The sequence below is a fragment of the Musca domestica genome, unplaced genomic scaffold (genome assembly GCF_030504385.1).
Source record: "Musca domestica strain aabys unplaced genomic scaffold, Musca_domestica.polishedcontigs.V.1.1 14, whole genome shotgun sequence".
NCBI lineage: Eukaryota > Metazoa > Arthropoda > Insecta > Diptera > Muscidae > Musca > Musca domestica.
Window position 1 is genome coordinate 9,329,767 of NW_026712192.1, and position 72,089 is coordinate 9,401,855.

Genomic DNA, 72,089 nt, shown 5'->3' on the forward strand with positions numbered 1-72,089 from the left:
ATTGCTATATTTTTTAGCAAGAAAAAAAAAAACAATAACAAAGGGATTAAGCCTGACCATTTTAGATTTTGGTAAATTAAGGCAAATGCCATTTTACAGCCTTCGAAGAATTCTACTGAGTTAGATCTCTTTGACCTTATTTTCAATATACAATTTCACAAAAGTTGTCCTTGGTAAATAACGAGTTTTTATAACGTTCTTACTCTTAACAATTTTAATACCACTTAATACTCAATACAATAACAAATTCTACTTCCGAAATAATTGCTCCATGCCTTTTGAAAACATTATCGCAGGTCATCGTTCCTATTCAAATGATATATGAATTTTTTAAGACAATAACAACAACAAAATAAATTGAACCATTCAATGCAAACAATACCGGAAAGTAAGTTATCAATTAAAGATTAAAAGGCAAAGAGACCTAGAATAATCCCTAATCTATGGATTATTTATTAAATATATAATATTGGATAATTTATTGTAAAATTAATTAAACGAAATGTATATCTAATGTAAAAAATATCTTTTATATAAAAAGGGAATTGAAATCCGCAAATGTTATCAGTTTTTATTAAACATTCTATCTGACTCAATCTACAGAAAAATGGTGAGTTTGAAACGTTTGTAATCTAAATCCAATAAATATCTGTAATCAAATACTTTTTTTCTAGAAATTTACAATTTTTGCTTTGGCTCTTTTGGTGTCATCAGCCTATGCTGCTGTGCTCCTACCAGCTGCATCTGTTCCGCTTATCCGTTATTCCGTTCCGGCTGCTGTTCCTTTAGCTCCAGCCGTGGTTCAATATGTCCGCCCATTAACACCAGTCCAAACCACATATGTACGTCCTGCAACTTATTACACTCGTACCGATTACTTGCGTCACAAATAAGCAATAAAATGTTTTAAAATAAATGATGCGTTAAAAAAATAAATTTTTTATCTCAGCTATAGGGTAAGTGTACCAGTAGTCGGCACTTTTAGGATTATCGCGTTTTAATCGCTCACCATTCTGAGTGGAACTTTTCAATTATTACAAAGTTCATTTATTCAGATTCGAAATTTTGTATAGTTTTTGCAATAATAAATAATGTTTTTATATATTTTTATTAAATTTCATAAATTTGTAGTTTTATTAAAACAATGCTTTTTAGCCAGTAGTCGGCACCACTTGCCAATTGTAGGTATGGCATGTTCTAACAGTCGGCATTCCAATTTTTTTAAGAATAATTAATAACAATAATAAATTAATTCATTAATATATAATATTTTTGTTTAGTTAAACTGATTCGACGTCTTTATTGTACTTTTCTTAAGAATATGGATTGTTTAGGACCTTTACAGACAAAAATTTAATTTTTATTAGAATAAATCATCTTTTCTTAGCGAAATTGTACACAAAGATAGCTGACAATGTATTTGAAGTAAACAAAATACATTTAGTTATAAAAGTATCATTTATTTGGGCTTAAAAACAAAAAGTGCCGACTGCTGGGACATGTCGAACTTAGGCACACTTACCCTATATTACATTATTTTATAGTAAATTCGCTTACATTTAGAGGAGAATTGTTTATATCGATATGTGTCTTCATATACCTTGTCAAGGTACTTAACATTTTTAGGTAAGAAAACGGACCCGCCTTTCACGACAAATATGGCAATTTTCAAAAAAAAAATAATCCGTTAAAGAGGCAACTTTTGTCATAAGCCATTACAATATTGAAATGCGAAACTTGAAAAAAAACGGAGAATAGTGTAGCTAAAATCATCAAAATACCGGGGAGGTACCATTATATGGGGCCTATACAAAAATGTGGACATACATGACTCATTTTCAATAACATAAGTCCTGCAGACATTACACACATTTGAGTAAAATTTTATCAACCTACTTTATTTGGTTCGAAAGCTAGAGTGTTTTCCACAGACGGATAGACGGACAGAAGGACGGACATCGCTAAATCGATATGGAATTTTATGCTGATCAATAATATATATATAAATATATTTATACTTCGTGGGGTTTAAAATGTATATTTCGAGGCATTACAAATGGAATGACAAACTGAATATATCCTCCATACTATGGTGGAGGGTATAAAAAAGATTTATATTTGGAATTTAAGTGAAATAGAAAGTTGCGTCATACGCCGTTAAAGTGGCTTAAATTTGCAATTGAATGGAACAAATGTTTTAAGTGAGCAAATAAATATAATTCCTATAGAGCACATGACTGTAAGAAGAATTTTATTGAAGTCAGATATAGCATATATATCGGATCTACGGCTACACATGAACAGATTTTCACTAAATTTTACATATTTTTTCCTGGCTAAATTCCTTCCTATTTTGTCTGATTTTACATATTACGTGCACAATGGACTTAAAATTGCACGATACAAATCTGATCCGATCTCGACCAAATTTAGCATAAGTGTTCACAAGTGTCTTTGTACGAAAATCATTGTTATGCAGCGCATATTTGTTTTGACCGCTTAAATATCAAATCGTATGAAACATATATATTTGAGCTATAGTTATATCTGTGCCGAGTTCCACCAAATTTGACATAAATGCTTCTAACCTGAATTTGGTAGTATGTGTCAAAATCTGTCTAATTTGGGCTAACATTACACGTTTGGCGTATAATGAAATTGGAATTAGAGGAATATATAAATTAAGCTATATCTAAATCTTAAACGATCAAATTTTGGTATAGGTATTTATACCATACACCACATAGTGGTAAAGGTATTCTGTTTTTGTGCATTTGTTTGTAACAGGGAGAAGGAAGCGAGATAGACCCATAGTTAATTTTGTGGATTTTCAAAGAATCACTTTCTGAGTCGTCATGTCAATCCGTCCGTCCACCCATGTATTTTTGTGAACAAAATGCAGGTCCCATTTATTATCCGATTGAGATAAAATTTTGCAAACAATATTTGTTTGGCCCAAAGACAAACCCTATTGAAATTGGTGATAATCGGATCAGATCTAGATATAGCTTCCATATATCTTCAACTCATTTCGGGCCAATATAAGTCCAAATGACCTGAATTTTGGCACATCCAGCCGAATTCAGTCTAGAAGCAAGTACATCAACTTAAGTGAAAATCGATTCAGATATAGCTATAGCTCTCAATATATGTTTCATCCGATTTGTTGTTTAACTCCCTCACATGCGTAATAATCACTTCACAACAATTATATTTGGTACCGGACATAAGATATTGTTCGAAAATACCTCTATCAAATTATATAGACATCGGTTCAGATTAGGATATAGCTCCCACATATATCTTTATCCGATATCACGATTTTTGTGCACCAAATTGCTAATATCAGCTCAAATGATCCGAATTTTGGCAATTACAACTGAATTCATCCTAGAAATCAAAACTTTTAATTTATTGTAAGTCGGTTCTGATATAGCTATAGCTCCCATATATATGTTTTTCCGATTTGAGGTTTAAAGACCCTCACAAGGGTAGTATGCATTCCATAACAATGATCTGTGCTACCAGATACAGCTTTGAAATAAGTGTATCGAAATTCGTCAAGATCGGTTTATATTTGGATATAGCTGCCACATATGTATCCTTAATCCGATTTCAGGTTTATTGTGCAAATAATGGCTAATATCAGCTCAAATTGAGTGATGGGACGTACGTTTCCATTTTTTAGAAATCGGCTTCGATATATATTTTTTTAATATAATCCCTCTTGAGGTGATATAATGCGCTCTATAGCAATGTTATTTGGTAAAAAAGATTAAAATGTCTCCATCAAATTTAGTGAAAATCTATTCAGAATTGGATATGGCTCCCATAATTTAGTTCCCTCTGAAACCAAACTATAACTAGTCTAAAGCCAAATGTTGATAGGTGGTATGATCTACTTCAACTTGATTCTTTTGTTACGGGAGCTCTCTGTCTGTCTGTCTGTCCGTCTGTGTAAATAACTCTAGCTTCCGAACAAAATGTAATAGGTTGATAAAATTTTACTCAAATGTATATTATATCTGCAGGTCTTTTGGTATTGAAAATGGGCCATGTAGGTTTACGTTTTGGTGTAGCCCCCATATAACGGTACCTCCCGATATTCGGTATTTTGATGATTTTAGCGACATTATTAACCGGAATTATTTCAAATTTCGTATTTGAAGATCATAATGGATACTACAGCTTAAGACAGAAAATTGTCATTGCAGGTTCACGTCTTCGTATGGCACCTGTATAACGGTACCTCCCGACATTCGGTATTTTGATGATTTTATCGACATTATTCAATGGAGTTGTTTCAAATTTGGTACTTGAAGTTGGTAATGGATACTACACCTATGACAGAAAATTGCCTGTGCATGTTCAAAATTTAGTATAGCCCCCATATAATGGTACCTCCCGATATTGATGATTTTAGCTACATTATTCACCGAATTTTTTTCAAGTTTCGCATTTGATGGCTTATGGCATTATAATGGCTTATGGCAAAAATTTCCTATGCAGATCCACGTCGTCGTTTAGACCCTAATATGACGGCTACATTTAATATTTTTAAGATTTTAACAGAATTTTTAACGGATTTTATTTATTTATTTATTTTTTTTTTTTTTTTTTTTTGCTTGAAAATTGCCAAATTCGTTCCAAGTTGTGGAAGGTATTCAAAGTTCGGCCCAGCCGAACTTATAGCTTATATTACTTATTAAATTTACAAATTCCTTCCAAATGGTGGAGGGTATCCAAAGTTCAGCCCGGCCGAACTTACCTGTTTCATGTCCTCAGTAGCCATAACGCAAAAAGTATAAAAAATGCTCCATAATCATTGCAATGATAATTCTTTTTATTTGTTAAATTTATCCAAAATTTTTTTATATAAGATTTAGACAATTCTCTGAATTATTTGTGACGCAAATAATCGGTACGAGTGTAATAAGTAGCGGGACGAACATATGTTGTTTGTACTGGTGTCAATGGGCGGACATATTGAACTACGGCCGGAGCTAAGGGAACTGCAGCTGGTACGGAATAACGAACCAATGGTACCGATGCAGCGGGAAGTAGAACAGCAGCATAAGCGGATGTTACCAAAAGGGCCAAGGCAAAAATTGTCAATTTCTGAAAAGTAAATTGCTTTTGAGATGGTACGATTTGAAATAGTCAATTGTAAACTTACCATTTTGTTTGTTTTCAAGTTGAGTTCAAATTACAATTGATAGCCGTTGGTGAGCTTTGGTCTCCTTTTATATAAATACTAGCTGAACCCGGTGCGCTTCGCTACCCCTGTTGATTTTATATGCATTCAAAATTTTATTTACGAACATATGTTGGATAAAGAAAAACAAATTTAAAAATTAAAAAAAAATAAATATTGCACTAATTTAATGCGTTAATAAACAAAATCATTACAAAAGCAGTAACATGACATGCATACACGAAGGATTTGTCCTTTGGATTTATTTATTTCATAGCAAATACCAAGCGTGCAGGAAACTGCAATTTTTTTAAGTTGAGTGGCATTTCTATTGCAATTAGTGAATTCGAGATAGCAACATACTTCGCCGTAATAAGCGTATTTCAAATAAATTGTTGTGTTGTTTTTTTAGTGTTAGCCTAAGGCGTTGTGGGTCAATGGTTCTTATTAAAATCATATCCCAGTCTGATCCGATTTAAATATAATTTTACAAAAATTACTTTTACACCAAACTCCGCCACACCTTTCATATTTCATTGAAATTGGTGCGTCAAATATGTGAAATCGGCCGAGAATATATATATGGGAGCTATATCCAAATCTTCACTAATTTCCAATTAATTTATCACATTTATTATTATAACCAAATTCCGCCACACATTCTGAATTTCATTGGAATCGGTCATATATATCGTGTTTGGTGCATAATATGTATGAAATCGGCCGAAATATATATGTTAGCTATATCCAAACCTCCACTGATTTCAATATAATTTGGCAATTTTTTTCTGGTGCCAGATTTTGTCTCTCTCGCTTTGGGTGCATAAAATATGTGAAATCGGCTGAGTATATAAATGGGAGCTATAATCACATCTGAGCGTATTTGAATATAATTTGTCAAATTTATTTTTGTACCAATTTTAGCCACTCATGCCGAATTTCGTTGGAATCGGAAATACGTATCGTGTTTTGTGAATCAAATATGTGAAATCGGCGGAAAATATATATGGGAGCTATATCCAAATCTGAACCGATTTTAATATAATTTGACTAATTTATTTTCTAATCAAAATCCCGTTACATATTCCAAATTTCTTTGGAATCGAACATACATATCGTATATGGTGCATAAAATACATGGAATCGGTCGAAAATATATATGAGAGCTATATCCAAATCTGAAACGATTTTAATATAATTTGACAAATGTATATTTGTTTTAATTTCCGCTACACATTCCAAATTTCATTCAAATTAGAGATACATAGCGTGTTTGGTGCATCAAATACATGAAATCGGTCAAAAATATATATGGGAGCTATATCCATCCATATCCATATATTTAATTTGAGAAATTCATTTTGGCTCCCAATTCCGTTACTTATTTTAAATTTCATTACAATTGGAAATACATGTCGTGTTTGGTCCACCAAATACATGAAATCGGCCGAAAATGTATATGGGAGCTATATCCAAATCTGAACCGATTTCAATATAATTTGGGAAATCAATTTTTTAGATAAAATCTACCACACGTTTCAAATTTCATTGAAATTGGGGATACATAGCGTGTTTCCTGCATAAAATGCTTGAAATCGGCCGAAAATATATATGGGAGCTTTATCCAAATCTGAACCGATTTCAATATAATTTGACAAATTAATTTTCGGATTAAATCCCGTCACACATTCCAAATTTCATTGGAATCGAACATTCATATTGTGTTTGAGGCATCAAATGAACGAAATCGGTCGAAAATATATATGGGAGCTATATCTAAATCTGAACCGATTACAATATAATTTGGCAAACATATTTTTGTTCCAAATTCCGTTATGTATTCCAAATTTGGAGACTGTATCTTCAACCAATCAATAGATATGTGCATATAAAATCTAAATTTTTGGGAGGTACCTCCGATTCTGATGCTATATCTCCAGTTCCAAGTGGAAATTCAAAAATGTATATAGCCTATGTTACTTTCAGGCGATATTGCAGTATATATGGAAATTTTCAGGAAAATCTATTCAGCGGTTTTCGAGTCCATAAATTACAAACAAACAAACAAACAAACAAACAAACATACAAACATTTTCCTCTTTTATAGATATAGATATCGAAAGAAGGTTACAATTAGTACGATAAATATTAATTATACTTTTATTAAATTTCCTAATACTGTATAAATTAACATTGTATTGAATAGAATTTATGCTATTTGTACTTACATTTTTTAATTAATGACTTAATTTATTTTTAAAACACAAAAACGCTGTCATTTGACATTATTTAGTATAACACATATTTCATTTGTAAAATATTACAGGGTGGGATTAAAAAACTGCAACCAACTTTAGACTACTGTCATTTCTAAGCCACCCGTACGACAGCTGTTTAGATTATTCCAGTGACAGCTCATTATATTGTTTTCAAGCGTACAAAAGCATTTTGGAGAGAATTAAATCTTTTGTGTCTCGTATCATCGATCGTTACCGTGATACTGGTAGCATAGCCCGACGTCAACGAAATGGAAATGGAGCAATGTCTGCAGAAATGGTTCGAAAAGTAAAGAAGCGACTTGTTCGAAACCCGCGCAGTTGCCGTAAAATGGCTAGTGAGCTGAACATATCACAAATATTCCACTCGGCAAATATTGAAATGAGCCATTTAAATTGCAAAAAGTGTAAGAACTCACACCGCAACAGAAATAAAATAGACTCAAAAGAGCTGAAGAGTTGCTTCGCTTGGCGAAGGTGGTGAACTGCCGAATTTGGTTTTCTCTGATGAGAAAACATTCGCTGTCCAGTAGTTTGTAAACAAAGAAACAAGTGAAAAAGCAGTAAGTTCGGCCGGGCCGAACTTTAAATATCCACCACCATTTGGGACGAATTAGAAAATTTTCAAAAAATAAAATCCATTAAAAATTCTGTTAAAATGTTTAAAGTATCTAATGCCGATATATGGGGGGATATACGATATTGTGGACCTATATAGACAATTACCTTTCAGGGGTTAAAGTGCTCACAAAGAACTCCTTTTGTGGATTTCCAGACAATACCATAGGGAAATATGGCTAAAATCATCAACATACGGAATGTCGGAGGTACCGTTATATGGGGGATATACGATATCGTTAACCTATATAGAGAATTCGAAATAGTGAACCTATATAGATAATTCACTTCCGAGAAGTACCAACAAGGTACTGCTTGTGTGGATTTTCAGACAATTCCGTTGGAAAATGTGGGTAAAATCATCAAAATACCGAATATCGGGGAGTACCGTTATATAGGGGCTATATGATATCATGGACCTATTTAGATAATTCTCTTCCGAGGTATAAAGTACCCACTGGGGACTCCATGTTTGGAATTTCAGACAATTCCATTGAAAAATGTGGCTAACATAATCAAAATACCGAATATCGGGGTGTACCGTTATATGGGGGCTATACGATATCGTGGACCGATATAGCCCATCTTCGAACTTGACCTGCGTGAAGAAAAAGGAGGAATCTGTGCAAAGTTTTAGCTTCCTATCTTAATTCGTTTAGACTGTAGCGTGGTTACAACAGACGGACAGACGGACGGACGGACAGGGCTACATCGTCTTAGAATTTTACGCTGATCAAGAATATGTATACTTTGTTGTGTCTAAAATGATTATTTCGATGAGTTACAAACGGAATGACGAACTTAATATACCCTCCATACTATGTATGGTGGAAGGTATAAAAAAGATCGTATTTACTTGGCCAGCAGAATTCAAGCGCAGGTCATGGTGATGGTGTGGGCCATAACAGCCGATAGTCGCTCTCCGCTCGTATTAATCAATCAGAATAAATGTCAAATATTATCGCGAAAATATTCTGGAGGGTTGTTAAAGTATTGGGCAAGCAAACGTTTTGGCGGCAGACCTTGGACATTCCAAAATGACTCAGCACCATCGCACTTAGCACGCGCCACAGAAGAATAGTTACAAAATGAGGTTCCTCGCTTCATTTCCAGCGCACAATTAACACCAAAATCTCCGGATACCAATCCGTTGGACTTTTGTATCTGGAGTATTTTGGAAAGCAAGGTTGGCTCCTAAAAAATACAAAAGTGTTGATCAGCTCAAGCAAGCGTTTCGTCGGGAATGGACCAAAATGCGGCAGAGCAACATTAGGGCAGCGTGTGACGGTTTCATTGGCCATTTGAAGGCCATAATACATGCCAAAGGCGACCAATTCGAACAAATCTAAACTTATTCAAAAATTTTATGCTATTTCCGACATTTTTGCTTTAATTCAATAAAATTAAAAAAAAAATAAAAATTATGACGTTTGACTTTTTTGCAGTTTTATTACCGCCCATTTAAGCTTTTTTGAAGGTTAGAAATTTAAGGTATTTTCAAGGTTCTTTCATTCCACAGATTGGATGTTAGGTCTTAGAAAGCACAGCCCAGACTAGAATTGATCGCATATTTCAATAATTTGCTGAAGAATTTCCAAATGTAAATAGAGCATTAATTCAGTATGGAAGGTACAAAGACATATTTAAATAGAGTCATAAAAATTTTGATTATGGAACAGCATATTCTCAAAATTGAGTTCCTAAAATCATTTCCTTTTTAAAAGGCCATCAAATTCGGCTTTTTCTGGTTAGACTAAATGTGAATTTTTGTCATGTTCTATAAGTTTCAAAAGCTTTTTATTTAAGTAACTCATTTAGTAAAATCCTATGCCAGAATACAATCTTAACCAATATCTTATTCATAGCCCACAATTGATTAATTAAATTAATTAAAATACGTGTTTGCTACCAAATAACAATTACAGCTTTCAATAAATTATTTATATTTCCTATAGGTAATCTTGTCAGGTCATCAGCATCAATTCAATAATTTATTGAATATAATATCAAAAAATTGCGAGTTAATACAATTTGAAAATGTGAATAAAAATAAAATAAATTCTGCTCGACAGATTATTATTTTGAAACAAAGAATAGCTAAAATATTTGAAGTATAATTAAAAACAAAAGCATGTCGAAAGTAAAATGATATTGTTCTATAAAAAGAGTATACGAATTTACAATAGGTATCAGTTTTTGCTAAACATCTCAATCGACTTGAAACACCCATAATATGGTGAGTTTAAATTTTTCAATTTACAAATTCAATGAAAATAATTGAATACCTTCTTGTAGAAATTTACAATTGTTGCCCTGGCTCTTTTGGTATCATCAGCCTATGCTGCTGTTTTACTTCCCGCCGCATCGGTACCATTGGTTCGTTATTCCGTTCCAGCTGCAGTTCCCTTAGCTCCCGCCTTAGTTCAATATGTCCGCCCATTGACACCAGTACAAACAACATATGTACGTCCTGCAACTTATTTCACTCGTACCGATTATTTGCGACATAAGTAATTCAAAAAATTCTCTCAATACATGATTGAGAAATAAAATAAAAATATTTTAGAGAAAAATTGTTCACTTAATTAGTATGAGTAATGTTGTTGTTAAATGCATATCCTTACAATTGGCTTTGAGCTGATGGTACAATAATTCCATCGACGATGCCTTACAAGCCTGACCAAAGCCAGTAAGGAAAAGTCTAAAGTCGGGCGGGCCCGACTATATGATACCCTACACCACTATGCATATTTAGTAGAGCTCCCGTAACAAAAAAAATTATTTCAAGTAGATCATACCATGGTACAATAAAAAGGCAAGTTAGAGCTACCAGCTGATTACAATTTTTTTCTAAGTGTGCCCGACTTCTGCCAATTTTGTGCATGTATTTATTGTTTTGAAAAATAAAAACAGAATATATTCAGAAGCAATGATTGGAAGACGCTTAAATTGCGAGACGCGCATTAAAGCTATTCGCCAGTCATGGAATTGAAAGATAGAAGTGTTTAGATCATATTTTTGAAAGAAAATCCAGGCATTTCATTCATTTTTCCCGTTGTTTCACTGATTTTAAAAATGAGGAAAAATATTGAATAAATGGAAACAACTTGTTGTTTGCAAATTTGACAGAAAGCGTGCATAGCCTCAGAGCTGTATTTCTGTAGTTTCCCGAAGCTGTTCTACCTCCTTATTGTACCATGGATCATACCACCTATTAACATTTGGTTCCAGAACCGTTATAGATTTCTATAGATTGCGTGATATTACTTGGAAAAGGATTATATAAAAACCAGTAAAGAAAGTCCTAAAGTACTTTATGATACCCTACACCACTTTGTTATCATACAAGCTATGATTATAATTATAATTTAAAGTTCAAAAGACTTAATATGCCGAAGCATTTGTATCTTTTAAATTCGGACTTGTATTGCCCATTTGGAACAAAATTAATTTGAAATCAGATAAAGATATATATGAGAGCTATATCCAAATCTGAACCGATCTCGATAAAATTTAGCAAAGGCATTTCTGAGCTGCATTTAATATATTTCCCCAAATATTGTTGTTACAGAGTGCATATTACGGCTGCGGAGGACAAAAATAACAAATCGGATGAACAATATAAATGGGAGCTATAGCTATATCTGAACCGATTTCGATCAAATTTGGCATACTTATTTTGAGGCCTAATTTGGTTGTATGTGCAAAATTCCATACTATTCGGGCTGATTTTAAACGTTTGGTGCACAATAAAAACAAATCGGACGAAGATATATATGGGAGCTATATCTACATTTTTACCGATTATCTCCAATGTCAATAGGGTTCGTCATCGGGCCAAATAAATGGATCGGACAATAAATGAGAACTGTACTTTGTTTACAAAAATACATGGACAGACGGATGGACGGACAGACGGACATACGGACGGACGGACATGTATAAATGGACACAGAATGTGTCTACCTCGTTTCCTTTTGCCTGTTACAAACAAATACACAAAGACATAATACCCTGACCACCTTGTGGTGTAGGGTATAAATATATATATATCGGAGCCGAGTTGCACAAAATGAAAACGTACGTCCCGAAATTCACTCCATTTGGGCTGATATTACCCATTATATCTTAATCTTAGACGTTCTTGTTCTTGCTTCTAGTCTGAATTCGGTTGGATATACCGAAATCCAGGATTTTTTGACAGATATTGGCCATTTGGTGCACAATTAACCCGTAATAGGTTGAAGATCTTGATAAAATTTAGGTATTTCCGAGCTCTATAAAATATCTGGTACCAAATATCATTGTTGTCGAATGCATATTATGAATTTGAAGGACTTAAATACCAAATCGGATGAAACATATATATTGGAGCTAAAGCAATATCTTAACCGATTTTCACCAAATCTGATGTACTTGCGTCTAGACTGAGTTCGGTCAAATGTGCTAAAATTCACGTCAATTGGACTGATATATGTTATTTGGTAGACAATTAAATCGAAATCGGTTCTAAACCGATTTTGACAAAATTTAATACACTTTTTTCAGAGCTGTATCTGATATCCGATACCAAATTTCATTCTTATGGAGTGCATATTACTCATGTGAATGGCGTAAAACCCCAAATCGGATGAAATGTGTATATATGGGAGCCATATTTATATCTGAACCGATGTACAACAAATTTGAAGTACTGGTTTAAAGGATGAATTCAGTCGTAATTGCCAAAATTCATTCCATTTGGGCTGAAATTAGCCATTTGGTGCACAATTGACCCGAAATCGGTTGAGGATATATATGGAAGCTATATTTTACAGAGATATTATCGAGCAGTATTTGATGTTCGGTAACAAATGTCATTCTTCTGGAGTTCATATTACGCATGTGAGGGACTTAAAACCCCAAATCGGATGAAAAATATATGTGGGGGCTATAGCTATATTTGAACCGATTTTCTCCGAATTTGATGTACTTGCTTCTAGACTAAATTCGGCCAGTTTTACGAAAATTCAGATTATTGCACAATTAACCCGAAATCGGTTGAAGATATATGGCTCGTCCTTGGGCCAAAGAAATATTTTTTTTTTTTGGAAAATTTCGTCACGATCGGATAATAAATGTGACCAGCATATGCGGACGGACGGACGGACTGACTGACATGCATAAATCGACTCAAAAAGTGATTCCATGAAGTTCCTCAAAACAAAAAAAAAAAAAAAACTATGGGCCTATCCCGCTTCCTTCTCCATTTTGCAAACAAATGGGTATAAAAAAAGAACTACTGATGTAAACGTTATAACATTTTGAATGAAATTGTCGATTTGAACTAGGGACTCACAAGGTTCAAGTCGAGACTAAATGTTCATCATTTTAGGAAATTTTTGAATGATGAATGATGCGTTTCCAAATCTGATGCGTTTCTACGAAACAAAATTTTGAATTAGGTCTCCCGAAAACTCGCGAAATTGGCAAAATTGAATGTTGTTTTTTTTTTACATAGAATTTTTTGTGGAATTGTTCCAGGATGACTTTTCAAATGGAAAAATTTAATATTCTTAGTAGAAAACTTTAAAAAATTCCGAAAAACGAGAAATTTTTCATGATACCTCATGTGGTTAGTTCAACGCTTATAACTAAAGAACGCCTGATTGTGACAATTCGTCCCAATTAGGAACGGTCTATTGGCAGAAAAGGATAAAAAAATAAAATCTTTTTTCAATACGCCATCAAAAATTTGAATAATTTTGTAACATTTTGACAAATATTCTTTATTTTTATACTCTCCACCATACATAGTATCGAAGGTATATCAAGGTTGTCATTCCATTTGTAATTCATCGAAATAATAGTTTTGGACCTAACAAAGTATGTATGTTCTTGATCAGCTTAAAATTCTAAAACGATTTAGGCCTGTCATTCCCTCCGTCTGTCCATCAGTTTTAATCACGCTGGAGTCAAAACGAAATAAGATAGGAAGCTAAAACTTTGCACAGATCAGCCTTTTGTCTGCAGGCATGGCTCTACGATATCGTATGTCCCACATACAATGGTACTTCTCAATATTCGGTACTTCGATGATTTTAGCCAAATTTTGTAATGGAATTATCTGAAAATTCACACAAGGAGTTCCTTCGGAGTACTTTACCCCCTGGAAGAGTGTTGTCTACCAAGGTCCACGATATCGTATATTCCCCATATAACAGTACCTCCCTATTTTCTGTTCCCCAATTTCGATACAATGGTACCCCCCTATATTTAATGATTTAATCGACATTGTTTACCAAAATTGTTTCAATATTCAAAGTTCGTAATGGGTACTACAGCCTATGACAAAAATTGTCTATGCAGGTCCACGTCTTCGTATAGCCCCCATAAAACGATAGCTCCCTTTGTTCGGTATTTCTGTTTTACCATTGAACTCTAAAATTGACTTTTAGAACAAAACATTTTTTTTAAGTATTACCAATTTATTACTCAATCATTTTATTTTTTAGGTCAATTCATCAATCATTTACTTGTGACGCAAATAATCGGTACGAGTGTAATATGTTGCAGGACGTACATATGTTGTTTGGACTGGTGTCAATGGGCGGACGTATTGAACTACAGCCGGAGCTAAGGGAACTGCAGCTGGAACGGAATAACGAACCAATGGTACGGATGCAGCGGGTAGTAAAACAGCAGCATAGGCTGATGATACCAAAAGGACCAAGGCAAAAATTGTAAATTTCTAGAAAAAAATGACAATTATTTTTATGTGAAATTGAAAATTTTATATTCACCATTTTCTGGATTCAAGTAAATGAAACGTTTCAGCAAAAACTGATAAACATTGTAATTTCTTAAACTCTTTTATATAAAAATTCTTTTCGATATTAGATATATATTTGGGGTTAATTATAATTTTAATATTTAATTTATTAATATTAAACTTCAAATAAATCCTTAATCTGTTGGGATTTATATTATTTATATTCATATTAAAATTTTGCATTCATGTCTCAATTTTTGGAATTTTATTCAATAGAATATTCAAATTGTTATTTGTTATTAATTTGTATAAAATCAATTGAATTCGCGTCGATGACCTCAATAGATTTTTTTAATTCAAAATAAAAATAATTTATCGAAACATGTAATTGTTATTTGACTGTATATTACTCAGCAACGCCAGGTGTGTTAGACTGTTATTTTCTAATGGGATCAAAATCCAGGACTTTCTACTTATAAAACTCGGTGAAGATGTTTGTTTTGACATAGTAGTTTTTAACAACTTGCAATATTGGATTATTTACATCACATGTAATTGCTTACACAGTTGAAAAAAAAGAATTGAGTTATTCCAAACAAATATTTAAAATGCGAATTGGGTGATATGAATATAGCTAAAACTATCTGACCCGCTGCGCGTTGCTGGACCATAGTTTTAGTGTTTAATGCATTTTTAATACACCATAAATGTTTCTCATATACGCTGTAATCATTTAACTTTTCTTTTAGAAAAAAAAAAGAAGCAAAAAAGCATCTTAGTTCGGCCTGGTCGAACCATTTTGAAGAAAGAAGAAAAAGTAAAAAAGCTGTAAGTTTGGCCGGCGATCTTTGAATACCCTCCAACATTGGAAACGAATTTGACAATTTTCAAATAAATTAAATCCGTTTAAAATTCTGTAAAAATCTTAAAAATAACGAATGTAGGCGTTATATTAGGGTCTATACGGCGACGTGGACCTTTGGCAACTTTTGTCCTAAGTCATTAAAATATTCAAATGCGAAATTTGAAAAAAAAATTCGGTGAATAATGTAACTAAAATCATCAAAATACCGAATATATGGAGGTACCGTTATATTTGGGCTATACGAAGACATGGACCTGCACTGACAATTTTCAGTCAAAGGCTGCAGTATCCAATACGAACTTTAAATACCAAATTTGAAACAATTCCGTTGAATAATGTCGCTAAAATCATCAAAATACCGAAAATAGGAAGGGGTCTATACCAAAACGTGGATATGCATACCAAAAGTCCTGCAGATATAATATACATTTGAGTAAAATTTTATCAACCTACTTCATTTCTTTTGGAAGCTAAAGTACGGTGCGGTTAATAAAATTTTATATTTGAAGATTATTTCATGCAAATTTTGACCACAACTGCGCCATTGCCTTAGTCCAATTTTGGAATACATTTTACATCATTTCGACCGGTATCTCACCAATAAATGCTTCAATGTTATCTCGAAATGCGTCAATTGCATTTTGTACAAAACAGAAGTTGGTTATCCTCTCATGTATCTTTGAAGAAGTACGTGTCAATGACGCCGCCAGCCCATACACCGCACCAAACTGTGTTTTTATACCCTCCACCATACTATGAAGGTTATATTACCTTTGTCATTCCGTTTGTAACTCCTCGAAATACTCATGTAAGACCCAACAAAGTATATATTCTTGATCAGCGTAAAATTCTATGTCGATTTAGCGATGTCCATCTGTCTGTCTGTCTATTGTGACCACGCTATCTTTCGAACGAATCGAGATAAAATGCTAAACTTTCTCAGACATGTTTATTTTGCCAGTAGGAAAGTTAAGTTCGTAAATGGGTCATGTATGTCCACGTTTCCACATAGTCCCCATACAACGTTACCTCCCAATATTCGGTATTTTGATAATTTTAGCGAGATTATTCACCGGAATTGTATCAAATTTGGCATTTGAAGTTCGTAATGGATATTACAGCCTAAGACAGAAAATTGACTGTGCAGATCCACGTCCCTGTATAGCCCCCATAAAACGGTACCTCCCGATATTTGGTATTTTGATGATTTTAGCGACATTAATCACTGGAATTGTTTCAAATTTGGTATTTGAAGTTCGAAATGGATACTTCAGCTTATGACAGAAAGTTGTCTATACAAGTCGAGGTATTCGTACAGCTCCGATGTAACGGTACTTCCCTGTGTACGCTGTTTTGATGATTTTTGCTACGTTTATTCAAGTTTCGAATTTGAAAATGGCTTATGACAAAATTGTAGGTCCAGGTCGTATAGACCCCAATATAACGGTCATATTCGGTATTTTTAAGATTTAAACAGAATCTTTAACAGTTTTTATTTTTTGAAAATTTCCAAATTCGTTCTAATGGTGGAGGGTATACAAAGTTTTTTTTTCTAATATGGGTATCTACATTTAGGAAATCAGTTAAATTTCAAAATATGAAACCAAAAAAAAATGATTTTATGCCAAAAAATCATGCTTTTTATCCACAGTGCATTGGGCGGCAGCATTTAAATTCTTTCTTCAAGAATTTAAAAATATTTCACTCCTGAAATAAGTATTATACCAAAAGTATTATACCAAAAACAAATTTAGTAATTAATTTATATATGTCAATAAATATAGAATAAATTCTATTCATCTCTAAATTAATTTATACAATTTTAGGCAATTTAAAATACGGAAAATTGGAAAGTTTGCATAGGCCCTAGAGAGAGGTGACATAAAGAGGGTCTAATTGGGATACGCCAAGTCTAAGAAAAATTGAACAACGGTTTCACATTTTATGTGAATTATAGGCATTAAAAACATTGTTTTTTTGGTGCAAGAGGCGCGGATGACCAATATTTTCCATCTTCGCCTAAGCCTTATATATATAATACCAGTGATCAAGATTGGATTACATCGGGTACTCGATTTCTTTTATATGATACTAGCAATTGCCCGCTACTTTGTCAGTGAAAAGTCCATCTCAAAATTTTAGATTCGTTCCAACAGTTGTGGTAAGGCCTTTTTATACCCTCCATCAAAGAATGGAGAGTATATTAAGTCTTTAATTCCGTTTTTAACACCTCGAAATATAAATTTTAAACCCCACAAAGTATATATATTCAACATCAAATTCTATTTCGATTTAACGATGACCTTCCGTCCGTCCATCTGTGGAAATCACTCTAGCTTCCGAATAAATTTAAGTAGGTTGGTAAAATTTTACTCAAATGCGTGTTTCGTCTGCAGGACTTTTGGTATTGAAAATCGTTTCAAATATCGTAATGATTGTTCGGAAAATTGGCTATGCAAGTCCACGTCTTTGTATAGTCCTCATATTACGGTACCTCCCTATATTCGGTATTTTTATGACTTTAGATATATTATTCACTGGAATTGTTTCTAATTTCTTATTTGAAATTTCTAATGGATATTACATACTATGACAGAAAATTGTATTTGCAGATCCAGCTCTTCCTATAGCCCCATATAACGATATTTGATTATTTTAGGGACATTATTCACCGGAATTGTTTCAAATTTCGTATTTGAAGTTTCTAATGGCTACCACAGCCTGTGATGATATTAGCGACATTATTCACCGCAATTATTTCAAATTTCGTATTTGAGGTCCCCAAATAGGTTAGATCTTCTTCGTATGGCCCCTAAATATCGGTGCCTCTCTCTATTCGGTGTTTTGAGGATTTTAGCTACATTATGCTCCAGATTTTTTCAAATTTCGTATTCGCACTTTTAATGGGTACTACAACTTCTGACAGAAAATTGCTTATCCACGTCTTCGTATAGACCCCAAAATAATGGTAACGCTCTATATTCCGCATTTTTAAGATTTTATTAGATTTTTTTCGGATTCTATTTTTTACATATTTATTCAATTTTTTTCTGAAAATTTCCAAATTCTTTCCAAGTTTATTGAAAGTTCGATCTGGCTGAATCTACTACATTTTATCTTGTTAGTTCTCAAATATTGTTATTTATAAATATTATTTAAGTTTACTTTTCTTTTTTCGGAAGGGATAATAGGAATATTATTATATTATACAAAGAAGAATATTAGTAAAACCATGGCACAATGTACCTACATTCAACTTTTCTGTCCAACACTATTTCAACGTCTACATATGTAAATCCTAGACCTCAATATCAAATTGCAGAATTTTAGCTTTCTCCTTTCACCAATACCAAATTTAGTAGCATTTGGTAATCATATTCAAAACAATATACATCTCTCCATTCTAGACACCAATAGTGATCCAAAATTAATACCATTTAGTACTTTTCGAACGATTGTAGTACGCTTTTGCGAAACCATCAAACCACCACCACCAGATACCAATAAAGACACCAATAAAATATTTTAGGACTCTAGCTCTATCTCATCGCCCAATACCCGTTTAGTACCACTAAGTTCCTTTCATACACATATAGGACGCACTAGCTGAACCCTGTGCGCTGTCCCTTCTGATTTTATATGCATTCATAATTTTATATACGAATATTTGCTGGTTTAACAAAAAAAAAAAAAAACAAAAAAACATGTAAGCAAACGCTATAGTCGGGCGTGGCCGACCATGTTAGAAGCAACCTTGGTCATTCAAAATGCTATACTTCTTCCCTGCCCATTACTCTCTTCTATTTCTTCTATTTATTTTTCTATATATTATTTTTTGCGATCATTCCCGAAAGTAAGAGACCCCTCTGTATCTCAAAATTTAACATTTTTAGTTGCTGGTCCATTTCAACCCCTAAATATATTGCTGACATCTTTAAAAGTAATTGGCCCAGCCCTTCTGAGCCTAAACCTACCCTTGTGAAAATTTTCGTGAGGGTCGGACAATAATTGCAATCTGTAGTATAAGTCAAATTGAATCCAGAAAAGAAAGTCTAAAAGTTGGGCAGGGCCGACTTTATGATACCCTACACCACTTTGCATATTTAGTAGAGCTTCACATAACAATTAAAAGTTTTTATGGGAGAATTCAATCATACATCCTATGATTATAATTATAACTTAAGTTCAAAGGACTTAATTTGCCGAAGAATTTCTAACTTTTCAATTGGGGTTTGTATTGCCCCTGTGGGGCACGAATAACTTGAAGTCGGATAATGATATATATGGGAGCTATATCCAAATCTGAACCGATCTCGATAAAAATTAGCAAAAGTATTTCTGAGCTGTATTTGATATATGTCGCTGAACATCGTTGTTACGGAGTGCATATTACGGCTGTGGGTAACAAATATAACAAGTCGGATGAACAATATATATGGGAGATATAGCTATATCCGAACCGATTTCGATCAAATTTGGCATACTTATTTTCAGGCCTGATTTGATTGTATGTCGAAAATTCCATACTATTTGGGCTGATATTACACGTTTGATGCACCAAACTGGTAAATCGGACGAATATATATATGCGAGCTTTATCAAAATTTTGACCGATTATCTCCAATTTCAAAAGGATTCGTTCTTGGGCCAAACAAATTGTGCAAAATTTCATCTCAATCGAATACTAAGTGCGAGCTGCGAGCAAAAATACATGGACAGACGGACCGACAAACAGACGGACGGACAGACATGCAGAAAGCGATACAAAATGTGATTCTACTCTGATGACCAAAAGGAACTATGGGTTTATCTCGTCCCTTCACCATGTTACAAACAAATGCACAAAGACATAATACCCTTACCACTATGTGGTGTAGGGTATAAAAATAGCATGCAATAAAAAAATGAAAAAATAAAAAAAAGTCACAAAATACTACAAAACCTATATTGACATCATTATTGGCATCTTTTTAAGCGATCATTTCAGATTTTATTATTTTATACCAAGAGGGCATTCTAAATTGACAAAATTTTGCAAAATCGGTCCAGCATTTCTTTAAATATATGCATTCCAGCTAACATCTCTTTCCTTTGTATTTACACATTGTATATATTGCGCTATATGTATATACTTTCCAATATTTCGATGTGTTACATAATTTTTGGACCAATCAAACTTATAGGTTTATCCTTCGGATTTATTAAATTCATAGCAAATGGCAAGCGTGCAGGAAACTGCAATTGATGTAGCAAAATACTTCCCCGAAATAATGGTATCCTCAATTAAATTTTACTGTAAGCCTAACACCATTGCAAATGCGTAGTGGGTCAATGTTTCTTAATAATATCATATCCCAACCTAAACCGATTCCAATATACTTTGACAAAATTTACGTTTAAGCCGAGTTCCGTCACAACTTCCATATTTCAATGAAATTGGTGCGTCAATTACGTGATATAGGCCAAGAATATATATATGGGAGCTATATCCAAATCTCAACCGATTTCCAATTAAATTGTCAATTTTAATATTGTTACCATATTCCGCCATACATTCTGAATTTCATTGGAATCGGTCATATAAATCGTGTTTTGTGAAAACTTCATCAAAACGAAAATCTTCTGGAACAATTATATATGTTTTTTTTCATTCCAATACATCCAATGAAATCCGATTCATACAATGAATGTAAATAAAATCAATTGTATTACGTTTAGCGTATCCATTAAGAATTTTTCAATAATTTATGCTGTCACATTAAGTCTTTACTTCTGGATTTTTTGTTTCTTCAAATGCAATCCAGTTTCAAATTTGAAAATTTATTAATTTGAATTTACGAATATATTTTTACAAGCGTCATAGATTTAATCAATGAAAAATGAAGGCTTTTAGAATTACTCCCAGTCTATATTATGATTGAACTTCACCTTCTTAACTCGCTTTGTGGAGCGTCAGGAAACCATAAATTAGGTCTGAACGTAAACTTGAAAATAATATTATAAACATGATTGGATTTAATAAAATAAATAAATTAAATGATTGCAACGATGCCGCTTTTAATTGCAGTCAAGGGCGTTTTGCAATTTTCGGAAGTAATGTGCATTAACCAAAAAACTCGATGCTCTGTGACTAGTGGCATTGACACACGAGAGGGCCAAATTTGCATTAAAAGCTTATTATTTTAACTCCATATTTTATCCTGATAGGTACGATTTTATGTATGTGTTGTTTATGTTAAGTAAGAATACTAAGTAAGGAAAATGGCCTTTCACATGGAAATAGTCAAAAACAAGTAAGCAAAGGCTACAGACGAGCGGGGCCGACCGTTGAATACCCTACAACACTACAATAAACGATACACTTTATATAGGCGAGATACTCGAAAGATCAGGTTTCGTTCTCTTATTTTCGAATAATAGCAACTTAAACTAATTTGCTTATTTCCAATTTATTGGTAGATGTTGCACGTAAATAGTCTTCCTAGATCTGGAACCAATATTTCCCAAAGACCCATAATCTCTCAGAAGTGGCAAAAGACTAAAATTTATTATTGGTTTTTGACTGAAACGCATCTATATGAGATACAGCCATTTGACTATATTCTTCAACGAAATCAGCGTTAACGAAATAGTCAGAAGTGCGTCTTTCCTGTATTTGTGAATTCTCCAAGAAGTCACTGTAATGAATATTTTCGTATTTTGTCTACAAAAGTTGGCAAACTATTTCACTGCTTGGCTTTTGCAATGTCCGGTAACCCCCATTCAAATATGCCTGAGGATCGGGCGATAATTACGACCTGCAGACAATTTTGCAGTTTTTTGGTTCATTTCAACCCCTAAATATATGTCGATCATCTCCAAAAAGAGTAGGCTTCTATTCTGACCCTCATCTTATCCCCATGCAATTTCGTAAGGATCGGGCCATAAATGCGATCTGTATATGATATACTGATATCCTAACTACTTAGTTTTGTTAGCTGTAGAAATATTACCAAATGTTTAATTCAAAATGAAAATATGCCAAAAATATGACAAAATTGAAAAAATATGAGAAAATTTACAAAATCAATATTTTCATCTTTAGAGAGATATTTGTATGCGATTTTTTAGGCGTTTTTTCTTTTCTGGCCATTCTGTATTAATGAGAACTGTCGAAATCAGTTCAGCCGTTCTCGACATAAAATAGATCTTTCAAGCATATCTTCTTTTATAGACATATATATCGCACATATTTTGCTATATATCCGATTTGTTGGATGTTAACATCAATGTAAAGATCAGAAGTAACACTGTCATGGCTTTGTGATTTCGCCGGGATTTAAAATATTCACGGTTTAATGAAAAATTTCGAATTTTTTCAATACAAAAGATATGGTCTATTTTACCCGCTAAATATAATTCGATGACCACCCAAATTGGTAGGCTTCTTCCCCGCCCTAAACTCTAGCTACATGCGAAATTCCGCGTCGATTGGTCTATAATTGCGACCAGTATAGCTACTGCAAAATCCGACATTTTTTCAGTATTTGGTCCATTTCAACCCCTAAACATTTGGCGATCATCTCCAAAAGAAATAGGGTTCTATTCTGACGTTAACTCCACCTACATTTTAAATTTCGTGAAGATCGGGCCATAATTGCGACCTGTAGAGTGATTACAAATTAACATGGACAGACGGACAGACCGACGGACGGACATACATAGCTAGATCGACTCAGCTCGGCGAGCTAGGAAGATCCATATATACTTTCCTATATGGTAAACCAATATTTCGAGGTGTTACATAAATTTATATATTTGTTAACCACAGCCGTAATATGCACTCCGTAAGAACGATATTCAGGGACATATATCAAATACAGCTCAGAACTATCGTTGCAGATTTGGATATAGCTCTTATATACATCTTTATCCGATTTCAAGTTAATTTTGCACCCAATTGAAAAGATAGAAATTCTTCGGCAAATTTAGTACTTTGAACTTAATTTATAATTATAATCATAGCTTGTATGATTTAATTATCCCACAAAAACTTTTAATTGTTATGTGAAGCTTTACTAAATATGAAAAGTGGTGTAGGGTATCATAAAGTCGGCCCCGCCCGTCTTTAAGACTTTATTCACTGCTTTTTTTTTTTTTTTTTGAAAATTTGCAATATTTTCCAAATTGTAGAGGGTATTCAAAGTTCATCCGAACTTACTGCTTTTGTACTCGTTTTCTAACAAATATTACGAGCCCACTTTATTTACGATCTTATTTATCGTGGATGGTTAGCTATAGAACCCATATAACTACACCTCATCGTTTTCGGGGTTTTTAATGTTTTATATAAAATATTTTTAGTATAATTGACTAAGTTTGAATATATGAATCTCAGTGGATGGAAATTCTAGTAGCGAGATTTTCCTTATGCCCAATATAAATTTACTGACCGACCTTAGGCCTTCTAAAGGTTCTCTGTGTGTGTTTACTAACAAAGAAGAATCACCCCCAAAATGTTTTCAAAATTAGTTTTGGTATTGTAGCCTCCTAGTGTATCTATTTTGATGTATATAATTTTGTATATTTATACCCTCAGCCATATGGCTACAGAGGGTATGTAGCATTTCATGCGACAAAAATGTCTGTGTGGATAACTCTCGTAAGAAGTATCCTATCCGGTTAAATTTCGGTACATCCTAATATCATGTCAAACTTCGATTAAATTCGAAGATGGGTAATAACAGTCCACTCTGTAATCTCCTTCTAACCCTGCTTAATAAAATGGTAAATTGACAAAATTATAAGAGAGCGAAGGAATTAATATATAGAATAGTGCGAAACTGAACAATGTCAGTCCACTCCCTACAAAGGGTCAAAATTTTGAAAAATCTCAACGCTTTTAAAATGTGAAAGAAAGATCCGATTGTCTTCAAATTTTGCATATCCCAATACTTCCATTTAATGTTTAAATGTATATCGAATCACTTCTTCTGGTATACGGATTCTAAATTCCGTTGTCATAATTAGCCATAAAACGCAAAATAAGCATCATATTTTTTTCAAAATGAGCGGATCCCAATATGTCTACTAACACTAGATCTGGTGTGGAGATGGGGCAAATCGGGGCAACTTGAAAATATTTACTTACTCGTAGCATGTGTAGATATATCACGAATTTTAAATATTTTAAAGAAGTTTATGACAGATTTAACAAGTAATGAAGTACAAACCAACTTTTAGGGGTTATTATATACAGATTGCAATTATCGTCCGATCCTCCCGAAAATTTTCATAGGGTTAGGCTTAGAAGGGCCAAGGCTATTGTTTTTAAAGATGTATTTAGGGGTTGAAATGAACCAACAACTAAAAATGTTCCTGTTCACAAATAGAAACCAAAAACACGAAATCTCGCATGAAGTTAGAGTTTAGGACAGCGAGTAGAATGGACCACTACTTTTATGTAAAAAATACCCTCATTTCCATTCTACCGAAATGCTGAAAATAACTCACAGGCGCGATTCAAAATACACAAAAGGCGAACTTCTGACTTTATGCAGATTTCGTTGACGAATATAGCCAAATACCGTAGACAAGCAAATCATATGATGAGTCTAAATTGCATTTGGAGGTGATCGCAAAATATTTAGGGGTTCAAATGAACCAAAACAGAAAAATTTTCCACATCACACAATTTTAAACAATCGGCTCGGAAAGAAGTATTGCATTTTGGATGACCATTGGATTTTATGGCTTTAATATGGGCTATACCTAGCAGCACGGTGGAGTGCATAAATACTAGGCAAATGTCTCTCGTCAAAATGCTAAGGCAGTGCTATATGACATAATTTCAAAAGCGAAATCTTCCAAAATGGATTTGGACATAAGGGGGCTTCTAACGTAGTTTTGTAGGGTGTCAAATGGTCGGCCACACACGACTACAGCCTTCGCTTACTTTTTTTTCTTTTTTTGGGGATTACATTTATCCACACAGATTCCAAAAAATGAAATACAGCTATCTACCTTAATGGCTCACGCCATCTTTTCAAAATTTTATTTCAGGACTTAAATTTGTGTTTCAGATCAGTAACTACAGTTGTCTATTATTATGAACAATTATTTCAGAGAGACATTTAATGCGTTTCCACTGCACTTGATTCGCTCTCTATTCGTTGTTTGACCCTTAACTATGAAAAAACTACATAATTCTTCACACCTAACAAATGAGAACATTTATCGAAAAAAATAAATGATGACATTTAAAAATTAAAAATAGAAAAATTTAATGAAATTTTAAAAATTTTTGGGAAGACTGAAAATTATGAATGAAAAGTACAATGTTGAATGGCGTATGTACATTCAAACGAAAGTACATTTTGTTTTCTCTCTCATCCGAAGTGCGAAAACTCCAAACAAAATAGGCAATATTCTAAAAATTTTAGTATCGGCAGAAAAAATATTTGACAAGTGTCTCTCCAGCATAATTTAAAAATAGAAAAATACAAAAATATGTTCAAAATGTCAACATTTATACAAAAGGTTGAAACATGGCATTCAGCAAATATTTTTGCAAGTCAATATAAAACAGGTTAACCTAAGATATGCGAGTCGATTAAAACGAATTCAATCTTTACCAAATATTTTCGATAATTTGTTGACAATGGCATTTTGACACATTTTAATAATTTATCTTAATCCTTGGATTCAATTAAAAAATATATAATTTATTAATTAATATAAATACAGCAATTAAAGGTTTCTATTTATACTTATCACATTTTGTTACAATATAAATCATATAAAAGTAGAATAAATGTTAACATCTGCTAACAGTTACATTCAACATTTAAGCCATCTAAGATCCAAAAATGGTAACCTTTAAATTCAAACAACTTTGTATAGATTGCATTGTAATCCGTTGAATATGTATACTTTTTAGAAATTCACAATTCTTGCTTTGGCCGCTTTGGTATCATCCGCTTATGCTGCTGTCCTACTACCCGCTGCATCAGTGCCACTTGTTCGTTACTCTGTTCCAGCTGCAGTTCCTCTGGCCCCGGCCGTAGTACAATATGTTCGTCCCCTGACACCAGTGACCACTACCTATGTACGACCAGCTACTTACTATACTCGTACAGATTATTTGCGCCACAAATAAGATCATTTAAACAATTATATTTGAACTACAATTAAATAATAAAAGATTAAAAATGAAAGGTAAAAAAAATATATATTTTATGAAAGATGAGGGAGGACCTATGATGTGTATATTGTGCAGAAATTTTTCGTATTTGCTTTTAGTTTAAATTTGTTCGAGTGTATACAAATCTATTCAATTTGGCTTATAAAGAAATATATGGAAGCTATGTCCAAATCTGAAACGATTTCATCAAAAATTGTACTAAATGTGAGTACGTAAAAGAATGGAGAAGTTCAATATTAAATCGGATGAAACATATATATGAGAGCTATTGCACCGATGATTGACCCAATTTGACATAATTGCTTTTAGTCTGAATTCGTGCGAATACAGGGTGAGATAAAAAATACTGCAACAGAATCAAACGCCATAATTTTTACATTTTTTTTTTAATTTTATTGATGGAAGCTAGAATGTCGGAAATAGAATCAAATTTTAGAATAAGTTTAGATTTGTTGGAATTGGTCGCCTTTGGCACGAATTAAGGCCTTCAAACGGCCAATGAAACCATCACACGCTGCCCGAATGTTGCTCTGCGGAATTTTGGTCCATTCCCGGTGAAGCGTTCGCTGGAGGTGATCGACACTTTGGTATTTTTTTAGAGCCAACCTTACTTTCCAAGATACTCCAGACACAATAGTCCAACGGATTGGTATTCGGAGATTTTGGTGGCCATTGTGGGCTGGAAATGAAGCGAGGAACCTTATTTTGTAACCATTCTTGGGTGGAGCGTGCTGAGTGCGATGGTGCTGAGTCCTTTTTGAATGTCCAAGGCATGCGGTCAAAAACTTTGAGGGACCAAGGCTTTAATAAACCCTCTAGAATATTTACGCGATAATATTTGGCATTTATTCTGATGCCATGGTCGATTAATACGTGCGAAGAGAGACCATCGGCTGTTATGGCGGCTCACACCATCACCATGGCTGGCGCTTGAGTTCTGGTAACCAACCGAAGGAGCACATATTCAGCTGACCTCTTTGGCAAGTAAACACGTTCATTTTGTTTGCTTACAAACTGCTGGAGTCTATTTTATTTCTGTTGCGGTGTAAATTCTTGCACTTTCTGGAATTTCAAAGGCTTTACCCCGAGTTCATTTTCCAATATTTGGCGAATGGAAAATTACGATTTGTTCAGCTCACGAGCCATTTTTGGCCACTGCGACGCAGGTTTCGATCAAGTCGCTTTTTTACTTTTCGAACCGTTTCTGCTTATGTCCTTGACGTCGGTCTACGCTACCAGTATTGCCGTAACGAGCGATGGTACGAGACACAATTGCTTTATTTATATTTAAATGCTGGAGTGCTCTAACCGTAGCCAATTATGGTTTTCCAGCCAAACATAAAGAAATCACATTATCACGCTTGAATAACTTTTTTCTGGAAAAATGATCACCAAAATGCTTTTGTACGCTGTCGTTTGTTGGTAATTGCATCAGTTTAGCTAGACCGATTCCACTCAAATTATCTTTCGGTTGTTTTGTAGTTGCAGTGAAAGGGTTTTTGAGAAAAGTCTACAAAATTAGAAAAATCAATCCCGAAATTAGACAAATCGAAAGGAATTTTTTTGATATGGAGTGGTTCTAGATTGGCTATTTGAATAGAAAAAATAAAATTTTTAATGGAAAATTAATGGAATGGAATTAATGGAAAAAAACTGTGACTACTCTAAAGCCATGATACGCTTTCATATAAGTTCCACAGTTTGTATGATCTACTTCACATAAATTCCAAATATAAAGTTTTTTTGAGTTTTGCCTTGTTAAGGCTGCACACTGAGGTCCGCGGTTCAAATCCCACAGCCTGATGAGCCGCTTAACAAACGGCGAAATGCGTCGCATAGTGGTGAGTGTGTGATAGTGTCTATCTGGCTTTCCTTTTCACTGCAAATTTCAGATCATTAAGCTCGTCTCGGAAGAGAAAACAAACACATATAAAGTTTTTTGTTACCGGAGGTCTACTAAATATGCATAGTGGTGTAGGTTATCATATTGTTGCCCCGCACGACTATTAAAAGGTTTTAGAAATACGTACCAATAACTACGGGAAATTCAAAATGTATTTGTGGAATGTTTAGTGTTAGAAATCTACAATTTGGTGTTAGAATCCCTTTTTATATTCCTGGTACTGTTAGGTACATTCCTGGTACTGGGTGAATTTGAAAAGAACTTAACATAGAATTTTATTTAGATCAAAAATATGTGCCATCTAGGTGTGAGGTGAATAGCAAAATTAATATATCCTACCGTATGGAGGTTATTTAGTTTTAAGTTTAAGTTAGTTTGAGTAAGAGCGTTATATTTGAAAATCCTTATCATGAGGTGGGCAAAGCCAAATAAAAAATATGACGCACTTCCAATAGTTACGTATTAAGAATCAAAATTATAACCCAATCAATTAGAATACTTCGTCCTATACCATCCTTACAAATGAGTTATTCCATTACATAATAAATAGAAAAATATAATTTTTGATCGAGTTGTTTTTTTCCATGAGAATTAAGAATTATTAAATTTGAGGGAAAATGTCATAAGGATCTTTCATCCACTTAACCTATACCGGATCATGAACCCGGATGATATTTCTATTTTGAACTTATGTATGGTCAATCTGGAACTGAAATCACAAAAACATATACTATCATCAAGGGTTTATATATTCTAAGGACCTTAAAAATAGTAAGACAGTGTACTGCCATTATATAAAAGTTATTGAAAGTACCCATTGATATGCCAAAATATCATATTAGAGGCTCTTCTGTTGAAATCACATAGAGCCGGTCGGCACAATTATAATTGTTTAAGTGAAGACAGCAAGATATCACTTGGGAATGATGTAGTGTCGAAATATTCTACCCATTTGGAAGCCACAAGAATTAATTTTGGAAATGTGTATATTTAAGTAACAAAAATCGACAGGTATAAATTTATTCCACATATGCCAAAACAAGGAACTATGTTGACCTTTCTATGTGGGAAATCAACATTAATCATATTAGGAGTAAAGTCCTTAATTTATCTTAAATATTGTACGTTTGAGAGTATTGGATGGAAAAGCTTATAACAACTGTTAGATTGAAATCAGTTACACGCCATTATTTTTATACCCCACATCATAGTATGGAGGGTATATTAAGTTTGTCATTTCGTTTGTAACACCTCGAAATATACATTTTAGACCCCACATATATATATTATTTTCGATCAGCATAACATTCTATGTCGATTTAGGGATGTCCGTCCGTCTGTGGAAATCACTCTAGCTTCCAAACGAAATGAAGTAGGTTGATAGAATTTTACTCAAATGTATATTATGTCTGCAGGACTTGGTATTGAAAATGGGCAATGGTACCTCCCTTTACCCTCCCTCTGTAATTTGGTGATTTAAGCGACATTATTCACCGGAATTGTTTCAACTTTGGTATTTGTCGTTCGTAATGGATACTACAGCCTATGAGAGAAAATTGTACGTGCAGTTCCACGTTTTGGTATAGTCCTCCTATAATGGTACCTCCCGATATTCGAAATTGTTTCGAATTTGGTACTTGAAGTTCGTAATGGCTGCTACAGCCTAAGACAGAAAATTGTCAGTGCAGGTCCCCGCCTTCGTATAGCCTCCATATAACGACGCCTCCCAATACTCGGTACTCTGATGATTTTAGCGACATTGTTCTTCGGAGTTGTTTCTAATTTGGTATTTGAAGTTCGTAATGGATGCTACAGCCTAAGACAGAAAATTGTCAGTGCAGGTCCACGTTTTGGTATAGTCCCCATATAATGGTACGTCCCTATATTCGTTATTTTGATGATTAAAGCGACATAATTTAGCGAAATTGTTTCAAATTTGGTATTTCAAGTAATGGATACTACAGCCTGTGACAGAAAATTGTCTGTGCAGGTCCACGTTTTGGTATAGCCCTCATATAATGTCACCTCACTATTTTCGATATTTTGGTGATTTTAGTTACATTTTTCACGGATTATTTTTTTCAAGTTTCGCATTTGAATATTGTAATGGCTTATGACGAAAGTTGCATATGCAGGTCCATGTCGTCGTATAGGCCCAAATACTTCATTCGATATTTTTAACTTACAACTTTTTTACTTGTTAAAATATACGGTATAGTTAAAAAATAAATAATCGTAAAAAAGTAATAATATGGGCCAGCAACGCGGAGCCCTTCAGTTAGTGCATGTATAAAATATACAATTTCAATAGGGTTTGTTCTAGAGCCAAAAAATGATTTCTCCAAAATTGCATCTCGATTGAACAATTATGTAAAGTAAAATGATTTATTTTATAATATAAGTTCACAAAGAGCATATCGAAATTGCGAGCCATCAGACAAGCGAAAGTTGGGCATAGAACACTTTAACACGACACCGACGATAAGAGCACAATGACAAAGCTAGTAACTATCAGTTTCTTAAAATTATGCAGTTTTTTTAAATCGCCAATAAATTGATTACCTTCACTATATTGCCAATCTTTTTCCTATTTTGTTTTGTAAAATTATAATAAAATAAATAAATGTTTTCTATAATTGTTAAAATATTCTGCACCAGTATTATAGAAATTAATTAATTCAATATTAATTCTGAGACAAATTTTATATATTTTTTTTTAAATAATTGAATGGGATTATTAAATTCGACAATAAATTATCCTATTTGCCTAAATGCTAGAAAATATTTCATCGGGTTGTTAATCTATTTTTAAATTTAATCCATTAATGACTCAATTCACTGTTATCTCGACTTAATTACTTTCTTACAAATAAATTGGCCTACGACAATAGCCGGTTTGTTTTTTTTTTTTTTTTTTTTTTTTTTTTTTTTTTTTTGAGTTATATTGGTATTTTGCGGAATGTCCGCATATGACCCAGTCAATGAGTATCAAATCTAAGCAACGTCGTTAAATATTCATATATTCAATTTTGGTTGTTTTGATAAAATAAATTTACCCTGGCCAATGGAGACTTCGGTCAAATTCAATAATTAACATTTTGACCACAACCAGATGTTTGTATTATTTTCTGCAATGTTCTATTGCTATAGGAACTCAATTAAATTTTTCAAAAATCCAATGAACTTTGCTTCCGTTTGACGGAAATGTCATTAATTAACAAATATATTAAATTGTCAATTAATTTTTAGGGACATTTCGTAATTTATTTAAAATGAAAAATTAATATTTAATTAAAGAAATTAATAAATACGATAATCCATATGACTTTAACTTGCATGTTCATATCGCATTAAACATGTAATTATACCCTACAACACTATGTATTGGGGATATTATAAGTTTATAGAACTACTCTACAGTATCACTCCACAGGTCGAAATTATGGCCCGATCTTCACGAAATTTAGAATGGAGGAGACCCAAAGCTCCAGAATAGAGGCCTATTGCTTTTGGAGATGTGCACAAGGGTTGCGTTAGGCTCAGAAGAGCTAGGCCTATTGTTTTCAAAAATGACCGCAATATATTTAGGGATTGAAATGCTATAAAGGTCCCAAACCAAAGGACAAGGAATCTCGCATGAAGTTAGAGTTTAGGACAGCGTTGGCGAATATGGCTAAATATCGTAGACAATCTAATCATAAAGATGAGTCTAAATTTGGAGATGTTCGAAAAATATTTAGAGGTTCAAATGAACCAAAAACAGAAAAAATTTCCTGATCACACAATTGAAGCCAATCCGCACGCCTGAGAAGAGAGTTAAGGACAGGGAAGAATTCAAGCATTTTGGATGTCCATGGATTATATTTAGCTGTAATATGGACCACAACAACTAACAACACGACGGAGTGCGTAAATATTGGTCAAAATGTTAAGGGTTATATCTGGGCAGTGCTCCGTGATATAATTTCAAAAGCGAAATACTTCAATATTAGAATTGGAAATAAGCTTCTACCATATTGTAGTGTTGTAGGGTATCACATAGTCGGCCCTGCACGACTATAGCCTTTGCTTACTTGTTTTATATATTTTGTCACATTTTTTATTGCATGAACATTTTTCGATTTGATTACAATAATGAATTTTACATTGTGTAAATCGTTTACACCCTACAACACTATGTTTTGGAAGCATTATATACAGGTCGTAATAATCGATCGATCCACATGGAATGTTTTTTTAATCGGTGTTTGGTTTAGGGCCAGAAAAGAAGTTTATTGATTTTGAAAATGTTCCAATAGTAAACCAAAATTAATTTTTCCTCAGGACTGTAGGACATTATTTAAAAGAAAAAAAAAAAAAAAACAAGTAAAAAGCTGTAAGTTATGCCGGGCCGAACGAACGAATTTGTCAATTTTTAAAAAAATAAAATCCGTTAAAAAGTCTGTTAAAATCTTAAAAATACCGAATGTAACTATTATATTAGGGTATATACGACGACGTGGACCTGCATAGGCAACTTTTGTCAAAAGCCATCACAATATTCAATGCGAAACTTGAAAAAAAAAATTCTGTGAATAATGGCGCTAAAATTATCAAAATACCGAATATAAGGAGGTACCTTTATATGAGGGCTATACCAAAACGTGGACCTGCATAAAAAATTGTCTGTCTTAGTCTGAAGTATCTGAAGTATCATTACGAACTTTAAATTCCAAATTCCGGTGTATAATGTCGCTAAAATCATCATCATATAAGGAGGTTCTTCTATATGGGGGTTATACGAAGACGTGGACCTGCTCCGACAATTTTCTGTCTCAGGCTGTAGTACCCATTACGAACTTCAAGTACCAAATTTTAAACAATTCCGGTAAATAATGTCGCTAAAATCATCAAAATACCGAATATCGGGGGGTACCGTTATATGGGGGATATACGATATCGTTAACCTTTATAGAGAATTCTCTGTCAGGGAGTAAAGTGCTCACAAATAACCCTTGTGTAAAATTTCAGACAATTCCGTTGAAAAATGTCAAAAATCGTCAAAATCGTCAAAATACCGAATATTTTTATATGAGGTCTATACGAAGACGTGGGCCAGCCCAGACAATTTTTTGTCTTAGACTGTAGTACATATTACGGACTTCAAATACCAAATTTGAAACAATTCCGGTGAATTATGTCGCTAAAATCCTCAAAATACCGAATAATGGGAGGTACCGTTATATGGGGGCTATATAAAGACGTCCTGCAGACATATTATATACTTGAGTAAAATTTTATCAATCTACCTTAATTCGTTCGGAAGCAAATGTGATTTCCGCAGACGGACAGACGGGCGGACATTGCTAAATCGACATAGAATTCTATGCTGATCAGGAATATATACACTTTGTGGAGTCTAAAATGTATATTTCGAGGTGTTTCAAAAGGAATGACAAACTTAATTGTGGAGGGTATAAAAATACTGAGTATCGGTGGGTATCTTTATATGTGCACTATAGGAAAACGTGGATCTACATTTTCAATGTTCTGCCGCCGGAGCTAAAACCCATCATGAACTACAAATAACAGTTTTTTTGACAAATCCGTAGATAAATGTTGCAAAAATCATCCAAATTCCGATTACCGGGAGGTACTGTTATATGGCGGCTAAACCAAAACATGGACAGATATATCTCATTTTCAATACCAACTATCATGGACACAATACAAATTATTCTGCCAAATTTTGAAGCTCGCTAGTCTTCATCAAATTAATTTGGATGGGGTTACAAGCGTTCAATAACAATCATATTTGGTATGATTTGACAAATTTCCAATACTATAAACGTTTATGTATCCAAGGGTATCTCTGCTAAATATATAGTCGTGTAGGGTAACATATAGCCGTCTCCAGACTACAACCCTTGTTCTCTCCCTAATGCTGTTTTTATAAATTTTCTATTTCTAAAAATAAAATTAATTAAAGTATCAAACCAGAATACCTTCAAAAAGGTATAAAAGAAAATACATCTTCGAAGCTAATACCTTTCATACTGTTTTATACAATGGCTTGATAGGCATTGGTTTTTGTAGAAACATTGGCATATTATTTAAAGTAAATGTTTGATCCGTAGTTTTGAATTAATTTGTGTTCCAAATAATCCGTACGAAAAATATAAGTGGCCTGTTGTAAAAATGTTGGAATTTCTTATAACGGACTTCCTGGCGGGGTTGGCCATAATACGATGGTAACTGGATGAAAAGCAACGGTATAAACAACTAACATGGTTGGAGGAACAGAATAACGAACAACTGATACCGATGCAGCGAGAAATAAAACAACAACACTATAGGATGACATATCACTGGGCAAAGGCAAACATTATGAGTTTCTGCAAAAAAAAAGAATTGAAATTCCATATATTTATTACATTCGAATTCTTACAGAGTTAATAAATGCTAAGTAACTGAAAACATGTGTGCTTTTTTATTTAATTAATTAAATAAATAAATAACAATTAAACAAAATAAAATACATCTGTGATTTTACCTTTGCAAATATTATTAATCGCATCCTATCCTATGGCAATAGGATGTTAGTAGAAAGCACATTCGTTTTATATTTTTATACCATTTGGTCATGGGATGGTATTATTAGTTTATCATCCCGTTTGAACCTCATCATTTAAGTTCCTATAAAGACACAGTGTTTAAAGACAAAATACAGGGTGAGATAAAAAAACTGCAACAAAGTAAAACGCCATAATTTTTATTATCTTTTTTTTTTAATTTTATTGAATGAAAGCAAAAAATGTCGGAAATAGAATCAAATTTTAGAATTAGTTTAGATTTGTTCGAAATGGTCATCTTTGGCAGGAATTATGGTCTTCAAACGGCCAATGAAACCGTCACACGCTGCCCGAATGTTGCTCTGCGGCATTTTGTCCCATTCCCGGCGAAGCGCTTGCTTGAGGTGATCGACACTTTGGCATTTTTTAGTGCCAACCTTGCTTTCCAAAATACTCCAGACACAATAGTCCAACGGATTAGTATCCGGAGATTTTGGTCACCATTGTGCGCTAGAAATGAAACGAGGGTGGATAGCGCGTGCTAAGTGTGATGGTGCTGAGTCCTGTTGAAATGCCCAAGGTGTGCGGCCAAAATGTTTGCGTGCCCAAGGCTTCAATACACCCTCCAGAATATTTTCGCGATAAAATTCAGCATTTATTTTGATGCCACTGTCGATTAATACGAGCGGAGAGCGACCATAGTCTGTTATCGTGGCTCACGCCATCACCATGGCCGTCGCTTGAGTTCTGGTGGCCAACCGAAGGTGCACAGCTGACCTCTTTGGCAATGTTTTCTCATCGGAGAAAACTAAATACGGTAGTTCACCATTTTCGGTAAAGCGAAGCAACTCTTTAGCTCTTTTGAGTATATATTCTTTCTATTACGGTGTAAGTTCTTGCTCTTTTTGGAATTTCAATGGCTTTACCCCGAGCTCATTTTTATACCCTACAACACTATGTGTTGGGGGTATTATAAGTTCGATTGGGCCAAAAATTATGTAACACCTCGAAATATTGGTTTCCCACATAGGAAAGTATATATGGATCTTCCTATCTCGCCGAGCTGAGTCGATCTAGCTATGTATATCCGTCCGTCCGTCTGTCCATGTTATTTTGTAATCACTCTACAGGTCGCTATTATGGCCCGATCTTCACGAAATTTGGAATGGAGGGGGCCAGAATAGAAACCTATTGCTTTTGGGGATGGTCGATATGGACCAAAAACTGAAAATTTTCCTGATTTTGCAGTTGCTTTACAGGTCGTAATTATGGACCAATCGACGCGGCAGTTGGCATGGGGCCAGAGCTTAGGGCTGGGCAAAAGTCTTTCATTTTTGATGGTCATCGGGTAATATTTAGTGGGTGAAGTAGACCATAACAATTGTGTTAAATAAAAGTCAAATTTTCCATTAAACCGCGAATATTTTAATCCCGGCGAAATCACAAATAGACGAAAAGGTCAATTCTGACCGTTACGTAGATGCCGATAGTAAAGATATCGGATATATATAGCGAAATATATACAATGTGTATATACAATGGAAAGGGATGTTAGCTAGAATGCTTATACCTCAAGAATGGCTGGACCGGTTTTTACATAGATTGTCAATTCAAAATGTCCTCTTGGCATAAAAGTATTAAATCTCAAAAAATCGCATAAAAAGATGCCAATATAGATTTTGTAGTATTTTGTAACATTTTTTTCATATTTTTTATCGCATGCGATTTCTTCAATTTGACTTATTATATTTTGTAATATTTTTTCACCTTACAACACATGTTGGGAATATTATATACTGATTGCAAGTGCTAGGACTCAGAAGTGCTAGGACTATTGTGTTAGGACTCAGAAGGGCTGGGCCTATTGTTTTGTTCTACCGAAATGCTGAAAATAATTTACAGTCGAAATCCAAAATACACAAAAGGCGAGCTTCAGGCTTTTTATACCCTCCACCATACTATGGGGGGTATATTAACTTTGTCATTCCGTTGGTAACTCATCGAAATACTCATGTCAGACCAAACAAAGTATATATATTCTTGATCAGCGTAAAATTATAAGTCGATTTAGCACACATGTTTATTTTTCCAGTAGGCAGATTAAGTTCGTTAATGGGCCATATAGGTTCACGTTTTCATATAGGCCCCATATAAGGGTACCTCCCGATAATCGGTATTTTGATAATTTTAGAGACATTATTCACCTGAATTGTTTCAAATTTAGTATTTGAAGTTTGAAATGGATACTACATCCTAAGACAGAAAATTGTCTGTGCAGGTCCACATTTTCATATAGCCCCCATATTCGGTATTTTGATGATTTTAGCGACATTATTAACCGGAATTGTTTCAAATTTGGTATTTGAAGTTCGTTATGGATACCACAGCCCAAGACAGAAAATTGTCTGTGCAGGTCCACGTCTTCGTATAGCCATATAACGGTATCTCCCTATATTTGGTATTTTGATGATTTTAGCGTCATTATTCACCGGAATTATTTCAAATTAAATATTTAGAGTTCGTAATGGGAACTACAGCCTGTGACAGAAAATTGTATATTCAGGTCCAGGTCTTCGTGTAGGCCCCATATACCAGTACCTCCCTATATTAGGTATTTTGACGAGTTTAGGTACAATACCCACCGAAATTTTTTGAGATGTCGTATTTGAAGTTCGTAATGGATGCTACAGCCTATGACAGAAAATTGTTTATGCTGGTCCAGGTCTTGGCACAGCTCCGGTATAACGGTACCTCCCTATATACGATGTTTTGATGATTTTAGCTACATTATTCACCGTTTATTTCAAATATGGTAATGACAAACATGCCTATGTAGGTCCACGTCGTATAGCCGCTATATTTGGTATATTTAAAATTTTAACAAAAATTTTTAAGGATTTTATTTCCAAATTCGTTCCAAATTGTGGAGGGTATTCAAAGTTCGGCCCGGTCGAACTTACTTAAATTTGGAGATACAGAGGGGGCTCTTGCTTTTGGAGATGATCGCAAAATGTATAGGGGTTCAAATGTTTCTGGTCAAAAAGCTAAGAGTAATATCTGGGTAGTGCTCTATGACATAATTTAAATGCGAAATATTCTAATGGATTTGGACATAAGGGGGCATTTCACATATTGTAGTGTTGTAGGGTATCACATGGTCGGCCCAGCACGACAACAGAAAACAAGTGGGTCTGTACAGGAAATTTACTGTCGTAATACACCATGCCAAGGATATTTCTACATACAGAGAAAGCAAACTGCCAGTTATATGGGGCATAACCAAATAAGGGGTCATTTAGAATAAATAAAATACATCAGAAAAAATTGTATCAATCTGCTATATTTCGGAGCTGGAGAGATTTCCAATGACGGGCATTTATATGCTGGATTTCTGTAATTATTTTTTGTGTTGCACAGTGTTTCAGAGAGACAATACAAAAATTTAACAAAAACAACAAGTTTATTTACTTCTTATTAAATAGCTTTTTAATAATTGCCCATTTAAGGTATGAGGTCATTATATTTTACTCACTTAACATTTATCTAAGGTTGCGATTTCATTAAAACAAATTTAATTTAAGCCAATATTTTCGATATTTTGTTGACAATGTTATTTTGACACATTTTAATAAATTATCCAAATCCTTTGATTCAATTAAACAAAGTATAATTTATAAATCAAAATAAATACAGCAATTAAAGCTTTTTATTTATTTTTATTGCATATTCTTTTCTTACAATGCAATCATATAAAAGTAGAATAAACGCTAACATCTGCTAACAGTTACATTCAACAGTTAAAACTTCTAAGATCCCAAAAATGGTAAGATTTAAATTCAAGCAGATGTGTATTAATTGAATTTTAATCCCTTGAATTGACCTATTTTATAGAAACTTACAATTCTTGCCTTCGCCGTTTTGGTATCATCCGCTTATGCTGCTGTCCTGCTTCCCGCTGCGTCAGTGCCATTTGTTCGTTATTCTGTTCCAGCTGCAGTTCCTGTGGCCCCGGCCGTAGTGCAATATGTTCGCCCATTGACCCCAGTGACCACAACTTATGTACGTCCAGCTACTTACTTTACTCGTACCGATTATTTGCGCCACAAATAAGTGTGTTTAATGCGTGCCGATTGAAATATAATTCAACAATAAAATGACAAATGAAAATTTAATAGAAAAACACTGTGTTTTAAATGGGAGTTTGAGATTTTAATTTGAAATGTTTAGTTAAAAAATCTTTTAATAAGACTGATGATTATAATGTTGTTTTCCTGAAACTAACACATTATGAACTTTGAATACCAGATTTTAAACAATTCCGATTTATAATGTCTCTAAAATCATAAAAATACCGAATATTGGAAGGTACCGTTATTTGGGGGCTCTACGAAGATGTGGGCCTGCATAACTAAGTTTATGTCATAGATTGCAGAACCCATTAAGATCTTCAAAAACGAAATTTGAAATAATTCCGATAAATATTGTCGAGAAAATCATCAAAATACCTTTGTATGTGGGCTATACGAAAACGTGGGCCGACATTGCCCATTTACGAACTTAACCTGTCTACTGGCTAAATATACTTTTGTGCAAAATTGTGGACATCTATATCAATTCGTTCAAAATATAGCGTGATTACAACAGCAAACCGACAGCCAGACGGACATAGTTTAACCGACTTAGAATTTTACGCTGATAATAAAGAATATACATACTCTGTTTGATCGGGTACATCGAGGAGTTACAAACGGAATACAGGGTTGCCCATATTCGACGGACCCATCTGGCAACGCCATAACTTTTGACAGAGATGTCACATCGCTTAATGACATACCGCGTTTGAAGCGTCAGTCCAAGCAGATTTTTACCATGAACCAATACACGCCACGCGAACGCTCTGAAATATTTGAAATTTACAAGAAGTCAATTGTGAAAACTCAACGTGCTTTTGAAACATTAAAAAATGTGAGAAGTGCGCCTTCTAAGAACACCATTAAGCGTTTATACGAAAAATTTTCGACTGGTAAGGCTCTTTCTAATCCGAAAAGGCCAGGCGATCGGCCGAGAATATCGCTGCCGTACGAGGCAGTGTTGAGAGGTCCCCAAGAACATCCCAAAAACGCCGTTCTCAGCAGTTGGGCATGGCTCGGTCCACTTTACAACGGATTATTCGCATTGTTGGATCAAATATGTGAAATTTGACAAATTAATTAGAAATAGGTTAAGATTTGGCTTTCATATCAAAAGCCAAACGTGTAGGAAAATGCAATCTTTTGAAATTAAATGACATTTCTGTTGCAATTATTGGAATCAAAAATACATATCGTGTTTTGTGCATATCTGCCGAAAAGATCGGCCAAAAATAAATACGAGAGCTATATCCAAATTTGAACCGATTTCAATATTATTTGCAAATTTATTTTCAGATCAAATCCCGTCACACATTCGAAATTATATTGAAATCGAACATTCATATCATGTTTGGTGTATCAAAAAAATGAGATCGGTCGAAAATATATATGGAAGCTTTATCCAAATCAGAACCGATTTATATATAATTTAGCAAATGTATATTCGTTTTAAATTCCATTACACATTCCAAATATAATTGAAATTAGAGAAATATAGCGTGTTAGGTGCATCAAATACATGAAACCGGTCGAAAATATATATTCAAACCTCAACCGATTTTAATATAATTTGGCAAACAAAGTTTTTAGAAAAATTCCATCACACATTCCAAATTTCATTGGAATACGGCGTGCACAGCATGTTTAATGCATCAATTACATGAAGTCGGCCGAAAATATATATGAGAGTTACATCCAAATCTGAACCGAATTCAATACAATTTGGCAAATATATTTTCTGATGAAATCCCGTCACTCATTCCAAAGTTGGGGACTGTGTCGTTAGTCGATCAATAGATATGTGCATATAACAAATAAAATTTTTGGAGGTACCTCCGTTTCTGATGCTATATCTCCAATTCCAAGTGGAATTTCAAAAAAGTATATAACCTATGATTCAGCCGATGTTGTAGTATACTTGAACATTTTCAGGAAAATCTTTTCAGCGGTTTTCGAGTCCATAAATTACAAATGACAAACATACGAACCTTTTCCTCTTTTATAAATATAGATACTTCCAGAACTTCCTCCTGACATCGACCCTACTCCTCAATCTTGATTCTCATTCCAAATTTCAAGTTTTTACCTCTAACCGATACGAAATTGTACCAAATGTAGTGCATTTAAGTTCTTTTCGTACACTCTAGGTACGAATGTCAAATAATTCAACCATACGTGACACCTTCGGGCCAAGAGTGACCCTAACCAATTTCAAGATTCTAGCTGTAGCCGTTCGTCTGGGCGTTAATCAACCGATGAATGAGTCAGTCAATCAATTACTTTACGCTCTTATTAACATAGATGTCTTATATACTTGGAACATTTTAAAAAGAAATTATTTTTGTTGTTATTGTAGCAACAATAGCATTTTATTTAAAAGTCGCATTTCATTTTCGTTATTAAATCAATTATTTATGACGCAAATAATCTGTACGAGTGTAGTATGTGGCGGGACGTACGAATGTTGTTGTAACTGGTGTTAATGGACGAACATATTGAACCACTGGAACTGATGCAGCCTGGACATAGGTTCTGGCAACAGGAGCAGCAACTACGGCAGGAGCTACTGGCACCGCGGCTGGCAGAGAATAACGAACAACGGGTGCTGCTGGAACAGAATAACGGACAAGCGGTACCGATGCAGCGGGATAGAAGACAGTAGCATAGGCGGATGATGCCAAAAGGGCAAAGGCAAAAATTGTGAGTTTCTGAAATAATTGCGATTTATTGAAGTTATTTTATACCACAATGTAACTGTTTAATATCTTACCATTTTGTAAATTTAGAGCTGCTGAAAATGCGCAAGTAACTGATATCATTTAGGATTGCCTATCTCACTTTTATACAAATCCATTACTTCAGTACGCATCTTCGACAGTGAAATTGTTTTTGTTTTACGTAAGAAATTTTGCATAATTTACGTAATTGCACGTAAATATATCATGGAATTATAATTTTATTTTTGTCAACATTCTCTTAATTAAATATTTGTTCTTAGACGTACATGTAAATGGGGTTGGTATTTGTTTGTAATTAAATTATTTAGAACAATTATTTAGACGTCACTGAGTGCCGTACCAAATGTAAACCGATTTTGAAAATGTATTCTACAGAGTTGACGTACTCCAATCTCATTCGAAAATATGGCCAAAACCTTTTAAAAACCTCTGCACAGTGCTATCGTCAAATAGGGGGTATACCAAATTGTGGACCGGTGTATCCCAATTCAGAACATTCAGAACATTGTCCATATTGGTCCACAGTTTCTATATAATAGCTCCGCCCGATATCCGGTATTTTGATAATTCTTACTAGGGTTTGAGTTGGAAGTCTAAAATTTGGAAGTAGTCTATAGGATGTGGTTGACACATAGCGATTTGGAAATACGCACTAAAAGCGATTTGGAAACATATTCTAAAAGTACTAAATAGTATTATCTCAGATATTTGAAGAAGGATGAAGCTGGTAATTTGAGATTTTGTATTGGGGTCCTTATTGATGGTACATTTTGTGATAGAGAGGTGGTTTTGGAAATGTGTATTTAGTATAAGAACTGTACTAAGTGGTACTAAATTCGGTACAATTTGGTTTTGTGTGGACGCAAGAAGATGAAATTTTGAAATGCTGGTGTTGGGCTACCTGTTTGGTGGTATCTTTGTGATGAAGAGGTGTTTTTGGAAATGTGTACTACAAGTCCACTAAAAATACTAAATAGTACTATAGTTGGTACAATTTGGCATTGCTAGGAATCTGAAATTTGGTATTAGGGTCGTTGTTCATTTATAGCCTGGACATATGTTTGTGGTTTCTGAAAGGTGTACTATAATTGTACGAAAAGTACTGAATGGTACTATATTTGGTATTGGGTGAAGGGATAGGGACATTGGGGGGGAAATAAAGAGGTGCCAGCCTAACATTTTATATTAAGGTCAATGTAGGTAAAATGTTTACTAAACTTTTAAGAAGAATGTTACTAACTTTTGCTTTGGTTGAAGGAATAGAGCTGAAATTCTAAAATTTTGATATTGAGGTCTATGTTGAGATCTAGCAGTGGTTTTGCAAATACGTATCATAATTGTTCAAAAATTGCTATTTATTTATAACATTTATAAGGGCTGCAAAATCAGGAACATTTTTAGTTGTTGGTTCATTTCAATCCCTAAATATATTGCGGACATCTTTGATAAAGAGTCGATCATCTATATTGACATCATTATTGGCATCTTTTTATGGGATTTTTTTACATATTATCTTTTTATGCCAAGAGGGCATTCTGAATTGACAAAATTTGTCAAAATCGATCCAGCCGTTCTTGAGATATAAGCATTCTAGCTAACATCCCCTTCCTTTGTATATATTTCGCAATATATATCCGATATATTTACTATCGGAATGTACGAAATGGTCAGAAATGACCTGTTCGTCTATTTGTGATTTCGCCGGGATTAAAAATATTCGCGGTTTAATGGAAATTTTTTTTTTTATTTAACACAAATGTTATGGTCTATTTCACCCCCTAAATATTACACAATGACCACCAAAACTGGAAGGCTTTTGCCCAACCCTAAACTCTAGCCCCGTGCTAACTTTCGCTTCGATCGGACTATAATTGCGACCTGTAGAGCAACTGCAAAATCAGGATTTTTTCAGTTTTTGGTCCATTTCAACCCCTAAATATTATGCGATCATCTCCAAAAGATATAGGGTTCTATTCTGACCTTTTCAATTTCGTGAGGATCGGGCCATAATTGCGACCTGTAGAGTGATTACAAACAAGTAAGCAAAGGCTACAGTCGAGCGGGACCGACCGTTCAATACCCTACAACACTATAATAAACGATACAGTTTATATAGGCGAGATACTCGAAAGAATTCCACAAGATATTGTGACAAATAATAAAAGAAAACTATCAGGTTTCGTTCTCTAATATTCGAATAATAGCAACTTTAACTAATTTGCTCATTTCCAATTTATTGGAAGATGTTGCACGTAAATGGTCTTCCTAGATCTGGAACCAATATTTCCTAAAGACCTATAATCTCTCAGAAGTGGCAAAAGATTAACATTTATTAGTGGTTTTTGACTGAAGCGCATCTATATGAGATACAGACATTTGACTATATTCTTCAACGAAATCAGCGTTAACGAAATAGTCGGAAGTGCGTCTTTCCTGTATTTGTGAATTCTCCAAAAAGTCACTGGAATGGACATTTTCGTATTTTGTCTACAAAAGTTGGCAAACTATTTCACACATTGAATATTTTTGGATGGCCATCCAAAACTGCATGGCTTTTGCAATGCCCGTTAATCCCCATTCAAATGTGCGTGAGGATCGGGTAATAATTACGACCTGCTGACAATTTTGCAGTTTTTTTGGTCCATTTCAACCCCTAAATATATGGCGATCATCTTCAAAAAGAGTAGGCTTCTATTCTGACCCTCATCTGATCCCCATGCAAAATTTCGTATGCATCGGGCCATAAATGCGATCTGTATATGATATCCCGATATCCTAACTACTTAGTTTTGTTAGCTGTAGAAATATTACCAAATGTTTAATTCAAAATGAAAATATGCCAAAAATGTGACAAAATTGAAAAAAAAATATGAGAAAATTTGACAAAATCAATATTTTCATCTTTAGAGAGATATTTTTATGCGATTTTTTAGACGTTTTTTCTTTCCTGCCAAGAGGCTATTCTGAATTAATGAGAACTGTCGAAATCAGTTCAGCCATTCTCGACATATAAGAGATCTTTCAAGCATATCTTCTTTGATAGACATATATATCGCACATATTTTGCTATATATCCGTTTTGTTGGATGTTAACATCAATGTAAAGATCAGAAGTAACCTTGTCATGGCTTTGTGATTTTGCCGGGATTTAAAATATTCGCGGTTTAATGAAAAATTTTGAATTTTTTCAACACAAAAGATATGGTCTATTATATCAGTTTTTGGTCCATTTCGGCCCCTAAATATTATGCGATCATCTCCAAAAGAAACAGGGCTCTATTCTGACCCTAGCCCCACCTCCATTCTAAATTTCGTGAAGATCGGGAAATAATTGCGACCTGTAGAGTGATTACAAATTAACATGGACAGACGGACAGACGGACGGACGGACATACATAGCTAGATCGACTCAACTCGGCGAGATAGGAAGATCCATATATACTTTCCTATCAATATTTCGAGGTGTTACATAATTTTAGGCCCAATCAAACTTATAATACCCCCAACACATAGTGTTGTAGGGTATAAAAATGGCAGAAGTCGGGCACACTTAGAAAAAAAATTGTAATCAGCTGGGAGCTCTACCTTACCTTTTTATTGTACCATGGTGTCAACTACGGAAAGATGTAGATTGTGTTGAACATACGTATTAAATGTTATTAGATCTGGTATTGGATTGAAATTCTAAAATTTCATATTGAGGTCATTCATGGTTTCTAGGGATTACACATGGAGACGTGTGGTAAATATCCTTCTTGGTAAACTTGAAAATGAAAGGTCTTTGAAGACTTTTTGTTGTCAAAGGTAGCCATATTCCCATTATTCTTGCCAAAAAATAGAAAAAAACTTGACTTCAGAGTCTGAAAATTTATAACGATGTGTAAAGTTTTGATTAAGAAATGTTGCCAAACTGTACAAATTGCACATTTTGAGTACTAAAATGGCCTAACATGAGCTGTTGTAACGAATCAAAAATCTGACGAAGTAGATGGAACTTGCTAGTCGTGATATGATGTTATAGGATTAAATGAGAAATTAAACAGTTAAAAATTAAATATGATCCTACCGGTTAGACCTTCATTGGAAATCAGTAAATTAAATATTTTTGACATATTATGACAAAACAAAACCAGCTACCGTTGGTTGGCCTCATTATAGAATTTAAATGGAATAAATATAACGTAATGTGACAAAATCAATTATAACATTTATTTTATTACAATTCGATGACATATTCAATTAAAAATGTAACAAATTGAATGATATAGAATTCGAATAGATACATTTTACATTTATTTCAGCATCTCATGATTGACATATAAAAGTAGAACAAAAACTCAAGTAGGCATCAATTCCTTGAAAGATTCAAAGCTTACGCCGCCTTCAAAATGGTAATTTATCGAGCTCAAAAATAAAACAGCATATGTAATAATAATTTATTTCTTTTAGAAATTCACAATTTTTGCCTTGGCTGTTTTGGTTGGCGCCGCTAACGCTGCTGTTTTTCTACGGGCTGCATCGGTGCCAGTTGTTCGCTATTCTGTTCCAGCTGCCGTTCCAATTGCACCAGTTGTTCGTTACTCTGTTCCAGCTGCTGTTCCAGTAGCTCCTGCTGTAGTCTCTGCACCAGTTACCAGAACCTTTGTCCAGGCTGCATCAGTTCCAGTCGTCCAATATGTCCGTCCATTGACTCCGGTAACCACAACATATGTTCGTCCCGCTACTTATTATACTCGTACCGATTACTTGCGACATAAATAATTTGCTTTGTTTTGTATAGTTTAATTCAACACCAAAATAAAATTTCAATTTTGTTTCGAAAAAAATATAAATAAGAATGGGTCTTCCAAAATTGGCCCTATATATACCATCCACCATTCTATGGAGGGTATATTAACTTCGTCCTTCCTTTGTAACACCTCGAAATACTCATGTTTGACCCTACAAAGATTGTATTATGCAGGTTATGTTCGTAAATGGGCCATGTCGGTTCATGTTTTCGTATAGCCCCCATATAACGGTATCTCCCAAAATTCGGTATTTTAATGATTCCAGAGACATTATAGACCAGAATTCTTTCAAATTTCGTGTTTGAAGTTCATAATGGTTACTACAGCCTATGGCAAGAAATTTCGTATGCAGGTCCACGTTTTCGATACCTCCCGACATTTCTTATTTTGATGATTTCAAATACATTATGTACCGGATTTTTTCAAATTTCGTATTTGAAGTTGAAAATCGGTAATAGTGATGTCCGTCTTGTATTCACACACAATTATTGGAATTGAGATAGAAGGCTAAAATTTTGAACATATGTGAATTTTGTCACTAGTAGATCACTATATATCTGCTGGAATAGTCCCATTATTGCTTACATCACCCATGTAGCAGTACTTTTGACTATTTGATATTTTGGTGATTTTAGACACATTTTTCTCAAAAAATTTCAAATTTGGTATTTAAAACTACGATAGATAATTACCGCTGAAGCAGGAAATCGGTACAATCGATTTTACGGTTTTTTCAAGACTATATACCAAGCGATTTCACCGGGAAAAATGTAGATGGGCTCAATCTATAATATATTGAAATTGGTGGTAACCGGCTCAGATTTAGATATAGCTACCATATATATATTTTTCTCCGATATCAGTTTTACTGTGCGCCATATGTGAAATATTCGTCCAAATGAAATGGATTCAGTCATATCCCATAGAATTCAGTTCAGAACCAAGTACTTCAAATTTGATGAATCGGTTCAGATATAGCTACAGCTTCCATATATGAACTTCATCCGATTTGGTGTTCATAACATACACCCCACAACAATGATAGTTGGTACCAGATATCAGATACAGCTCAGAAATACCTATTACAAATTTGATCAATATCGGTCCCGATTTGAATATAGCTTCAATATGTATCTTCATCCGATATCAGATTTGGTGCACGTTTAATATCAGCACCAGTGGAGTGGTTTTTTTGCATATACGACCGAATAGAGTCTAGAAGCAAATACTTCAAAGTTGGTGAAAATCGGTTTAGATATAGCTCCGGCATATATGTTTCATCCGGGGCTTACGTCCTTCCACAATAGTAATATTTGATACCATATGTCAGATTTACCCCAGAAATACCTTTGCTATGTTTTATCGATACATGGACACAAACGCAACGCAACGTTATTCTGCTCGAATGCTAGAATTTTGGCAGTAAGATACATATTTTTACCTGATTTACTTTCGAAATGGTGGAGGGTATAAAAAGTTCGAGAACTTAACTAGTTATTTTGTTGTTTAACGTAATCTTTCTCATAGTCATATTATGCACTCTATAGCAATGTTATTTGGTACATGAGGTACAAATGCCTCTTTTGGTGGAAATCGATTCAAATCCATATGTTAGTTTCCTCTGATTTTAATCCATATATTAGTTCCCTCTGCTCTAGAATTTTAATACACATTCTAAAAAGGTTCATAATTGTTGTGACACCCTTCACATTTATTCCCAATATAAAAGTTTATTTGTAACGGGTAGCTCTACTTAATATACATAGTACTGTAGGACATCATAAAGTCGGCCCACTCGACTTTTGACCTTGTTTTACTGATTAAATCTTAGACTTTAGTATTTTTGTCTCATGCATTCTTTACATATTAACCAACATCGTTTGTAAAGTTAAGTCAAGAGCATACTTTTAGGCGAAAACGCAAATTATGTTTTCTATTTTCGGGACGCAGAGGTGAATCGGAAAAACAATGTGGCAGCAGAACAGGTTACTTAAAAAATGATTCTGAGCCCTCTTTTTACTGTCTCAGGATCGTAAAAGAAAAAAGGATCGCCAGATGACTACAATGACTGCGAAAATTATTAAGAGAAAGGAGATGCCACCTTACTCCAAGGTTGCAAGTAAGCAGCATATATGCCAAGTATGACTTACAGTGAACGACAACAATATATAAAATAACATTTGCACGAAATCTTTATTTGAATTGATAGTAGGCTCCATATAATTTACTGTTACAAGAATATTTCAGGCAAATGTTGACCGCCTCAATTAATCAAGAGAATGGTTCAATTTCGGCAATTTTTTTCCAACATTTTGGCCGATATCTCACGAATAAATGTTTCAATGTTATCTTCAATTGAAGCGATTCGACTCAAGTTCTGATAGCAAATCTTTTTCACCACATGTGGAACAGTTAGCAAAATGGTCCGATCTCTACCATCTTTATAACATTTCTTGTGTTGGTGGAAATATTTTAGATATACTATGTCTGGAATGGAATCGGATGTTGATTTCGCTTTTTGTGAACTTCATGGATATTCAAAATTTTGAGCATTTGTGAGGGAGGTGCCTGAAGGAGCGGACCGATATTGTCAATTTTCTGTGCAAAAAATATATATTTTTGAAAATTTCGACCATTTGTTGGTCTGGTAGCTGAAGAAGTGGACCGATATATTCCATCTTAACACCAGACCTTGGATTAATATAAATATTGCGATGTGTGAAATTTGAAGACAATCGGACTATTACATCACATTTTATGAGAGTTGTAATTATTCAAAATTTCGGTGGGAGGTACCAGAAGGAGTGGGCCGATGTTGCAAATCTCCGAACTCGATCTAAGTTTGACAAAAATATTACGATATACCAAGTTTGGACCAAATCGGATACTCCCTTCGAGAGTTATCGTGCGCAACAGCCAGACAGACAGACGGACGGACGGACATCGCTAGATCGACTCCAAATGAAACGGATTTGGTCCAAAGAGACCTAGGTTCTAAAACCATTATTTCGACTAGGCACGTTTTGACCGTATCAAATGATATATACCTCTATAAGCATATGGATGAGGGTATAAAAATTATTATATATTTTGCAGGACGGAAAAAATATTCCAATTGTAGGGTTACGAACAATCACATCATCTCATAAAAACCATATTATTAAATGTTCAATTATTTGTGTAGGTAGCTGCAATTGCAATTATGCAAGCAGAGTATTAAATTAACCAGTTATTGGGTAAAATTACCGGGATTTGTTTATTCGAATTACCGTTCACAAAGTCCATAAAAGTTGTATATATTTTAGACCGACTACAGAAAGAAGCAAGGGGTTTGAAATTAGCCAATAATTAATATACTTCTAGTTAGTGGGAGATTCCTTCTTTACCAGTTGCGATTGCTTCGCGGTTTGTTTGTTCGGTATAATTTGAATTCAATTTTATTTACATGTTTTTAAAGTCATCTGCAAAAAACCATTCTTTAAGAACGACCGGTTTGGAAGTAATGTTTTCGAAAATCGATACACTTGAAGGCGACACATCATCCGGTATGTACCGCAATGTATAATTACCAATTTTATTAATTATACTTTTGTATAAAAATGGTTTTATGTCGAGCTGGCGTTTAGTTTCTTGTGGACCGTTTAATTATTAGGATCAAGCATACCAGCAAAATGGTAAGTGACATTTCGATGGCTATTGATGGAGGTTTCATAATAGATTTAAATTTCAGAAAAGATTTCTTTTGGCTGCTGTCCTGTTGACAGCATCGTCCTTTGTACGATCCGATGTTAGTGAACTATATTTGCCACCGCATCATGGCAGCAGTCATTCAAATCATGGCAGCAGCCATTCAAGTCATGGCAGCAGCCATTCAAATCATGGTTCAACGCCTAGCAAACACTTCCTTCCTCCAGCTACCAGTTATGGTGTGCCCAGTGCAATTACATCTTCAAGTCATGGTGCATCACATGGTGGTTCATACGCTGATGGACTAAGCAGTGGAGGCTCTGCGCCAGCTGTTGTAACCCATGTTCACAATGGTGGTCATTCTGTGGTGTATGTTGGCACAAATCATGGTCATGAAGGTGCTGGTAGCAGCCATTATAATCATTATGCTGCACCCGCCAGTGCCAGTGATTCTTATCAGCCTAATTATGAAGAAGATCATTCGCATCACCATCAAAGTCACGGCGATCATTCGCAATATCATCAGGATGGTCAGGCATCACAGGTGGCAGCCTCATCAAATGTTGCGCCCCAAACTGTAGCCGCTCCAGCAGTTCAGTTGGTTGCACAAGCTGCGTATCCCCAACCAAGTGGAATCTCTGCATTCAGTTATATTATTCCAACGTTTAGTTATTTCGTACCAGCTCAAATTCAATCCCAACTAGCCACAGCCGCTTCTACACTTACTAGTCAAACATCAGGTCAAATTGAGCTCGGTGGCGCAAAGTACGCCACCAATGGTGGATATGCTCACAAGAAATAGACTGTAATAAATATAGAAAAGTTGAAATTATGAAAAAAGTGTTATGTTCTATACCACGGCCAGAGGGGGTCCATTTATAGATATTTTGTTATGTTAATATGTGGGTTATGATAAACAGACAGAAATGTAATTTTATTCCTGTCAATTATCAGGGTAATCCGGGTAAAGGGCTAAAAGATGGAATAGAGGGCTAAAAGATACAATATTACACCGTAACCGGTTCAATCAACCATATTATGACCACTTGTTGGGCAGGTATTTCCATATGGTTTTAAAAGATATTCTGGATCAGGGTAAAATTCCAAGAACATCGATCTAGCGATGTCCGTCTGTATGTCCGCCTGTCTGTTGTAAGCACGCTATATTTCGAACGAATTGAGATAGAAGGCTAAAATTTTGCATACATGCATAGTATACCAGTAGGCAGGTTAAGCTCGTAAATGGGCTATGTCGGTCCATGTTTTCGTATAGCCCCCATATAATGGTACCTCCCGATAGTCGGTATTTTGAAGATTTCAGCAACCGGAATCGTTTCAAATTTTGTATTTGAAGTTCGTAATTAATATATATATATATATATATATATATATATATATATATATATATATATATATATATATTTTGAAAAATTTCAAGTTCCTTCCAAATGTTAATGGTTTTTAAAGTTCCGCCCGGTCGAACTTAGCTGCTTTTTTGCTTGTTATATAGTGTTACGGTTGCATATATTGGCAATAATTCCTCATTTCACAACACTATGCGTAATTGATTGGCCAAAACTTATGTAACACCTCGAAATATTGGTCCCCGACATAGAAAACTATATATGGATCTTCCTATCTCGCCGAGTTGATTTGATCTAGCTATGTATGTCCGGCCGTCCGTCTGTCCATGTGAAAATGGAGGTGGGGTTAGGGTCAGAATATAAACCTATTGTTTTTGGAGATGATCGAAGTATACTTTGGGGTTGAAATCTACCAAAAACAGAACATTCTCCACATTTGCTCTGTTGCTCTACAGACCACAATTGTAAACCAATCGATGCGTAATTTAGCATGGAGTTGGAGTTTAGGTCTGTACAGAAGTCTACCAAAGTGGACAATATTTAGCGGGTGAAATACACCCCGCAACACTATGTTTTTTTTTTGTTTTTGGTATTATACACAGGTCATAATTATCGTCCGATCCTCACTAAATTTTCCATGGAGTAGGGTTAGAGTCAGAATTAAAGCCTATTGTTTTGAAGATGTACATTTAGGGCATCAAATGGACCAAAAAATTAAAAAATTCTGATTTTACAGTCGCTCTGCAAACCACAATTGACAACTAATCGACACAGAATTTTGCATGAGAAGAGAGAAGAACAGGGAAGTAGTCCAGCATTTTGGATGACCATTGGATTATATTTAGCTGTAAAATGGACCACAACTTTCGTGCGAAACTGTTTTGAATAACTAACAATACGACGGGGTGCATAAATATTGGGCAAATGGCCCCGGGTCAAAAAGCTAAGGGTATGGCTCAATGACCTCATTTCAAAAACGAAATCTTCCAAAATGTATTTGGACATAAGGGGGCTTTCAATATTTTTAGTGTTGTAGGGTATCACATGGTCAGTCCCGCACGATTATAGCCTTTGCTTACTTGTTCAAAATCAATTTAAAAAGTATCCAAAAATATGGGTTTCAGAAATGTACCCCTACCATCGATGGGAATGGGGTATTTTTAGGGGGAAGTTTTTTAAATTGCTGACAGATGATTCTTCCTACCTGCACATTTTTATACCCTACACCACAAGGTGTTCAGGGTATTATGTCTTTGTGCATTTGTTTGTAACAGGCAAAAAGAAACGAGATAGACCCATAGTTCCTTTTGATGATCTGCATACAATCACATTCTGAGTCGATTTATGCATGTCCGTCAGTCCGTCCGTCTGTCCATATATTTTTGTAAACAAAGTACAGTTTGCATTTATTGCCCTATACAGGTGAAATTTTGCACAAATCATTTGTTTGGCCCAAGGACGAACCCTATTGAAATTGGTCAAAATTTAAATGTAGCTCCCATATATATCTTCGACCAATTTGCCTTTTATTGTGCACTAAGCGTGTAATATCAGCCCGAATAGTATAGAATTTGCACATACAACCAAATTAGGCCTGAAAATAAGCATGCCAAATTTGATCGAAATCGGTTCAGATATAGCTATAGCTCCCACATATATTGTTCATCCGACTTGTTGTTTTTGTCCTTCGCAGTCGTAATATGCACTCTGTAACAACAATATTTTGGGAAATATATCAAATACAGCTCAGAAATACATTTGCTAAATTTTATCGAGACCGGTTCAGATTTGGATATAACTCACACATATGACTTCGTCCGGTTTACCTTTTATTGTGCACCAAACGTCTAATATTTGTCCAAATGGGATGGAATTGGGCACTTACGACCGAATTTAGTCTAGAAGCTAGTATGTCAAAGTTGGTGAAGATCGGTTCAGATATAGCTATAGCTCCCATATATACTGTTCATCCGATTTGTTATATTTGTTACCCGCAGCCGTAATATGCACTCCGTAACAACGATATTCAGGGAAATATATGAAATACAGCTCAGAAATATTTTTGCCAAATTTTATCGAGATCGGTTCAGATTTGGATACAGCTCCCATATATATCAAATGGGCAATACAGGTCCGAATCTAAAAGATACCAATGCTTCGGTATTTTTGGTCTTTTAAGTCAAATATGCTTCATTCTATGACACAATAATTTGTTGCCATCGATTTTTTGTCACAGTATACGTCTTGGACAACTCAATAACAATTACGAACTTAAGATAAGTAAAAACTCATTCTCTAATATTTCTCAAACTATTTAGATCGATCAACGTTGGTTTACTCTAATGCTGACTTTTGAAAATTATATTTTTCTCTTTGTTAGCGAAACCCTTATTGACTTCATAAACATACTTATGAACAGAATGAATTTCTCTCTGTTTCTTTTTAAACATAAAATAAATTGAGAGCTAGCATGGAGATAGAACAAAAAATAGTATTCTCTATAAAATTTGTAAGAATTTTTAATTTGAGCATCAGTCGCATATATTGCATTCATCTGATAGCAACTATTTTTCAAAAACAGGTTTCCCCAATAATTATGGTAAGTAGTTCGACGTTATGAAGATGCTAGCTTAACATTTCACTCATCTAATTCTGTTATTTAGAAAATTATAATTTTAACAGTGGCCGTTTTAATATCGGCCACACGGTCATATGCGGCCGGTGGTGGTCCGTATCTACCGCCCATTTCGAAAAATGAAACAAATGAAAAAACCACGGTGGAGATTACAATAAATTCGTTGGCTCCTGCTGCCCACTATACTGCCCCTGCGACGCATGAAGTGCCACCAGTTCCAGTGCCAATTATTGTAAACAATCCAAGTGCTTCATCTTACAGTCAATCTGCCCGATTTCCAGATCAATCGAATTCTAATAGCGCTCCAGCTTTTTTTGCTGTCATACCTGGTCCACCTTATGGGCCCATTACTGCAATTGCCGCAACCCAATTTGTTGCCCCAGGTTTAGGCAACAATGGACAAGGTGGTTATGCTCCAGCCGGGTTTGTTCAAACTTATCAGAATCCCGCCATAAGTCCTCTTGGACAAACACAAGGAATTGGATACGCTCGTACCTTACAGCAAGTTGGTGGTCAAGGGAGATATATTTCTGCTGCTGTTGCTGCACCCCAGTATCAATATTTAGCTGCAAGTCCTGTTCGAAATAATCAGGCAGGATATGTAGCTCCATCTCAAGTGCTAAGTGCGGCTTCAATCCCAACATATCAATTTGTAACTCCCGGGGCACTTTATGTTAATCCTGCCGCATATGGGGCTGCATCAACTCAGTATAGTGGTGCTTTTCCGCAGGGAAGTTACGTGCAACCAGTTGTTGCTGCAGGCTATGCAGGTTATAACCAGTTATCCAACGTGGTCAATACTGGTGCCACACAAGGTGCTCAAATTTTACTATCTCCCAACATACAACCAGATGTATACCAAAGCAATGCGAATCAACCAAGTGGTAATTTTAATATTGTTAAGAAATAATAACAAAAAAAAAAAAAAACAATAGACTGACAACTACATCTAACAGAAAAATTTACCTTAAGAATACCGTCTTTTTTTGGTTTTTGTTTTGTTTTTAAACATTAGAACTGGTCAGTTAAGAGATAGCATCATTATAATGTAAACCAGATCTAAGATGCCTTTCACCATATACAAGTCACTTGTGCCGGTTGTTGATACTGTTAATTGTGAAATTCAAGGCCGTTGGATTTAATCCATTTCATGTTTCTTTGGATATGACGTTTTTTAATACAAAAGTTTTATTTCAGATTTATTCCAGTATTTATGTGAAAAAAAAAAAAACTTATTCCAAACAACTGATTACAAATAATAGCCGAAAAGCGATGAAAACGCACTTTTTACGGCAACTTTAAAATATTCAATAATTCATTTCTAAATAACTGATCACAAATAATAACTAAATCCGCTGAAAACTCAATACTTAAAGAGTTATAACTCATTTCTAAATAACCAATTACAATAATAGCTAAAAACGACGAAAACTCAATATTTAAGGAGTTATGGCCATTTTAATGTTTTCGATAATTCATGCGCAAATAATTGATCACAAATAATAGCTAAAAGCGCCGAAAAATTAATATTAATAATAGCTAAAAACGTCAATATTTAAGCAATTATGGCCATTTTAAAGTTTTCGATAATTCGTGCTCATAAAAGTGATCATTTTAAAGCTTTCGATGGTTTTTGCTTAAAAAGTGATCCCAAATAAAAGCAAAAACGCCGAAAACTCAATATTTTAGGAGTTATGGCCATTTTAAAATTTACGATAATTCATGCTTAAGTGATCACAAATAATAGCTAAAACCGCCGAAAACTCAATAATTAAGGAGTTATGACCATCTTAAAATTTTCGATAATTCATGCCCAAATAACTGATCACAAATAATAGCTAAAAACGCTGAAAGCTCAATATTTAAGGAGTTATGACCTTTTCAAAGTTTCTAATAATTTATGCTTAAAAAAGCGATCACAAATAATGGCTAAAAACGCCGAAAACTCAATATTTAAGGAGTTATGGTCATTTTAAAGTTTTCGATAATTCATGCTTAAAAAAGTTATCACAAATAATAGCTAAAAACGCCGAAAACTCAATATTTAAGGAGTTATGACCATTTTAAAGTTTTCAATAATTCATGCTTAAAAAAGTGATGGCAAATAATAGCTACAAAGGCCCAAAACTCTATATTTAAGGAGTTATGGCTATTTTAAAGTTTTTGATAATTCATGCTTAAAAAAGTGATCACAAATAATAGCCAAAAACGCCGAAAACTCAACATTTAAGGAGTTATGGCCATTTTTAAGTTTTCGATAATTCATGTCCAAATAACTGATCACAAATAATAGCTAGAAACGCTGAAAGCTCATTATTTAAGGAGTTATGACCATTTTGAAGTTTTCGATAATTCATGCTTAAAAAAGTGATCACAAATAATAGCTAAAAACGCCGAAAACTCAATATTCAGGGATTTATGGTCGTTTTAAAGTTTTCGATAATTCATGCTTAAAAAAGTGATCACAAATAATAGCTAAAAACGCCGAAAGCTCAATATTTAAGGAGTTATGGCCATTTTAAAGTTTTCGATAATTCATGTCCAAATAACTGATCACAAATAATAGCTAAAAACGCTGAAAGCTCAATATTTAAGGAGTTATGACCTTTTCAAAGTTTCTAATAATTTATGCTTAAAAAAGTGATCACAAATAATGGCTAAAAACGCCGAAAACTCAATATTTAAGGAGTTATGGTCATTTTAAAGTTTTCGATAATTCATGCTTAAAAAAGTGATCACAAATAATAGCTAAAAACGCCGAAAACTCAATATTTAAGGAGTTATGGTCATTTTAAAGTTTTCGATAATTCATACTTAAAAAAGTGATCACAAATAATAGCTAAAAACGCCGAAAACTCAATATTTAAGGAGTTATGGTCATTTTAAAGTTTTCGATAATTCATGCTTAAAAAGTGATCACAAATAATAGCTAAAAACGCCGAAAACTCAATATTTAAGGAGTTATGGCCATTTTAAAGTTTTCGATAATTCATGCTTAAAAAAGTGATCACAAATAATAGCTAAAAACGCCGAAAACTCAATATTTAAGGAGTTATGGCCATTTTAAAGTTTTCGACAATTCATGCTTAAAAAAGTGATCACAAATAATAGCTACAAACGCCGGAAACTCAATATTTAAGGAGTTATGGTCATTTTAAACTTTTTGATAATTCATGCTTAAAAAGTGATCAAAAATAATAGCTAAAAACGCCGAAAACCCAATATTTAAGGAGTTATGGCCATTTTAAAGTTTTCGATAATTCATGCTTAAAAAAAGTGATCACAAATAATAGCTAAAAACGCCGAAAACTCAATATTTAAGGAGTTATGGCCATTTTAAAGTTTTCGACAATTCATGCTTAAAAAGTGATCACAAATAATAGCTAAAAACGCCGAAAACTCAATATTTAAGGAGTTATGGCCATTTTAAACTTTTTGATAATTCATGCTTAAAAAAGTGATCAAAAATAATAGCTAAAAACGCCGAAAACTCAATATTTAAGGAGTTATGGCCATTTTAAGCTTTTTGATAATTCATGCTTAAAAAAGTGATCAAAAATAATAGCTAAAAACGCCGAAAACTCAATATTTAAGGAGTTATGACCATTTTAAAGTTTTCAATAATTCATGCTTAAAAAAGTGATGACAAATAATAGCTACAAAGGCCCAAAACTCTATATTTAAGGAGTTATGGCTATTTTAAAGTTTTTGATAATTCATGCTTAAAAAAGTGATCACAAATAATAGCCAAAAACGCCGAAAACTCAACATTTAAGGAGTTATGGCCAATTTTAAGTTTTCGATAATTCATGTCCAAATAACTGATCACAAATAATAGCTAGAAACGCTGAAAGCTCATTATTTAAGGAGTTATGACCATTTTGAAGTTTTCGATAATTCATGCTTAAAAAAGTGATCACAAATAATAGCTAAAAACGCCGAAAACTCAATATTCAGGGATTTATGGTCGTTTTAAAGTTTTCGATAATTCATGCTTAAAAAAGTGATCACAAATAATAGCTAAAAACGCCGAAAGCTCAATATTTAAGGAGTTATGGCCATTTTAAAGTTTTCGATAATTCATGTCCAAATAACTGATCACAAATAATAGCTAAAAACGCTGAAAGCTCAATATTTAAGGAGTTATGACCTTTTCAAAGTTTCTAATAATTTATGCTTAAAAAAGTGATCACAAATAATGGCTAAAAACGCCGAAAACTCAATATTTAAGGAGTTATGGTCATTTTAAAGTTTTCGATAATTCATGCTTAAAAAAGTGATCACAAATAATAGCTAAAAACGCCGAAAACTCAATATTTAAGGAGTTATGGTCATTTTAAAGTTTTCGATAATTCATACTTAAAAAAGTGATCACAAATAATAGCTAAAAACGCCGAAAACTCAATATTTAAGGAGTTATGGTCATTTTAAAGTTTTCGATAATTCATGCTTAAAAAGTGATCACAAATAATAGCTAAAAACGCCGAAAACTCAATATTTAAGGAGTTATGGCCATTTTAAAGTTTTCGATAATTCATGCTTAAAAAAGTGATCACAAATAATAGCTAAAAACGCCGAAAACTCAATATTTAAGGAGTTATGGCCATTTTAAAGTTTTCGACAATTCATGCTTAAAAAAGTGATCACAAATAATAGCTACAAACGCCGGAAACTCAATATTTAAGGAGTTATGGTCATTTTAAACTTTTTGATAATTCATGCTTAAAAAGTGATCAAAAATAATAGCTAAAAACGCCGAAAACCCAATATTTAAGGAGTTATGGCCATTTTAAAGTTTTCGATAATTCATGCTTTAAAAACGCCGAAAGCTCAATATTTAAGGAGTTATGGCCATTTTAAAGTTTTCGATAATTCATGTCCAAATAACTGATCACAAATAATAGCTAAAAACGCTGAAAGCTCAATATTTAAGGAGTTATGACCATTTCAAAGTTTCTAATAATTTATGCTTAAAAAAGTGATCACAAATAATGGCTAAAAACACCGAAAACTCAATATTTAAGGAGTTATGGTCATTTTAAAGTTTTCGATAATTCATACTTAAAAAAGTGATCACAAATAATAGCTAAAAACGCCGAAAACTCAATATTTAAGGAGTTATGGCCATTTTAAAGTTTTCGATAATTCATGCTTAAAAAAGTGATCAAAAATAATAGCTAAAAACGCCGAAAACTCAATATTTAAGGAGTTATGGCCATTTTAAAGTTTTTGATAATTCATGCTTAAAAAAGTGATGACAAATAATAGCTACAAAGGCCCAAAACTCTATATTTAAGGAGTTATGGCCATTTTAAAGTTTTTGATAATTCATGCTTAAAAAAGTGATCACAAATAATAGCCAAAAACGCCGAAAACTCAACATTTAAGGAGTTATGGCCATTTTTAAGTTTTCGATAATTCATGTCCAAATAACTGATCACAAATAATAGCTAGAAACGCTGAAAGCTCAATATTTAAGGAGTTATGACCATTTTGAAGTTTTCGATAATTCATGCTTAAAAAAGTGATCACAAATAATAGCTAAAAACGCCGAAAACTCAATATTCAGGGATTTATGGTCGTTTTAAAGTTTTCGATAATTCATGCTTAAAAAAGTGATCATAAATAATAGCTAAAAACGCCGAAAGCTCAATATTTAAGGAGTTATGGCCATTTTAAAGTTTTCGATAATTCATGTCCAAATAACTGATCACAAATAATAGCTAAAAACGCTGAAAGCTCAATATTTAAGGAGTTATGACCTTTTCAAAGTTTCTAATAATTTATGCTTAAAAAGGTGATCACAAATAATGGCTAAAAACGCCGAAAACTCAATATTTAAGGAGTTATGGTCATTTTAAAGTTTTCGATAATTCATGCTTAAAAAAGTGATCACAAATAATAGCTAAAAACGCCGAAAACTCAATATTTAAGGAGTTATGGCCATTTTAAAGTTTTCGATAATTCATGTCCAAATAACTGATCACAAATAATAGCTAAAAACGCCGAAAACTCAATATTTAAGAAGTTATGGTCATTTTAACGTTTTCGATAATTCATGTCCAAATAACTGATCACAAATAATAGCTAAAAACGCCGAAAACTCAATATTTAAGGAGTTATGGTCATTTTAAAGTTTTCGATAATTCATACTTAAAAAAGTGATCACAAATAATAGCTAAAAACGCCGAAAACCCAATATTTAAGGAGTTATGGCCATTTTAAAGTTTTCGATAATTCATGCTTAAAAAAAGTGATCACAAATAATAGCTAAAAATGCCGAAAACTCAATATTTAAGGAGTTATGGCCATTTTAAAGTTTTCGATAATTCATGCTTAAAAAGTGATCACAAATAATAGCTAAAAACGCCGAAAACTCAATATTTAAGGAGTTATGGCCATTTTAAACTTTTTGATAATTCATGCTTAAAAAAGTGATCACAAATAATAGCTAAAAACGCCGAAAACTCAATATTTAAGGAGTTATGGTCATTTTAAAGTTTTCGCTAATTCATGCTTAAAAAAGTGATCACAAATAATAGCTAAAAACGCCGAAAACCCAATATTTAAGGAGTTATGGCCATTTTAAAGTTTTCGATAATTCATGCTTAAAAAAAGTGATCACAAATAATAGCTAAAAATGCCGAAAACTCAATATTTAAGGAGTTATGGCCATTTTAAAGTTTTCGATAATTCATGCTTAAAAAGTGATCACAAATAATAGCTAAAAACGCCGAAAACTCAATATTTAAGGAGTTATGGCCATTTTAAACTTTTTGATAATTCATGCTTAAAAAAGTGATCAAAAATAATAGCTAAAAACGCCGAAAACTCAATAGTTAAGGAGTTATGGCCATTTCAAACTTTTCGATAATTCATGCTTAAAAAAGTGATCACAAATAATAGCTAAAAACGCTGAAAACTCAATATTTAACGAGTTAAGGTCATTTTAAAGTTTTCGATAATTCATGCTTAAAAAAGTGATCACAAATAATAACTAAAAACGCCGAAAACTCAATATTTAAGGAGTTATGGCCATTTTAAACTTTTCGATAATTCATGCTTAAAAAAGTGATCACAAATAATAGCTAAAAACGCCGAAAACTCAACATTTAAGGAGTTATGGCCATTTTAAAGTTTTCGATAATTCATGTCCAAATAACTGATCACAAATAATAGCTAAAAACGCCGAAAACTCAATATTTAAGGAGTTATGGTCATTTTAACGTTTTCGATAATTCATGTCCAAATAACTGATCACAAATAATAGCTAAAAACGCCGAAAACTCAATATTTAAGGAGTTATGGTCATTTTAAAGTTTTCGATAATTCATACTTAAAAAAGTGATCACAAATAATAGCTAAAAACGCCGAAAACCCAATATTTAAGGAGTTATGGCCATTTTAAAGTTTTCGATAGTTCATGCTTAAAAAAAGTGATCACAAATAATAGCTAAAAATGCCGAAAACTCAATATTTAAGGAGTTATGGCCATTTTAAAGTTTTCGATAATTCATGCTTAAAAAGTGATCACAAATAATAGCTAAAAACGCCGAAAACTCAATATTTAAGGAGTTATGGCCATTTTAAACTTTTTGATAATTCATGCTTAAAAAAGTGATCAAAAATAATAGCTAAAAACGCCGAAAACTCAATATTTAAGGAGTTATGGTCATTTTAAAGTTTTCGCTAATTCATGCTTAAAAAAGTGATCACAAATAATAGCTAAAAACGCCGAAAACCCAATATTTAAGGAGTTATGGCCATTTTAAAGTTTTCGATAATTCATGCTTAAAAAGTGATCACAAATAATAGCTAAAAACGCCGAAAACTCAATATTTAAGGAGTTATGGCCATTTTAAACTTTTTGATAATTCATGCTTAAAAAAGTGATCAAAAATAATAGCTAAAAACGCCGAAAACTCAATATTTAAGGAGTTATGGTCATTTTAAAGTTTTCGCTTATTCATGCTTAAAAAAGTGATCACAAATAATAGCTCAAAACGCCGAAAACTCAATATTTAAGGAGTTATGGCCATTTTAAAGTTTTCGATAATTCATGCTTAAAAAAGTGATCACAAATAATAGCTAAAAACGCCGAAAACTCAATATTTAACGAGTTAGGGTCATTTTAAAGTTTTCGATAATTCATGCTTAAAAAAGTGATCACAAATAATAACTAAAAACGCCGAAAACTCAATATTTAAGGAGTTATGGCCATTTTAAACTTTTCGATAATTCATGCTTAAAAAAGTGATCACAAATAATAGCTAAAAACGCCGAAAACTCAACATTTAAGGAGTTATGGCCATTTTTAAGTTTTCGATAATTCATGTCCAAATAACTGATCACAAATAATAGCTAAAAACGCTGAAAGCTCAATATTTAAGGAGATATGACCATTTTAAAGTTTTTGATAGTTCATGCTTAAAAAAGTGATCACAAATAATAGCTAAAAACGCCGAAAACTCAATATTTAAGGAGTTATAGTCGTTTTAAAGTTTTCGATAATTCATGCTTAAAAAGGTGATCACAAAATATAGCTGAAAACTCCATATTTAAGGAGTTATGGTCATTTTAAAGTTTTCGATAATTCATGCTTAAAAAAGTGATCACAAATAATAGCTAAAAACGCTCAAATATCAATATTTAAGGAGTTATGGTCATTTTAAAGTTTTCGATAATTCATGCTTAAAAAAGTGATCACAAATAATAGCTAAAAACGCCGAAAACTCAATATCTAAGGAGTTATGACCATTTTAAAGTTTTCGATAATTCAGGCTTAAAAAAGTGATCACATATAATAGCTAAAAACGCCGAAAACTCAATATTTAAGGAGTTATGGCCATTTTAAAGTTTTCGATAATTCATGTCCAAATAACTGATCACAAATAATAGCTAAAAACGCCGAAAACTCAATATTTAAGGAGTTATGGTCATTTTAAAGTTTTCGATAATTCATGCTTAAAAAAGTGATCACAAATAATAGCTAAAAACGCTCAAATATCAATATTTAAGGAGTTATGGCCATTTTAAACTTTTCGATAATTCATGCTTAAAAAAGTGATCACAAATAATAGCTAAAAACGCTCAAATATCAATATTTAAGGAGTTATGGTCATTTTAAAGTTTTCGATAATTCATGCTTAAAAAAGTGATCACAAATAATAGCTAAAAACGCCGAAAACTCAATATCTAAGGAGTTATGACCATTTTAAAGTTTTCGATAATTCAGGCTTAAAAAAGTGATCACATATAATAGCTAAAAACGCCGAAAACTCAATATTTAAGGAGTTATGGCCATTTTAAAGTTTTCGATAATTCATGTCCAAATAACTGATCACAAATAATAGCTAAAAACGCCGAAAACTCAATATTTAAGGAGTTATGGTCATTTTAAAGTTTTCGATAATTCATGCTTAAAAAAGTGATCACAAATAATAGCTAAAAACGCTCAAATATCAATATTTAAGGAGTTATGGCCATTTTAAACTTTTCGATAATTCATGCTTAAAAAAGTGATCACAAATAATAGATAAAAACGCCGGAAACTCAATATTTAAGGAGTTAAGGTCATTTTAAAGTTTTCGATAATTCATGCTTAAAAAAGTGATCACTAATAATAACTAAAAACGCCGAAAACTCAATATTTAAGGAGTTATGGCCACTTTAAACTTTTCGATAATTCATGCTTAAAAAAGTGATCACAAATAATAGCTAAAAACGCCGAAAACTCAACATTTAAGGAGTTATGGCCATTTTTAAGTTTTCGATAATTCATGTCCAAATAACTGATCACAAATAATAGCTAAAAACGCTGAAAGCTCAATATTTAAGGAGTTATGACCATTTTAAAGTTTTTGATAGTTCATGCTTAAAAAAGTGATCACAAATAATAGCTAAAAACGCCGAAAACTCAATATTTAAGGAGTTATAGTCGTTTTAAAGTTTTCGATAATTCATGCTTAAAAAGGTGATCACAAAAAATAGCTAAAAACTCCATATTTAAGGAGTTATGGTCATTTTAAAGTTTTCGATAATTCATGCTTAAAAAAGTGATCACAAATAATACCTAAAAACGCCGAAAACTCAATATTTAACGAGTTAAGGTCATTTTAAAGTTTTCGATAATTTATGCTTAAAAAAGTGATCACAAATAATACCTAAAAACGCTGAAAACTCAATATTTAAGGAGTTATGGTCATTTTAAAGTTTCCGATAATTCATGCTTAAAAAAGTGATCACAAATAATAGCTAAAAACGCCGAAAACTCAATATTTAAGGAGTTATGGTCATTTTAAAGTTTTCGATAATTCATGCTTAAAAAAGTGATCACAAATAATAGCTAAAAACGCCGAAAACTCAATATTTAACGAGTTAAGGTCATTTTAAAGTTTTCCATAATTCATGCTTAAGAAAGTGATCACAAATAATAGCTAAAACCGCCGAAAACTCAATATTTAAGGAGTTATGGCCATGCTAAAATTTTCGATAATTCATGCTTAAAAAAGTGATCACAAATAATAGCTAAAACCGCCGAAAACTCAATATTTAAGGAGTTATGGCCATTTTAAAGTTTTCAATAATTCATGCCCAAATAACTGATCACAAATAATAGCTACAAACGCTGGAAACTCAATATTTAAGGAGTTATGGCCATTTTAAAGTTTTCCATAATTCATGCTTAAAAAATTTATCACAAATAATAGCTAAAAACGCCGAAAACTCAATATTTAAGGAGTTATGGCCATTTTAAAGTTTTCGATAATTCATGCTTAAAAAAGTGATCACAAATAATAGCTTAAAACGCCGAAAACTCAATATTTAAGGAGTTATGGCCATTTTAAAGTTTTCGATAATTCATGCTTAAAAAAGTGATCACAAATAATAGCTAAAAACTCCGAAAACTCAACATTTTAGGAGTTATGGCCATTTTTAAGTTTTCGATAATTCATGTCCAAATAACTGATCACAAATAATAGCTAAAAACGCTGAAAGCTCAATATTTAAGGAGTTATTGCCATTTTAAACTTTTCGATAATTCATGCTTAAAAAAGTGATCACAAATAATAGCTAAAACGCCGAAAACTCAATATTTAAGGAGTTATGGTCGTTTTAAAGTTTTCGATAATTCATGCTTAAAAAAGTGATCACAAATAATAGCTAAAAACGCCCGAAAGCTCAATATTTAAGGAGTTATTGCCATTTTAAACTTTTCGATAATTCATGCTTAAAAAAGTGATCACAAATAATAGCTAAAAACGCCGAAAACTCAATATTTAAGGAGTTATGGTCGTTTTAAAGTTTTCGATAATTCATGCTTAAAAAAGTGATCACAAATAATAGCTAAAAAACTCAATATTTAAGGAGTTATGACCATTTTAAAGTTTTTGATAGTTCAGGCTTAAAAAAGTGATCACAAATAATAGCTAAAAACGCCGGAAACTCAATATTTAAGGAGTTATGACCATATTAAAGTTTGCAATAATTCATGCTTAAAAAAGTGATCACAAATAATAGCTAAAAACGCCGAAAACTCAATATTTAAGGAGTTATGGCCATTTTAAAGTTTGCAATAATTCATGCTTAAAAAAGTGATCACAAATAATAGCTAAAAACGCCGAAAACTCAATATTTGAGGAGTTATGACCATATTAAAGTTTGCAATAATTCATGCTTAAAAAAGTGATCACAAATAATGGCTAAAAACGCCGAAAACTCAATATTTAAGGAGTTATGGCCATTTTAAAGTTTGCAATAATTCATGCTTAAAAAAGTGATCACAAATAATAGCTAAAAACGCCGAAAACTCAATATTTGAGGAGTTATGACCATATTAAAGTTTGCAATAATTCATGCTTAAAAAAGTGATCACAAATAATAGCTAAAAACGCCGAAAACTCAATATTTAAGGAGTTATGACCATATTAAAGTTTGCAATAATTCATGCTTAAAAAAGTGATCACAAATAATGGCTAAAAACGCCGAAAACTCAATATTTAAGGAGTTATGGCCATTTTAAAGTTTGCAATAATTCATGCTTAAAAAAGTTACCACAAATAATAGCTAAATACTCCGAAAACTCAATATATAAGGAGTTATGACCATATTAAAGTTTTCGATAATTCATGCTTAAAAAAGTGATCACAAATAATAGCTAAATACGCCGAAAACTCAATATTTAAGGAGTTATGACCATTTTAAAGTTTTCGATAATTCATGCTTCAAAAAGTGATCACAAATAATAGCTAAAAACGCCGAAAACTCAATATTTAAGGAGTTATGACCATATTAAAGTTTTCGACAATTCATGCTTAAAAAAGTGATCACAAATAATAGCTAAATACGCCGAAAACTCAATATTTAAGGAGTTATAGCCATTTTAAAGTTTTCGAAAATTCATGCTTAAAAAAGTGATCACAAATAATAGCTAAATACGCCGAAAACTCAATATTTAAGGAGTTATGACCATTTTAAAGTTTTCGATAATTCATGCTTCAAAAAGTGATCACAAATAAAAGCTAAAAACGCCGAAAACTCAATATTTAAGGAGTTATGACCATATTAAAGTTTGCAATAATTCATGCTTAAAAAAGTGATCACAAATAATGGCTAAAAACGCCGAAAACTCAATATTTAAGGAGTTATGGCCATTTTAAAGTTTGCAATAATTCAAGCTTAAAAAAGTGATCACAAATAATAGCTAAAAACGCCGAAAACTCGATATTTAAGGAGTTATGGCCATTTTAAAGTTTTCGAAAATTCATGCTTAAGAAAGTGATCACAAATAATAGCTAAAAACGCCGAAAACTCAATATTTAAGGAGTTATGGCCATTTTAAAGTTTTCGATAATTCATGCTTAAAAAAGTGATCACAAATAATAGCTAAATACGCCGAAAACTCAATATTTAAGGAGTTATGGCCATTTTAAAGTTTGCAATAATTCATGCTTAAAAAAGTGATCACAAATAATAGCTAAAAACGCCGAAAACTCAATATTTAAGGAGTTATGACCATTTTAAAGTTTTCGATAATTCATGCTTAAAAAAGTGATCACAAATAATAGCTAAATACGCCGAAAACTCAATATTTAAGGAGTTATGGCCATTTTAAAGTTTTCGATAATTCATGCTTAAAAAAGTGATCACAAATAATAGCTAAAAACGCCGAAAACTCTAAATTTAAGGAGTTATGACCATTTTAAAGTTTTCAATAATTCATGCTTAAAAAAGTGATCACAAATAATGGCTAAAAACGCCGAAAACTCAATATTTAAGGAGTTATGGCCATTTTAAAGTTTTCGATAATTCATGCTTCAAAAAGTGATCACAAAGAATAGCTAGAAACGCCGAAAACTCAATATTTAAGGAGTCATGGTCATTTTAAACTTTTCGATAATTCATGCTTAAAAAAGTGATCACAAATAATAGCTAAAAACGCCGAAAACGCAATATTTAAGGAGTTATGGTCATTTTAAAGTTTTCGCTAATTCATGCTTAAAAAAGTGATCACAAATAATAGCTAAAAACGCCGAAAACTCAATATTTAACGAGTTAAGGTCATTTTAAAGTTTTCCATAATTCATGCTTAAGAAAGTGATCACAAATAATAGCTAAAACCGCCGAAAACTCAATATTTAAGGAGTTATGGCCATGCTAAAATTTTCGATAATTCATGCTTAAAAAGTGATCACAAATAATAGCTAAAACCGCCGAAAACTCAATATTTAAGGAGTTATGGCCATTTTAAAGTTTTCAATAATTCATGCATAAATAACTGATCACAAATAATAGCTACAAACGCTGGAAACTCAATATTTAAGGAGTTATGGCCATTTTAAAGTTTTCCATAATTCATGCTTAAAAAATTTATCACAAATAATAGCTAAAAACGCCGAAAACTCAATATTTAAGGAGTTATGGCCATTTTAAAGTTTTCGATAATTCATGCTTAAAAAAGTGATCACAAATAATAGCTTAAAACGCCGAAAACTCAATATTTAAGGAGTTATGGCCATTTTAAAGTTTTCGATAATTCATGCTTAAAAAAGTGATCACAAATAATAGCTAAAAACTCCGAAAACTCAACATTTTAGGAGTTATGGCCATTTTTAAGTTTTCGATAATTCATGTCCAAATAACTGATCACAAATAATAGCTAAAAACGCTGAAAGCTCAATATTTAAGGAGTTATTGCCATTTTAAACTTTTCGATAATTCATGCTTAAAAAAGTGATCACAAATAATAGCTAAAAACGCCGAAAACTCAATATTTAAGGAGTTATGGTCGTTTTAAAGTTTTCGATAATTCATGCTTAAAAAAGTGATCACAAATAATAGCTAAAAACGCCCGAAAGCTCAATATTTAAGGAGTTATTGCCATTTTAAACTTTTCGATAATTCATGCTTAAAAAAGTGATCACAAATAATAGCTAAAAACGCCGAAAACTCAATATTTAAGGAGTTATGGTCGTTTTAAAGTTTTCGATAATTCATGCTTAAAAAAGTGATCACAAATAATAGCTAAAAAACTCAATATTTAAGGAGTTATGACCATTTTAAAGTTTTTGATAGTTCATGCTTAAAAAAGTGATCACAAATAATAGCTAAAAACGCCGGAAACTCAATATTTAAGGAGTTATGACCATATTAAAGTTTGCAATAATTCATGCTTAAAAAAGTGATCACAAATAATAGCTAAAAACGCCGAAAACTCAATATTTAAGGAGTTATGGCCATTTTAAAGTTTGCAATAATTCATGCTTAAAAAAGTGATCACAAATAATAGCTAAAAACGCCGAAAACTCAATATTTGAGGAGTTATGACCATATTAAAGTTTGCAATAATTCATGCTTAAAAAAGTGATCACAAATAATGGCTAAAAACGCCGAAAACTCAATATTTAAGGAGTTATGGCCATTTTAAAGTTTGCAATAATTCATGCTTAAAAAAGTGATCACAAATAATAGCTAAAAACGCCGAAAACTCAATATTTGAGGAGTTATGACCATATTAAAGTTTGCAATAATTCATGCTTAAAAAAGTGATCACAAATAATAGCTAAAAACGCCGAAAACTCAATATTTAAGGAGTTATGACCATATTAAAGTTTGCAATAATTCATGCTTAAAAAAGTGATCACAAATAATGGCTAAAAACGCCGAAAACTCAATATTTAAGGAGTTATGGCCATTTTAAAGTTTGCAATAATTCATGCATAAAAAAGTTACCACAAATAATAGCTAAATACGCCGATAACTCAATATTTAAGGAGTTATGACCATATTAAAGTTTTCGATAATTCATGCTTAAAAAAGTGATCACAAATAATAGCTAAAAACGACGAACACTCAATATTTAAGGAGTTATGGCCATTTTAAAGCTTTCGATAATTCATGCTTAAAAAGGTGATCACAAATAATAGCTAAAAACGCCGAACACTCAATATTTAAGGAGTTATGGCCATTTTAAAGTTTTCGATAATTCATGCTTAAAAAAGTGATCACAAATAATAGCTAAAAACGCCGAAAACTTAATATTTAAGGAGTTATGGCCATTTTAAAGTTTTCAATAATTCATGTCCAAATAACTGATCACAAATAATAGCAAAAACGCTGAAAACTCAATATTTAAGGAGTTATGACCATATTAAAGTTTACAATAATTCATGCTTAAAAAAGTGATCACAAATAATATCTAAAACGCCGAAAACTCAATATTTAAGGAGTTATGGCCATTTTAAAGTTTCAATAATTCATGCTTAAAAAAGTGATCACAAATAATAGCTAAAAACGCCGAAAACTCATATTTAAGGAGTTATGGCCATTTTAAAGTTTTCGATAATTCATGCTTAAAAAAGTGATCACAAATAATAGCTAAAAAACGCTGAAAACTCAATATTTAAGGAGTTATGGCCATTTTAAAGTTTTCAATAATTCATGTCCAAATAACTGATCACAAATAATAGCTTAAAACGCCGAAAACTCAATATTTAAGGAGCCATGGCCATTTTAAAGTTTTCGATAATTCATGCTTAAAAAAGTGATCACAAATAATAGCTAAAGCCGCCGAAAACTCAATATTTAAGGAGTTATGACCATTTTAAAGTTTTCAATAATTCATGCCCAAATAACTGATCACAAATAATAGCTAAAAACGCCGAAAACTCAATATTTAAGGAGTTATGACCATATTAAAGTTTGCAATAATTCATGCTTAAAAAAGTGATCACAAATAATATCTAAAACGCCGGAAACTCAATATTTAAGGAGTTATGGCCATTTTAAAGTTTTCAATAATTCATGCTTAAAAAGTGATCACAAATAATAGCTAAAAACGCCGAAAACTCAATGTTTGAGGAGTTATGGCCATTTTAAAGTTTTCGATAATTCATGCTTCAAAAAGTGATCACAAATAATAGCTAAAAACGCTGAAAACTCAATATTTAAGGAGTTATGGCCATTTTAAAGTTTTCAATAATTCATGTCCAAATAACTGATCACAAATAATAGCTTAAAACGCTGAAAACTCAATATTTAAGGAGTTATGACCATATTAAAGTTTACAATAATTCATGCTTAAAAAAGTGATCACAAATAATATCTAAAACGCCGAAAACTCAATATTTAAGGAGTTATGGCCATTTTAAAGTTTTCAATAATTCATGCTTAAAAAAGTGATCACAAATAATAGCTAAAAACGCCGAAAACTCAATATTTAAGGAGCTATGGCCATTTTAAAGTTTTCGATAATTCATGCTTAAAAAAGTGATCACAAATAATAGCTAAAAACGCTGAAAACTCAATATTTAAGGAGTTATGGCCATTTTAAAGTTTTCAATAATTCATGTCCAAATAACTGATCACAAATAATAGCTTAAAACGCCGAAAACTCAATATTTAAGGAGCCATGGCCATTTTAAAGTTTTCGATAATTCATGCTTAAAAAGTGATCACAAATAATAGCTAAAGCCGCCGAAAACTCAATATTTAAGGAGTTATGACCATTTTAAAGTTTTCAATAATTCATGCCCAAATAACTGATCACAAATAATAGCTAAAAACGCCGAAAACTCAATATTTAAGGAGTTATGACCATATTAAAGTTTGCAATAATTCATGCTTAAAAAAGTGATCACAAATAATATCTAAAACGCCGGAAACTCAATATTTAAGGAGTTATGGCCATTTTAAAGTTTTCAATAATTCATGCTTAAAAAAGTGATCACAAATAATAGCTAAAAACGCCGAAAACTCAATGTTTGAGGAGTTATGGCCATTTTAAAGTTTTCGATAATTCATGCTTCAAAAAGTGATCACAAATAATAGCTAAAAACGCTGAAAACTCAATATTTAAGGAGTTATGGCCATTTTAAAGTTTTCAATAATTCATGTCCAAATAACTG

The 72,089-nt window shown here is 33.1% G+C and overlaps 3 protein-coding genes and 1 long non-coding RNA gene across 5 annotated transcripts; 3 read left to right on the forward strand and 1 right to left on the reverse strand.

Annotated features, from left to right (window-relative positions):
- Positions 1-10,223: 10,223 nt before the first annotated feature.
- On the forward strand, positions 10,224-10,661 carry LOC131801070 (uncharacterized). The gene is made up of 2 exons (XR_009341688.1): positions 10,224-10,324; positions 10,384-10,661. It is a non-coding gene; the product is annotated as an uncharacterized LOC131801070 (long non-coding RNA).
- A 31,144-nt stretch (positions 10,662-41,805) lies between these two features.
- Positions 41,806-42,295, reverse strand: LOC101900720 (cuticle protein 16.5). The gene is made up of 2 exons (XM_011293333.2): positions 42,241-42,295; positions 41,806-42,178 (listed from the first exon to the last, which is right to left on the reverse strand). The coding sequence occupies exons 1-2, from the start codon at positions 42,241-42,243 to the stop codon at positions 41,879-41,881; spliced, it is 303 nt and encodes a 100-aa protein (XP_011291635.1). The 5' UTR covers positions 42,244-42,295; the 3' UTR covers positions 41,806-41,878.
- A 4,199-nt stretch (positions 42,296-46,494) lies between these two features.
- On the forward strand, positions 46,495-46,992 carry LOC105261699 (cuticle protein 16.5). The gene is made up of 2 exons (XM_011293341.3): positions 46,495-46,599; positions 46,658-46,992. Exons 1-2 carry the CDS (start codon positions 46,597-46,599, stop codon positions 46,967-46,969), a joined length of 315 nt encoding a protein of 104 aa, XP_011291643.1. The 5' UTR covers positions 46,495-46,596; the 3' UTR covers positions 46,970-46,992.
- Positions 46,993-50,535: 3,543 nt separating this feature from the next.
- On the forward strand, positions 50,536-51,525 carry LOC105261694 (protein roadkill). 2 transcript variants are annotated; one of them, XM_059119025.1, is made up of 3 exons: positions 50,536-50,672; positions 50,729-50,811; positions 50,854-51,525. In XM_059119025.1, exons 1-3 carry the CDS (start codon positions 50,670-50,672, stop codon positions 51,485-51,487), a joined length of 720 nt encoding a protein of 239 aa, XP_058975008.1. In that variant the 5' UTR covers positions 50,536-50,669; the 3' UTR covers positions 51,488-51,525. The 2 variants fall into 2 exon arrangements, with proteins under 2 accessions (XP_058975008.1, XP_011291634.1); XM_011293332.2 differs by having other exon boundaries at positions 50,537-50,672; positions 50,729-51,525.
- Positions 51,526-72,089: the final 20,564 nt, after the last annotated feature.